Here is a 64,884-nt window from a genome sequence, read left to right as displayed (position 1 = left end):
GACGGACACTGGGTTCTTTCAACTTCTTGGCTATTGTGAATAACGCTGCAGTGAACACTGGCAACAAGTATCTGTTTTCACATCTTTCACATATATACTTAGGAGTGGGAATTCTGAGTAATGTGGTAATTCTAGGCTTAGCTTTTTGAGAAAGCAAACCTCTCAAGCAGCCAATCCGTTTTCCAGCCTGATACATTCCAACCAATGGTTTCTCCATACCCTTGCCAACAATGATTATTTTCCACTTTTGTGAGGACAGCTATCCTGGTGGGTGTGAGGTGCTAGCTCATTGTGGTTTTGATTGGCATTTCTCTAATGACAAATGCTGCTGAGCATCTTTTCATGTGTTTGTTGGCATCTGTACATCTTCTTCAGAGAAAGGTCTGGGCAAGTCCTCTGCCCATTTTGGTGGTGGTGGGGGGTTGTCTTTTTGTTGTTTGGTTTTTAAGAGCTATATATTCTGGATATTGAACCCTTGTCAGATAGACAATTTGCAAGTATTTCCTCTCTTTCTTACTTTTCAAAGTATTTTGCAAATACTTTGCAAGTATTTTCTCACTTTCTTGATAAAGTCCTTTGATTCACATTAGTTTTTAATTTTGATGAACTTCAACTTGGTTTTTTGTTGTTGTTGTTGTTGCTTGTGCTTTTGGTGTCACCTCAAGACTTCACTGTCAATTCCAAAGTCATAGAGATTTACTTGTATGTTTTATTCTTAGGGTTTTACAGTTTTAGCTCTTATATTTAGGTCATTGACTCATTTTGAGTTTGTTTTTTTATATGGTATAAAGAAGGGATCTAACTGCATTATTTTCACATGTGGAGATCCCAGCACCATTCGATGAAGAGACTGTTCTTTACCCATTAAATGAGCATTCTTTTCAAAAAGTCAATTGGCCATGGATGTTTGGGGTTATTTTTGGACTCTCAATTCTCTTCAGTTGCTTTTTATGTCTGTCCTTGGGCCGCTATCATACTGTTTTGATTACTTTGTATTTGTAGCAGGTTTTGAGGTTAAAAATCTCAGTCCTCCAACTTCATTCTTTTTCAAGACTGTTTTGGCTTTTGGGGTCCTTTTGCTATTTCATATGGATATGAGGATAAGCTTTTCCATTCCTGCAAAAAAGGCCATTGGCATTTTTATAGGGTTTGAATCTGTAGGTCACTTTGGGTAGTGTTAACATGTTAATCATCTTAAGTCTTCCTATTCATGAACACAGATGTCTTTCCATTTATTTACATCTTCTTTCTTTCAGTAATGGTTTATAGCTTTTAGTATATAAGCCCTTCACCTCCTTCTTTAAATTTATTCCTAGATATTTTATTCCTTTAGATGCTGTTGTAAGTAGAATTGCTTTCTTGCTTTCCTTTTTTTTTTTTTTTAAAAGATTTTATTTATTTATTCATGATAGCAGGCAGAGGGAGAAGCAGGCTCCATGCAGGGAGCCCGACGTGGGATTCGATCCCAGGTCTCCAGGATCGCGCCCCGGGCCAAAGGCAGGCGCCAAACCGCTGCGCCACCCAGGGATCCCTCTTGCTTTCCTTTTTGGATTGTTTGTTGTGGGTATTATAGAAATACAAGTGACTTGATTTTTGTGTCTTAATCTTATACCCTGCAACTTTGCTTAAATTATTAGCATTAGCAGATTGTTCGTGGATTTTGTATATGAGATCATGCCATCCATGAATAGAGGTAGTTTTACTTATTCCATTCCCATTTGGGTGCCCTTTCTTTATTTCTCTTATCTAATTGCTCTGGCGAGAACTTCCAATACAATACTGAAAAGTAGTGGTGAAAGAGGGTTTCCATGTCTTGTTCCAATCTTAGGGAGAAAGTCTTTTACCATTGAGTATATTATTAGCTGTGGGTTTTTTGTAGATGCCTTTTATCATGTTGAGAAAGTTCCCTCTATTCTCTAGTTTTCTGTTTTTAAGATGAAATGGTTTTGGATTTTCATAGATGCTTTTTCTGCATCAATTGAGATCATCATGCCCCCCCCCCCTTTCATTCTAGTGATGTGGTGCACTACATTTCTTTTCTTTTTTAAGGTTTTATTTATTTATTCATGAAAGACAGAGAGGCAGAGGGAGAAGCAGGCTCCCTGGAGGGAGCCCAATGCGGGACTCGATCCCAGTACTCTGGGACCACGCCCTGAGCCGAAGGCAGACGCTCAACCACTGAGCCACCCAGGTGCCCCCTGACTTTAAACTACCCTTACATTTTTAAGATCTTCCTCTTTTTTGACTTATTCTTTCATTTTGATGGAACACATCCTCCAGTGGCTTTCTGAGGAAAGGTTCACAGGTGATAAAATTTTGAAACTTTGTATGTTTGAAAATGTTCTCCCTTCACATTTGATTGACAATTTGGCTGGGTACAGAAGTCTAGCATGGAAATAATTTTCCTTTGCAATTGTGAAAGTGTTGCTCCACTCTCTTGCTTCTACTATTGCTATTGAGAAGCTCAGTGCTACTGATTCATGTTCTTTTGGATGAGACTTCCCTCTGGAAGCTTTTAAATCTTCTTTGTTCTCATTATTCTGATATTCATGATACTGTAGCTTGGTGTCATTCCTTCTACACCTATTATGTTGGGCAGTGTGTAGCCTTTTAGTTTAGAGACTAGTATCTTTCAACTCTGTGAAGTTTACTTTCTTTTAAGTTTTTGAAAAATATATAATTTCTCTGTTTTTTTTTTTTAAAGATTTATTTATTCATGAGAGACACAGAGAGAGAGAGACAGGCAGAGACGCAGGCAGAGGGAGAAGCAGGCTCCATACAGGGAGCCTGATGTGGGACTCGATCCCGGGTCTCCAGGATCATGCCCTGTGCCAAAGGCAGGCGCTAAACTGCTGAGCCACCTGGGCTGCCCACTCTGTTCTCTCTTATTGGCATTTCTGTTAGTTGTATATTCGACCTCCAGCTGTCCTCTAATTTCTTATTCTTTCCTATTTTTCATTTGCTTGTTTTTATTCTACTTTCTGGGCAATATCCACATTATCTTTCAACCCATGTGTTGAATTATCTCTGCAATCAATTTTAAATTTCCAAAAGCCTTCTTGCCTCTCAGTTTCTTTTCCTTTTAGAACAGCCATAGCTGGGATCCCTGGGTGGCGCAGCAGTTTGGCGCCTGCCTTTGGCCCAGGGCGCGATCCTGGAGACCCGGGATCGAATCCCACATCAGGCTCCCCGTGCATGGAGTCTGCTTCTCCCTCTGCCTGTGTCTCTGCCAATCTCTCTCTCTCTTTGTGACTATCATAAAAAAAAAAAAAAAAAAAGAACAGCCATAGCTGGTGGAGGAATAGCTTCTACAGGTGGAAGGATCAATGCCTCTACTGTGATGGGTAAGGAAAGAAGGAAGGATGGGATATGGGTGGGAGGAGGCTGGCGGATGAGGTGGCAGGAAGATGGGGGTATTCCTTCTGATGAGTTCCATTTTTCTTTGTGATATAGATGATGAACATGTATAGTGAGACAACACCGAAGGTAATAGGTCAGGAGGTTGGAGATGCGTGAAATGGGAAATCAGAGGTAACTCCTTAAAAAACACAGCTGCTTCCCAGGCAGCCCTGGGGGTCCACTCTGAAGCCAGAGACTCAATGAACCATAGCACGGATCCGGTTAGCCAGGTGAGCTTCTGGTAGAGGTGGAGAGGATGGGCTTGGACAGCTCCACGGTTGGTATTCTAGCTGAGTAGTCTGGAAGAGCAGGGCAAAGAAATGAAGCATATTGACAAGAAAGGGGTTTATGGGATCAAACAGCATTTCTGCCACTTTTCCATTTGCTCCCAATATCTGGGAAACTCGGAGTCTAACTGTTCAGCTTGACACTTCTCCACCTGAAAGTTTGATGTTATTTTAAAAACTGGAGGGCTTCATTTAATTTTCTGCCCCTGTCCATTTATAAATAGTCAAGGGTCAGGCCCTTTGCACACTGTTCTCAGGGGGTTCCCATTGTTTATATTTCTCAGCATAGACAAGTATACCCATTTATCTTTATCCTTTGTTTCTTATCTATAAAATAGAATAAGGACCCCCTTAACAACAAAAGAGAATGCTTTATTCTCTCCAGTAATGGCCCTATTGTTATTCATTTTGTGTTTTCTGGATGTTTTACCAAGAAAATAGAAACAGACTCTGACTGCATATCATCCAGATGTTCCAAGTTTATTTATGTTGTTTCAACACACTGACAAAACACCACAGTTTATAAATTTTTCTCCCTCAAGAGTCAAGAGTCACTTTACCTTAAGCCAGAGGATTCTCTGAAAGAACACACAGGCATCCCCACACGGAGAGTACAAAAACAATTCCACCAAAGTGCCATGTGAATGAAAGTGCAAACAGGCTTCATTTTCAAACTCTGGGATCATTCTCTCTGCTTCAGAAACTAAATAGAAAGGTCCTCACAGACCGAAGCCCTGGCCAGACAAGGCCTGGGCACAGCTCCAGGGCCAAAGTGTAAGCAGCGTCTGCTGCAGAGGGCAGGGTAGAGGCACATGGCGCATCGTTGGTGCCAAGTCCCTCCCTCCACTGTGCCCCCAGGTTCAGGTGTGGAGATCTCAGCTGCGGACAGGATGAACCTTTCTTATGGTTTCTTGCCACAGTTTGACATTGGTGCAGAAAGTGCTAAGGTGTCCAAGTTCGGAGGCCTGAGTGCCCTTCTCTCCAGGCCCTTAGTCCATCCTGCCTTTCCAGCAGGCCAGCATTAGAAGTGTGGCTGGCGGACCCACGCCACAAAGCTGTCCCTGCCTGGCTCCTTAGGCGTGGGGAGGTCCTGCAGCACAACCGCACATGCTTGCTGACTTCTCCTCACTCCACAAGGCCAGTTTCTCCTCGGTTTCCAAGAGGAACAGACAAGGCCAAGGAGCTGGTGAGTTTTGCCATCACCCCAGTGACCAAGTTGGAGAGGCTCATACTTGTTCCTCCTTACTCTTGGCCAAGGAGGCATCAAAGCAATCTCCGTAAACCCGAGCCTTTCTGCCCAGGGAGGTTGTGTGCTCAGAGCTGCCCCTACGGGCCAAAAGGGAAGGAACATTTGAAGCCCTGCAGGAGTTCAGCTCAGTGGGTAGATGGCTGCCCCTGCACAAAGCAAAGCTGTTTGGGCCCAGGTGAGACAGGGTCCCCTATTGGGCTGTGGCAGGAAATCAACAGAGCTTTGGGTATCCCACTTCTATGGGAAAGATAAAGCTTTGTATTTTAACAATAGCCCTTGACATTTTCCCAACACTGAGCCTCATGGATGCACCTGTCAAACACTTCTGAGGACACTGTGTGCACAAACACATCACGTGACTGAGGGAAGGGGCCTGGCTCTGCACCCTGTGGGCCTGTGTCAGCACCTGGGGCCACAGGGCCTTGGCAGCTGCTCTTCACCTCCACATGCAGCCAGCTGCTGCCGGGCCCTCTGCCTCAGCCCCACCCTGGCTGGTTAGGCAGTGGCTCGGTGAAGCCTAGGCCCCTACTTGGACAGAAAAGGTTGAAGTCCCAGAGCCCCAGCAGGCACCTGGCTGGCAGTGCAAGACAGATGGACAGTAGTTTAGAAAGGCTTACAGGACACAGCAAACTCAAAGATTGAAGAATTCACTTTCCCAACTCCCAATTTCAAGTGAGCTTCATAAGACTCCTCAAGAGCAAGACATTTAAGGGACAAGTCGAATGTGATGTTGTGAGGTACGTGTGCTGGACAGAGTAGCACATTCCCATGGCAAGAGGTCTGGCAGGCATGGGGTCCCCACCCCATGGGCACTACCTTGGCTGAGATCCATGGCTGCAGGGAAGGATGCTAAGCCCAGCTTTAAGGGCCACCATGTCTGCTGGAGCTGCCCCTCTGGCCAAAGATCCGAGATTGTCTGACATACCCTTTCCCCACACTTGATACAGGAAGGGTGGATGGGGATCTTCTCTGCATGGGTAAAACAGGCTCTTACCACCTACTCTGCTGGAAACAGGGCTTGGCATGGGCCACTAAAATGCTAGCTGATCCAGAATGGGGCATGCTTAGGAAGGCATCTTAGCTCAGAATCCCCCATTTTTGGGCAAAAGGGAGAACAGCAGCCAGAGACTCCCAGCGGATCCTACGACAACCTGTTTCTGAAGCTCACCCATCTAACGGGGAGGAGCCAGTGGGGTCTGGGTAGGCCATGGCTGGGGGCCCTGCCCAGGAAACCAGACATCAGAATGAGTAAATATGTTTGTGGCTGGGTCACTTCTGGGTCGGAACCAAGGAAAGAAAAGCACGGAGAGAGGCCCAAGAGAAATGAGCCTCCAACCGGAGGACTCCCATTCTACCAGACTGTCCTTAACCACTAAGAAAAAGACCCTTTGGTGATCAAACAGGTCAGCTGGGGATGTGAGGCTGCCAGAGGCAGGGCCCCTCCAATCCACTCCACCAGTAGTGTTCCCCCAGCCCAGTCACACCCTCACTGGTGTGCCTGGTGGCAGATGAGCCCCAGGACTCAGGAGGGGCGAGGACTCCCACGTACCTCGCAGGAAGGAGCCAAGAGGAGGAGGACCTCCCCCTGGTAAGATGTAGAGGGTGGTGGGGGTATGGGTGGGATATGAGGAACTCAAGTCAGGAAAGAAGCATCAGCTGCGGAGGGAGGCCCAGCTCGGGCTGGCAGTGAGCCCAGCCCTGAGCCACTCACTTTAAGGTGTCATCGGCGTTTTTGAACATGAGAATGGCGTTATAGATCTTCAAGGCTGGACCCAGCTTCACGCTCATGATCTTCACAATGTCCGCCTGTGTCAGCAAAAGGAAGGCCTCGCCGTCAATCATCTGAGGGGTCGGAGGAGGGAGGTGGAAAGCGGAGAAGGCGGAGAGGGCCATGGGAAGGGGTGACGGAGAGGAGAGGTGGGGTGTGCAGGGGAGCACGAGATCGGAGTCCAGGATGTGTGGGGGGAGGGGAGGAGGACAGAGATGGGAAGAGGAAGGAAAAGGAGAGAGGAGGCGGGAGAAAGGAAAAAAGGAAGATAGCGATGGGGACAGAGAAGGACAGAGAACTGGCTCCCCCATGTTCACACTCATGCTTTTTCTCTTTCTGCTGCCCAGTCTGACTTTGGTGGCAGGTGCATAATGTCTTGCAGGCCCTCCCTGACATTGGCCTCAATACCCCTGCCCTGGTGCTCCTCCACAGAGCCCTGGGGCAGGGCAGGGCAGGGCAGGGCAGTGGCGTGGCAACGAGCAGCTGCTAGTGACAACCACACTATCACCTCTGAGCTACCCTTGACTGGGGTGGCAGGGAGAGAGGGCTGGACAGGGATTTCTTCTGAATCTAGGCAGACCTTCTTTAGGACCATCAGTGATGACCACCAGACTGGACAGACTGACGACCCACAAGGCCATCCATCCACTTTGCCCTAATTTCTCACTCGTGAGACATCCCCCTAATGACTGCCCAGTACCTGTGTGTCTGAATGCATCCATCCAGCCCGACAAAGGCCGCTCCCTGGAGCAGGGTTCATCCCAGGGGAGTGGATGCCCTGGAAAAGGTCATCCTCAGCCCTCACAAAGGTCCTGTTCCCCACCGAGACTGCATTTTATGCTGGCGGTCACCCTATGCCCTTTTTGGTCACTGCTCTTGTACCACAGACCATGGTGCATTGGGGATAAGCAGCAGATGCTCTGCCGGGGCGGCGGGGGGCGGGGTGCCGGGGGGGGGGGGGACACGATGCCCTTCTTCTGATACGGGGAGAGTGCTGGAGGGAAAAAGTGTCACGTGCTTCTGTGGCCGGCTGAACAACTGCACTCAGAGGGCACTGATCTATGACCGCTGTCATGGAGGGAGGCCCTCTAACCGGCACCACATGGTTCTATCTCATTAAACATGTGCAGTGAAGGCGTGGCTTAGTTATCAAATGACAAGCCGTATGAGACTGGAAAGGCTTACTAATACCACAGATGACAGAATCAAGATTTAAAACAATGAGACTATGAAACCAACAAAATAACATTTAATAGGGATAAATGTAAAGTTTTACATTAGGTTAATAAAAAAAAATCCAGTGGTACAAGTAACAAACTGGAAAGTGTAATTAGACTGTAATGGATAATTGATATAAAAGGCACTTGGGGACTTCCCTGACCTCCAAACTGGTCTGATATGGCTATCATGAAGCTAGTGCAAACTTCATTTTTGCTGAGGAACAAAAATCTAGGGTTTGTATGTAGGGGAAGAGAAAAGAACCCAAATACCCATTAACAGAACCGTGGGCTCCTCATAAAATGGAGCACCACTCAGCAGTACAAATGAACGAGCTACTGGGATACACGACAACACAGACGGGCCTCGAAAACATGACACTGAGTGAAAAGAGACAGACACCGAAGAATAAAAGCTGCACTTCCATTTATGTCAAGTTCAAGAACAGGTAAAACAAACCTATGGCGCTAGAAATTAGGACAGGCTTGCCCATGAGGGCAGGGACTAACAAAGGTGCCAAGAAAGAACTTTCTGGTATGATGGACATGTTTTATATATTGGACAGGGTGTATATGTCTCACAGAACTTGTGGAACTGTACTTTTAAGATGTGGGCATTTTGCTCCATGTACATGTTCATCTCCGTTAAAAAACACTGGGGTGTCGATTCAACAGTTATAACAAATGTGCCACTCTGGTGAGTGCAATCGATAACCAGGGAGTGGGGGGCATATGGGAAATCCTGCACCTTCCTCTCAATTTTGCTGTGAATCTAAAACTGCTCTATAAAAATAAAGTCCTTTTATAAACAAAACCACAAAGAATGTAGGGGAGAACACAACCAGTGTGCTCTGTGCTGGTCAGAAGGCATCTGAAACCGGGGGACAGCTCTGAACACATATGTTACAGTAAGATCACCAGCCCAGGAGGCAAGTGCCCAGGATGGGGTAGAGACTGTGAGCGCCACCACACAAGGATACTAGGAAGAAATGGCTGTGCTGGGTCTGGAAAAAGAGAGTCTTCTAGGGGAAGAGGAACAGACTTCTTTCTCATGGGCACCTGACCTGTGGGGGCACGTAGGAGGAGCTGAGACTCTGCTCTCCTGGGTGAAGGGGGATGCATGCATGTATTCTTTGGAAGGAAGATCTAAGCAAACTCCAAGTTCCCTTCCACTTTCAAACTGTGTAAATTAGGAGAGTCACAATAAAGTTTTTTACTTAAGGATGACTGTTGAGAGTCAGAACCACCACTGAGCCCCCACTGTACCAGGCATTCTTATATAGCGATGTGATTTGTAGATTATTCTATGGTAGGCTAGTGATATAATTATCCTAGGCATTCTGGCCCAATGAGCCATTCCTCATTTCCAATGCTCACAATGGCCCTGCAAGGTTGTCATCATTACAACCCTCATTCTACCTGTTTTATCTCCATTTTATAGATAAGAAGATGCAGACTAAGACATAGTAAAGAGCCCATAGTAAACTAGCAGAACTGGGAATCACACCCACACTGTATGTAAAGCTAGGGTTCTTTTATGTACAACTCACTGCTTCGTAACCTTGGTAACCTTCTGGGTCTTGGTATTAAGCATATGTTAGGATCCTGCAGTAAAAGCATTACTTGTGACATTCAAGACACACTTTAACTTACTGTCCCTAGTGAGCTAGGTTTGGAAAACAAGCTGGGTAGAGAGCAGAGGAGTGAATGGAGCCCTGTCTCCAAGAGGCATTTTCCTGCCTGAGGTGATCTGAACACAGAGGGTTAGCAAGCTGGGCCACGGTCCATACCAGATTTTTCCCAGAGACGTGGGTCACTGTGACCAGTCTCCCGCAGGCAAGACAAGAGAGGGCCCTCCCTAGCAGGGGGCAGCGCTGGCGAGGGCATCTGCTCCCTGTCGTCTCAGTGAGTGACCCTTCTGTCCCCACTCTGCACTTGCACCTCACCTCATCTTTGAAGAGTCGTGCCTGGTCCTCACAGCCGGTCAGGGTCTGAACGAAGCTGAAGACCTTGGAAACCAAAGAAGACATGTTGCCAAGGGGACAGGGGCTTGGGAGTGTAGGGGAAAGGTGGGCCCATGTGGCCTTGGTGCTCTCTAGGCTTTGACAGTGTTGCTTTTTCTTATTAGCCTAAGAGGATCCTTGTGTGTCTGCTGCTGGGTGAGCAAGGTGGGGCCCAGGTGAAGCATTTCTCCTGCTAGACTTTCATGCGAACTAGCAGCACGTCCCTCTCCCCATCCACCAGGGTAGGTCTATCGAACCGTCTCTCAGTCCCTGCTGGGCACCAAGAGGGACCGTGGATAGGAGGGATGAGCAGCAGATAGCATCAGGATCAGTGTCCACCTCTGCTTGAAGAGGGCCTTTCCTGAGCCCTCCCACCAGGGTGTGCTGAAAGAGGCAAAGTAGGGGAGAGGAAGGAGGACAGGTCCTCACTCTCACCTCATCAATGGTCCACTTGGCAACTGTTGAGGCCGAGATGCCCGCCACTCCCGGCAGGAGCTTGCAGTGCTGCTCCCAGCACACAGAGAGGGAACGGTCAGGGTGAGCCGACAGGGCTGACATGAAGAGGGACTGGTGCATGGCATCGGCAGTCAGTGCTGGAGGCAGAGGCAGAGGCAGAGGCTGGCACACTGATGTCGAGGACTAAGCTCAGACCCATGCCACTTGGGAGGACCAAGGCCCCCTTCTGAGAGTCTTGCAGAGCCAAGAGGGAGGGAGACGTGACTCCTTACCCATCACTCGCTCCTCCCGGTTAAGGGAGTCCCTTGCTTTACAGACTCTCAGGAGTTAGCTGTGAGGACAGACCCCAGCCCCATCTCTCTGAGGCCATATCACCCTGTTGCGTTCCTGACTATTCTCTAGATACCTTGCATCAGAATGGCCTCTAACAGGCAACAAAGCTCAGCCCTGGCGGCAGAAGCCCATCCGGTTTGCCCTCCTTTTCTGTTGAGCCCTGACCAACTGTCATGGCATCAGGGTGATTCTGTGTGGGAACCCACCCTGCCAGTCGCTGCCACTGCCTCCAGCTCCATTCCTCTCCCCTGCTCCCACCCCAGCCTGGTCTGCTCCCCCTGGCATGTGGAAGGGGATCCCTGACCCGCTCGCCAACTCCACGCTGCCTGCCGCTCTGCTTCCTGACCTGTTCCTGCAGGCCTGGCTCCTGGCCTCCAGCCTCGGCTGCTCTATGATCTCATGAGTGACGCTGCTCTGCTGGGCCTTCCCCTTGGCCAGGCCTGGCACTCGCATGCCTGCAGGTCAACTACCTTTGGCTGCTGACAAGCCTGGCCCCTGCCTACCTTCCCAGCCTTGGCTGGCCTTGGGCCATGTGGTCACTGTCCCATGGGGCTTGCCCTGCCTCTATCTGCCAAGGGTCCAAGGGAGCTGCCTCTTTCTCTTCAGTGGGCATTAGTTCTAGACACATGGCTGCAGCTCACAGGCCCCTTGCCCCTCACCCCAGCTTGTCACAGACTGTCCTCCCCTGATCCTTTGGTCCATAGCTTCAGCCTTTTACCCTGCTGCCCTCAGAGCCTTGGGGATCCTAGTATTAGCAGCCCCATGTGTTATTCTCTGTAGCTCCTCCTACTTGCTGCCATCTCTGCTCATCAGACCCCAAAGAGCCCAGCCTTCAGCACCACAAGGAGCCTACTACTGTGCACAGCTCAGCTTGCTCTCAGCCTTGCCTGCGACACAGGCAAAATCTCCCCTAACAGCTTCCACCACTAGCACTTCATCTCCTGGCCACAGGTTTGGCCTCCTGTCTCTGAAGTCCAGGTTCCTAGTTCTCCATGTACCAGGTGAGAAGTCTCAGGGGACAAGGCCAGAAGGCTGTAGGAGCTTTGCTCCTTATCTTTCTTCCCCAGAGCACAGGATGGGAGCTCTCCTAGTCAGTATGTCTTATCGAACTTCAAGCCAACTAGGGGCAGGTCAGAAGCTGTTGGTTTTTTGTTTTGTTTCGGCTTATAAACAATGGAAATGTATTCCTCACAGTTCTGGAGGCTGGGAAGTCCAAGATCAAGGCACCAGCAGATTTGGTATATGGTGAAGGTCCACTTCCTGGTTAACAGACAGTCAATTTCTTGCTGGGTCCTCATTCGGTGGAAGGAGCTACGGAGCTCTCCAGGGTCTCTTTTAGAAGGGCACTAATCCTATTTGTGAAGGCTCCACACTCATGACCTCATCACCTCCCCAAAGCCACACCTCCAAATACCATTACGTTAGGGATTTGGTTTTACATGTGAATTTGTGGGGAGACACATTCCGTCTATAGCATTATTATTATCATTATCATCATCATCATCATCATCATCATCATCATCATCATCATCAGGTAAGTCGTTCCTCACCCTCTCTGGGCCACAGCCTCAGTCTCTGGAAAGACTTAATTTCTCAAGTTCTCAAGATACTTCTGGAATGAACACAGAGGCAGGCGCCCTCTGGTGGTTGGAATCTGGTCCTAGAAGGGAAGCTGGCCAGGTATCCCTGGGTAGGGTAGAAGAGGTGCCCACTGCAGTCCATCCCCAGGAGTCCTCATACTGAGGGCCCAGAGGTTGGCCAAGCACCTCCTCACTCAAGCCTGAAGCTTCAGGAAGTGCATTCTGTTTCCACCAAGAGGAGTACAGAATGGCAGCAAGAGCAGGTCAGCCACAGACAGGGCTCATAATACTAGTAGGTACTGGTACTAAGCCCTTTATCTGACTTTCTCATTTAAGCCTTTGGGAGGCTTATTTGAGGTGGACATATTATCAGTGTTGCACAGATGAGCAAGTGGAGGCTTAGAGAGGGGGTCACCTGCCCAAGGTCTCACAGTCCATAAAAGGCCATCTGACTTTGGGGCTGTGCTTTTAACCATCAAGCTATATACTGTCCAGGTTGCTGAGACTATTCCTGAAGAACTGGACTAGCTTAAGTCCTGCCCACAAACTATGCAATGAACCCGGTGATCTCTCATGGTCTCTTCCAGCCCTAAGACAATGTGCATTCAACTCAACTAAGGCAAGATCCCTAGCATTCCTGCTGTGTATCAGGCCCTATACCAGGGGCTGAAGATGTGAGGCGAATGTCACCCAGTGGAGCCTCAGTCACTGTGTCCCTCCTTGGGAGCATGCTATGGGCTCAAATGGGTTCCCCCCAAATTCATATGTTGAAGCCATAACCCTGAAAGTCTAGCAGGAGAGATGCTTCATCTGGGCCCCACCTTGCTCACCCATTCAGTACCTCTAAATGAGACTGTAGAGTCAATCTTTGATGTGGGGGTTAGGGACACCAATACCCAATGCAAGCAAAAATCTACGTATGACTTTGACTCCCCCCAAAACTTCACTACTAGTAGCTGCCTGTTGACTAGAAGTCTTACCAATAACATAAACAGTCAATTAACATATATTTTGTATGTTATATGGGTTATATACTGTATTCCTAGAATAAAGCTAAAGAAACTGTTACAAGAAAAGCATAAAGAAAATACACTTATGGTACTGTGCTATAAAAAATCCACACATAAGTGGACACTTGTGGTTCAAACCCCTGTTGTTCAAGGGTCACCTGTATTGGGAGACAGGGTCTTTTAATAGGTAAGTAAGTTAAAATGAGGCTGTTAGGGTGGGCTCTCATCTAATCTGGTGTCCTTACAAGAAAAGGAATGTTGGAAAAAAAAAAAAAAAAGGAATGTTGGACATGTGTAGAGAGACAGTGGGGGTACACATGCATAGGGGGCAGACCATGTGAGGACACTGCGAGAAAGCAGCCACCTGTAAGCCAAGGTGCAAGGTCTCAGAAGAAACCAACCCTGCGGATACCTTGATCTTGGACTTTCAGGAAGTGTGAGAAAAAAAATTGCTGTGGTTAAGCCACCAAGTCTGTGGTACTTGGTTGTGGCACCCGAGCTAAGACAAAGGAGATCGAGGGGTCAACTGACATTCAGGTTAGGCGTTTCCAGTCTGTTACACCAGCACAAGTCAGACCCCAGTCTGAATCCCAGCTCTGCCCCGTACTAGGCGAGTGACCATAGGCAAGTGACTTCACCCTCTGAGTTCCCATTCCTCTTCTCTCAGAAGAATAGAAGGGTATCCACATTACAGGATACCTGTGAGGGTTGGCAACAGTGTATGGAAAGCACCAGTAACACTGCTTGGCCCATGGTAGGTGCTCAGTAAACAGTATTGCTAAGTGCTAGTATTTCAGGTACTTGACATCTGACAGAAGTATTGTTCGTGTCTTCAAATGAGACTGAGACTCGGAGATATTAAGTGACTTGCTTAAGGTCACACAGCTGAAAAAAAAAAAAAAAAAAAGGTCACACAGCTGAAAAATGAAAGCCAAGGCCTCCCTTCCAGGAGGCCAAGAATTGAGAGGAGCAGAGCTGGGGGGCACCCTCCTGCCGCAGAGCGGAGAGCCCAAGCCCAAAGAGGCTCCATGTCTCCCGCAGGCTCACGACAGGGTCTCAGTGAAGTGGGACTGGAATCTGAGGTGGCTCCTGTGCTGTTGCCACTGCTCTATGTTCTACATATATGAAAAGAAGAGGCAGCCTCCCTTCTGACTGCCTCTCTGGGTCCCCCCAGTGACTCAATTCCACCAATTACTAAGCACTCACTGTGAACACTTGGTGGAGGGCACAGGATAGTAGATGAGTCAGGACTTACTGGGGAAATCTTCTTGTGGGATCTTCCGATACTTTGGAGGGCGTCCAATCCTGGAGAGAGAGGGACCGGGTCCGTGGCAGGGAATCAGTGCCTGGCCTGGCCCAAGAGGACACGAGGCCCTGCACCCTTGCCCTCCGCACCGGCCATGATGGCGAGGCTTCTTCCTTAGGGAGAAGCCCGAGAGGTTCCTCTTACGGGCCGAGGCCTCTGCGTCCGATAACTCCGCCTTCAGCCGACTCTGGTTCCTCTCAGCCAGCGGGCAGCCCGAGAGGCAATGGTGAGCTGTGAACTTGCCTGTGACATGGCCAGAGCCATCACAACCAGGAGTCGGGCACTTCCTAGGAAGAGGAAGAAGAAGAAGGCTTAAATTGGGCTGAATCTGCTTGTTCCCGATGGAGAACAAGCCCCATTCGGAGAGTGTGTTTTTGGGAAGCCTGACTGGCAGCACTCTGGAGCTGTGAAAGAGCATCCTGCACCCCCAGCAATGCCCAAGGGTCTCTCAGCAGGAGCCCTTCACTCACCGGTGGTGAAAGCTGTACTTGGAGGTCCTCGTCTGTGGCAGGCTTCGATAGCTGAGAGGGGGACAGCCCCCGGGCGAGGCAGAGCTGGGCTCTCTGGGTCCTGGGGGAGCAGGAAGGAGAGTTAGCATAGGGTCCTGGGTCAGGGTTTGAGGGGCGGGGTTGAGGGCAGGGAAGGTCAGTCGGTACTAGAAGCTAGCTCCCCAGCTAAAGGGGCCCTCACCTAGGCTGTGATGTCATTTCTGGCTCCTGTGTATCTGCCCCTCTCTGGGGAATAAGGGCTTGGCTCTCATACCCTTTGCTGAAACCCCAGGCCGCCCTCTGTCTCTGAGAGGAAAACCCTCAGGGAGAAGATCAACTCAGAGTCGGTGTGGGCACAGCTGTAGCTTAGAAGCCTCATCAGCCACAAGTACGTTACTCTGTCTGCCTCCCTGTTTCTTTCTCTGGTAACTTTCTTTAGGCCTGACTCATGTTTGGAGAATAATCAAGAAGGATCAACACCCCATGTGACTTGGAGCTGAGTGGTCCAATGACCTGACTTCCCATCCCACCTCCAGGGACCAGGATTTTTTACTTAAGGGAACCCTGTTTCCTTAGCAAACATATTGTCTGCTCTGTGTAACTCTGCTAGATGCTGAGAGAACTCCCTCCCAGGCACATGCTAAGTGAGCCTACCCTTGCACATCTCAGCACTCTGAACCCAACAACTGGGGTAGCCAGAAGCACAGGTCAGTGTAGCAGAGAGCACTGAGGCAGGGGGATGGGGGATCCCAGAGCTCACGGTGGGCACTAGAGCCCACCTGTGCATGACAGTCAGAATTCCCTGGGCAAGCTAGAGGGGTGGGATGGTACGAACTCATGGGGCAGGGTCGGACATCAGTAGGGAAGGGTCAGAGTGCCCTAAGGGTACACACGGAGAGGAGGCTGCAGGGGATGCCCTGTCTTGGAGCACCAGCCTGCAGGGTGGATGTCTGGGTGGTCGGCGTCAATCCAGAAGTCATAGGCATGACTCCAGCCATCAAAGTGGAGCTGGGGAGGAAAGGTTGTTGGAGGTCAGGTGTTCCTCATGGAGCCCAGCTCAGCCAGGAGGTCCTCCAGACTCCAAGAGGCTCTCCCTATCCCTGGGGCCTGTCAGAAGCAACCTCCTGGACTGGAAGAACCAACACGCCAGCCTCATAATAATCCGCCTAAGCCACCATATTTTCTGAGAGCTTCACTCATTTAAGTTACTGGCATCTCCCATCAGTCCATGCACAGGACAAGGGTCATTAGGCCCATTTGATAGGCTCAGAGAGGAGAAATGACTGGTCCAAGCCCACAAAGATAAGTCACAGATGAGGCTAGAGCAAGACCCAAGATCTTCAGCTCCAAGTGCAGACCTTTCTTCCCTACAACCTGCAGCGAGTGTAGACTTCTCTTCCTTACAACCTTGGGCCTCCCTTATTTCTGGCTTATGCCATGCCCTTGACCTCTATCCAGTCTACAGAACTCGCGCCCAAACAGCCTGTCCACTCCCCCTGCCCAAGGGGCCCGGAGCCACCTTTATGCGATGGTCCTCCACATCCTCCACGCTGGCCACACGAATGAGGGCTGGGTTCCTGCGGTCCACGGCCTCCAGTTTCATGTTGACCAGGAAGCTGTGTGGGGGTCGCTGCAGGAGGACAGCAGCCTTCAGGCCAAGGCCCAGCTCAGTAGAACTGGGGCCCCAAGAAGAGAGCTCAAGTGCTGTGCCTCAGAAACTGTGGCCTGCCAAAGCGGGAGCACTCCATTTGGCCGGCTGAATGCTCCATGCCTTCCCAGAGGTCAGCTCTGGGAGCAGAGAGCTGACTCACCACCTTGAAGGCCCAGGTGGGCACAGCAGAGGCCCCAGTTTCCTCCAGGTATTTTTCCCAACAGAAGCTATCAGGGTCCGGGTAGTCTGGAGGAAAGGATGAGAACAATGTCTAGGCACCCCGGCACACTAGGGGAGCGCTCTCTGTCCCCAGACAGGATTGGGAGCCTGGAGAATCCCCAACCAGCACCACCAGAGCCAGCTGCTGGCAGAGGCGCCTGAGGTGGAGGGGTGCTAGCCAGAGCCAAGCACATCACCCCCACACAGTTCACAGGGCTGTCTAGGAAGCCTGCCCCCATTCCCCTTCTTGGCCCTGCTACTCCAGCCCCAGCCCCAACCCCAGCCCCATCTGAAACAACTCTATATGGGCCACTGTAACTCTCCAAAAGGAAAGGACAGGCTTTCTTTGCTTTGGACTCCTCCTGTGCTGAGTAGGGGTCCTTTAACTTTCTTCCTTTATACCTCAACACAGTCCTGGGTTGACAGGTATCTCCTAACATCAAAGGTTCCTCAACTCCCAAGCCAAGATGAGGCTCTAGGACACATCTGTCCCCTTACCCAGATCCTAAGGACCCAGCTAACAAGGTAGTGGTAAGAGAAGGGAAGAGGGGCTGTGGGGCCAGGCCCAGGGAAGGGCATGTTGTCAGGTGCAGGGTCACCTTGTGGAGGGGTGAGGGGCTTTCCTTGCTTCTGGCACCAGCCCACCGGGTGGATGTAAGGGCTGCTGGGATCACACCTGAAACCAAGAACACTTCACTGTCTCGAGTGACACTGAGGACTATGACCGCATGGCTTCAGTGCCCACCCTCATTCTACTGCTTAGTGATTGCTACACAGACAGCTGATTAAAAAAAAAAAGTCAGAAAATAGCAGCATTAGCTAGACTCTAGGACTACCATAGTATCTGAGGGAAAATCATGAATCACGGGGGTCTGCTCGTCCTAATCCTAACCTTGGTACTTTTAGATGAAACATTTAATATTACATTGTGTTTCTTATGATACAGAGCAAAGCAACAGGACAGTCAGCAATGCCCTGGAGCAATTATCAACATCAGGACCAGGAAGGGGCTCCGTAGTGCCTGAGGTCTGAAAGTACTGCCTCCCGCTCCTGCCACCTCCTCTCCCCCTCAACCCCAGGCCAAGTCTGGGCCCATACACTACCAGTAGTCGTAAGTATCATCCCAGTTGTCAAAGTGCACCAGGAAGCGGCTGTCCACCACGTCTGTCACGCTGGCCACACAGACGAGGGATGGGTTCATGCGGTCAACAGCTTCCAGTTTCATGCCCACCTGGAAACCCAGGGGTGGAGGATTCTGGGGGCAAGAAGAGGGGCTGCCATGACCAGGCCCAGGCTGGCTAGCACTAACCCAGAACCCACTGGCACAGGAAGGAGTGGGTTCTCTAGAAAACATGCCTGTGGTGGGGGAGTCGAGCGGGGAGGATAGGGGAGAAAGAGGGTCTCTCCAGGACAGTGTCACAACACCCAACCCTGAGCCACTTGGGAACTTGTGACCTCCAAGGTGTGCTCAGAAGACACCTCACTGTGGTGGAAAATGAGTGACAAGTAAGAAGCTACACATTCACCCAGAGAGCCTCTCCTCCCCAGACAAGCCTGGCCTAGTGTACACTGAGGTAGCTGGGTTGATGGTGGGGCACTGGGGAAGGAGGAGCTGCCGTGAGGCGGCGAGAGGGGAGGAAGAGTGTCTGTCAGGCAAGAGCTTCAAAAGCTGTCACCGTTCATGACCTTGACTACGAAATGGAGAGGGTATGATCATCACCATTTTATAAAATAATTTGCCCAAGACCACAGTGCTAGTCAATGGTCAGGGTTTACACAGTTTGACTTAGAAGTCTGCATTTCCTGTCCCATGGGCAGATGGAACACCAGAATGCCACCAGCCACCTGGGAAGCTGTAGGTATGGTCCCTGGGGCCAGACGTAGGTGCCTCTGTTGGCACAGCATGGTGATGGTGGGCCAGGGACTCACAGGGGGTGCTCTGTGATAGGGTGGCGGGGAAAACTGGGAGGAACCTATAACCAGCTCCCCTCTGGCCCTTGGCCTGCCCAGAACGCCCCTCGCCTTTGGGATAAGAGATCAAAACAAAGCTGAGAGCTCTGATAGGTGATCTCTCTTCTGATGAGTCAGCCTGGCCAGCCACAGGGCTTCTGTCCTAGAAGGTGGGTGTCCACTCAGGGGCACTCACATGGCTCTGGCTCACAAACAGGTGCTTGGGGGCGGCCTGAGCTCTTGTGCTGCGCAGATACTGGCTCCAGCTGAACTCCTCCTCCTTGTAACCTAGGCCCCTCAGGGGGGAAGAAGAGAGTGCCGTGCAGACAGAGGCTGGACCATGGCCAGGACACCCCACACTGAGGAAGGCCCAAGGACCTCCCAACCCTCAAGAACCTGCCCAGGGAAACCTTGCAGAGGTGGGACCTAACTTTGGTAGACACTCAAAGGGCAAGGGCAAAGCAAAAGCCCTGGGGCCTAGTCATAGTGGGATTCAATGAAGAGAGGCTAGTCATGGAATGGGGAATAGGGAAGGGGACCCATGGGTAGGAAGGGAAGATCTTAGGGCTCGCTGCCTCACTTGAGCCACCCAGCTAGGCCTTACCTTTGGGGGGCTGCAGTTTGTGTCCAGTCTTCTCAAACCAGCCAGCGGGGTGAATGTCAGGGGAGTTGGCATTGATCCAGAAGTCATGACACTCAGAATACCCATCAAAGTGCAGACGTAGACGGTAGCCACACACCTAACCCCACGACAGGGGAATCACAGGGACTCTGATGCCAGCACACACCTACCCACTCCCTTTCCCCCACCTCTCCTGGCCCAGCACGGTGGTCTCAAGGGTCCTGAATGCTAGCAGGTTCCCTAACCCACCACTCTTCCCCCATCCTGCACCTGGCTCCATGCTCTCCCATCCTGCGCTGGGGACAGATCACATACTCCTGAGCCCTGAGTTCTGGGTCAGAACCCCATGGGCACCTACCAAGGATCAGACCTGGTCAGGGCCCCTGAGGACCTTTCCTTCTGCTACCATCTCTCAAGGCGCTCTACTCACACACTGCTCTGACCTCACCAAGCTGATGGCAGCTCCCTGAACTTGGCGCCTTGTTCCATGCCCCTGTACTTTTCTGCTTCTGCTTGGAATTCCCTACTTATCCACAACTTATCCCTCAAGACTTGGCAGGAGGCCTTTCCTCTAGAAGCTCCTCCTGCATCCTTGGTGCTGCTCTGCTCACACCTCTCCTCCTGCCCCCTCTCACCCCCCACCATGGAATGTCACTGATGTGTTTATCGCGCTGATTCTCACAGTGAGCCCCTAGGGGACAAGACCTTGGGTGGACACACACACCATCATCCCTGCCCTCAGGATCTCTCCTCCTCAGACTCCCTCAGCACTGAAGGATACGCCATTCCATAATGTCATCATGCCCAATACTTTGGTTTGAGTTCCTTTTTTTTTTAGCTTTCTGTGTGTCTCACCATAACCCCCTACAGACTATGCACTTCCTGAGGGCAGGGCAGTGTCTCCCTCATCTAAGCCAGGCCCTCCGGCCCCCAGCCGTCCCCATTAGTCTACCAAGAGAGACAGTGCCGGGATGTGGGTGCACGCCTCAGCTCACCTCGGCCACGGTGAGGATGAAGTACATGGACGGGTGTTGAGGGTCGATGCCTTCCAACTTCATGCCCGGTCTGAAGCCATTCTTATTATGAGTGACTGCCTGGTACTGTCAACGCACAGATTGGAGAGGACCCAGCCTCCATCCAGCCTTATCCTTGCCTGGTGAGCTTGGGGTGAAGGAGCTGCCTTTAGGCCCCACCCGCCTGGTATGACCGAAGGGGTCACTTATTTGGGGATCTTTAGTGGAGGGATCCAGAACAGGACAGACTAGCTCCCAGGTCCTCTGAAAAATGTGGGCTAAGTCAGGGCTGGACTTAGGGCTCCCTCTCACCCAAGTCACGGGAAGATCAGCGTACAGAACGGAGTAGAAGGTACCAGGATTCACAACTCCCACCTCTTTACTTCCTCCTATCCTGAAAGCCTCTCAGAGTGGGCCCTTTTCTCTCTGGGACCCTAACCAGCCTCTCCCTCTTCCATTCTGCCAGGGTTTTGAGGGATATCAGACACACAATACACCAGAAGGCCTGAGTGTGGCGCTGAGTTCCTGGACTGGGTATACAAGCTCTTCCCAGGTAGAAATTATCCGACTCACGTCCTGGAAGAGGCTGACAGGGGCAGTGACAGCCTTCTGCTCCTCGAGGTAGGACTCCCATGACCAGCCTTCCTTCTTCTCCCCTGATGCTGTGGACAGGAGACAGACAGACTGACCCCAGGACTGCTCCTGATAGACTATTCTTCTCAGTGTCCCCTGACTCAACTCTACCTTACCTCCAAAACAAACCTTTGTCTATGATTGCATGCTGCCCCCGGACGCTCCCAGCCAAGATGGCACCAGACACAGGGGTTCTGACCTCCAGCGAGCCTCAGTCTCCAGTGAGGCCGCAGCAAATCCTGTCTACCCCACCCTCATCCCCAGGCCACTGTCAGCAAAATTTGTAGAGCGCATAACTGAGGTCACAAAATCTCAGCCACAGAGGGATCCTGTTCTCTGACAAAGCTGAATGACAAGTCCTGAGCCAGAGGACTTAATTGCAGTGCCAACCAAGCTCACGGGAGAGAAGAGGAAAAGAGAAATGAAAGAGAAAACATGGGAGGAGGAAGAAATGGAGGAGCAAGATCACAAAGAAATTAGAAACTCTTGTTTTTCAATTTTTATTCCTCTGAACACAGAGAGACATGAATATCTGTATGTGTGCCCAGCATGCCCACAGAATAGAGATGGATTCTATGGCCCTCCCAGACACACACACACACACACACACATACACACACACACGTGCGCACACACTACAGTCAGGGCCTACAGCCCTGGGAGTCTCCAGGTCCTGGGGAAGGGGAGACCAATTCCCCTGCAGGAACTTCAGCTTAGCTGTGATGGAGACCTGGCCTCCAGCACTGAAGAGAATCATCCTTTAAAAACTAGAATACCTGGCAACATGTAAGGTTAGGCTCATAAGGTCAGCCTGAGCAGCCACAGATAATAAAGAGGCAACTTCTTGCAAAAGTCAATTCATATCCCTTGGGTAAACAGCTCCAGCTTCTTCTAGTAATTTCTATGCCTCAATTTTGTCATCTGCAGTATGCAGACAACTTCATCTACCAGAAAGTCATTGGGAGGAGTAAATGAGATGCTGTGAGTAAAAGATCCTCACACAATGCAAAGTACTGGTCTTGTGTTTCTGGTCTTTCTAGAGCTCTAACCAAGCCTGTCTTATCTGGAGTCTTCCTCAGCCATGCTGTGGCTCACTCAGCTACTGCCCTAGATCATTCAGATGTGGAGTGATCTGTCATTCAGGAAGACGCTTTTTTCTTTGGTTGGAACCTAAGTGGCTAGAAGCATCTTCCTAGGAGCTGCCTAAGTTCCCTGGTCACTGTACTGAGAGCCTCCAGAGCCCAATCATCTGACCCGGCTGGGCCAAAGCAAGGATTTTCTTCATTCACTTATCAACCAAGCCATCAGACTCTCTCAGAAACTTACACTGACACACCAACCTACACCACATGACTTCCCACTATCCTCTCTCCTGAGTGAAACCTGCATCCGAGCCACGTGGCTGAGTCTACTACAAAGAAAGGTTGCCTTTTTCTAATTGGGTCTACTCAGAAAGGGCACCTTTTTACAGTATGTCCCAAGGTACAGTATAGTCTCCCTGTGGACTGATCCTTTTTTTTTTTTTAAAGATTTTATTTATTTATGAGAGAGAGAGAGAGAGAGAGGGAGAGAGAGGCAGAGAACAGAGGCACAGGGAGAAGCAGGCTCTATGCAGGGAACCTAATGTGGGACCCGATCCCGGGACTCCAGGATCACGCCCTGAGCCGAAGACAGACGCTCAACCACTGAGCCACCCAAGGGTTCCCCTGATCCTCTCTTGACTTCCAGAAGTGTTCCTTTGCTTATTCCTGCTTCCTTAGACTAGAAGCTCTTGGTTAGCACTTTCTTCAGCTAGCTCAAGCTGTCCCAAACCAAACTTGTAACTTTTCCACCAAAGCTTGTGGCCTTCTCGGATAGTCTATTTCAGTCTCTGGTACCAGCATCTATTCAACCAGCCACATAGGCCAGGAATTTGGGAGGGATCCTTTATGTCTCATTTTTCACCCCTAGGATCCTTCAGTCCCTGAGTCCTGCTGACCCCAACTTCTAGCTGGCTCTTGAATCTATCCCCACCTCTCCATGCTCACTGTTCATTTTGCTTTGGGCCTGGTCCAAGAGCCTCTGGACTGAACTCTCTGCCTCAGATTCAGTCTATTACCAGAATAGCTCTAAAATAAAACTGGCTTATTTCTTTGCTTTAAAGTCTAGGATGGCTTCTGATTTACAATAAAAAAATACAAAAACTCAAACACCTTTCTGCAGCATACAAAGCTCTCCATGAACTAGCCTAATCATGCATTTCCATGACCCTGTGTGCTTCTGTGCCTTTGCACATTCTAAACCCTCTGCTTCAGAGATCCTGCCCCCACCCTGTCCCATCCTCCTATCCTCTTTCATCCTTCAAGACCCAGCTCTGGCACCTAGCACAAGGTTTTACACAGAAAGATGACCACCAAATGTTAAATAAATGACTAGAAGGATGGATATATGCATGCATGGATGTATGGATGCTTGGATGCATGGATGTGTGGGTGCATGCATAGATGGAATGTCACCACATCTACTCCATGAAGCCTTCCTCGGCTACATGAGGCAGAGTTTGTTCCGTGACAGTCCTTTGCACCTACATACCTTAAACAGAACACTTACTCTACCATTGCATAATAACTACCTGTTCATATATCTCTCCCTGACACCAGACTGTGAGCTCTCTAAAGGCTAGTATTGTGTTTTGCTTGTCTGAACTCTTATTTTTTTTTTAAAGATTTTATTTATTCATGAGAGACACAGAGAGAGACGCAGAGACACAGGCAGAGGGAGAAACAGGCTCCACGAAGGGGGCCCGATACGGGAATCGATCCCATGATTCCGGGATCACAACCTGAGCCAAAGGCAGACGCTCAACCACTGGGCCACCCAGGCGTCCCTGAACTCTTAGATCTCAATAAAGCTGGAAAGAAAAGAAACAGAGAAAGCACACATAGTAACAAGAGAAATAAAAAAGAGGATATCTACATATCCCACAGACTTTAAAAAGATAAGGGGAGTATTATGAACAACTTTACATCCTTCTGATACATTTCCTTCTTAATCACCCAGTTCATGCCTACGTCTGCACACCAGTGAAACTGTTCTCTTGAGACCCCAGGGCCACAGTCCAATGACTCATTCCTCAACTCTCTTGATCTCCATGTGCTACAACTCCCCTTCCAGCTGAGCATTTTCGTCTTGCTGAGCTCTCTTAGCTGGATTTTCCTCCTCTTCTCTTGTTGGCAGTGATTCTTCTTTCCCTCCCCTAAACCCAGCTACTCAGTGGTGAATCCCTGGAATGACAGTCATTCCCTCCCATTTTCTCTTTTACTGTTCACTCTCTTAGGAAGTTCCTTCAGAAAAAAAAAAAAAAAAAAAGGAAGTTCCTTCAGCATTGCTTCAGTCATTTAGGTAGAGATAATCTGCAAATTATTGGTTCTAGTCAGACTTTTCACTACAAGGTCAGAAAATGGAGAGCAGAAAATGTAAAGAGAAGAGCAGAATGCCATGATTAGGGAATAACCAATCACAAACAGTCAGCAGGGTGCCAGCCATGTGCTGGGTCCTTTCCTACAGATATATGTCTGTCTTCACCTCTTCCACAGCATGGCTAGCCAATTCATAATTAGTTCATTTTAAAACAGAAAACTTAATCAAGAGACCGCTATTTGTGTTCAACATATACCTTATATGGATCCATGCCTGGGAACACCAAACTCACGAGGCTGGGCTCCATAATGCTATGGTCTACTCTTTACCTGGCCTTCAGTTTCTAGTAAGTATAAATGGACCTTTCTGAAAACCTAACAGAAGCCATGGACCATCTCCCCAGGAAAATAAACAGTTCACAGAATTTTGAATGTAAATTTAGATTAGGGACCTTGATTAAGAAGGCATTTATAAGGGATCCCTGGGTGGCACGGTAGTTTAGCGCCTGCCTTTGGCCCAGGGCGTGATCCTGGAGACCCGGGATCGAATCCCACGTTGGGTTCCGGTGCATGGAGCCTGCTTCTCCCTCTGCCTGTGCCTCTGCCTCTCTCTCTCTCTCTCTCTCTGTGACTATCATAAATAAATAAAAATTAAAAAAAGAAGGAATTTATAAGAGATATACTGATTAATGACTTATATTGAATCACACACACATTGAATCACAACAATTTGCTGCCCAATTCCATATGGCACTCCTCATATTTTAATATAAAATGTGTTTCTCATATATAATTAAAAATGGCACGGCTCTGAATAAATATTTTTCCAAAGAAAATACATAAATGGCCAATAAGCACATGAAAAGATGCTCAACATCATTAGCCATCAGGGAAATGCAAATCAACAACCATAATGAGGGCCACCTGGGTAGCTCAGGAATTAAGCATCTGCCTTTAGTTCTTTAGTTTAGTTTAGGTCACAATCCCAGGGTCCTGGGATTGAGTCCCACACCAGGTTCCCCACAGAAGAAAAAAGTGGAAGCAACCCATACACCCACTGATTGATAAATAAAGTGTGATACATCCATACAATGCAATATCATTCAGCAATAAAAAGGAATGAGGTACTGATGCATGCTACAATGTGGATAAACCTTGAAAATGCTGTGCTAGGGCAGCCCTGGTGGCCCAGCGGTTTGGCGCTGCCTTCAGCCCAGGGCCTGATCCTGGAGACCCAGGATCGAGTCCCACATCGGGCTCCCTGTGTGGAGCCTGCTTCTCCCTCTGCCTGTCTCTGCCTCTCTCTCATGAATAAATAAATAAAATCTTTAAAAAAAAATAAATAAAATGCTGTGCTAAGTGAAAGAAGCCAGTCACACATGGCCATGTATTATCTGATCCCATTTATGTGAAATATTCAAAATAGGCAAATCCATATCCACAAAAAATAAACCTGGGGTTGCCTAGGACTACAGGAAGATGGGTGGTCTGGAGGGAATAGGTACAGGGTTTCTTTTTGGAATGATGGAAATGTTTTAAAATTAATTGTGGTGATGGCTGCACAATTCTGTGAATACACTAAAAACCACTGAATCCTACAAGTCAAATGGGTGAATTACATGGTATATCACTTACAATTCCATAAAGCTGTTAAAAAACTGTACTTTGTAAAGATATGTAAGAATTACTAACTGCAAAAAATGGATAAAGTGGACATGATCAAAATGAAAACATTTTTCTCCTTAAAAAACACCATTTACAAAGGAAAAAGCAAGCCATAGACTAGGGGAAAATATTTGTAACACATACAACTGACAAAGGACTTATATGCAGAATATACAAAGAATTAACAATAGGAAGATAAACAACCCAATTAAGAATGGGTAAAAATGAAAAAAAAAAAAAGAATGGGTAAAATGTGGGGTGCCTGGGTGGCTCAGTTGGTTAAGCATCCGACTCTTGAATTCAGCTCAGGTCATGATCTCAGGGTCATAAGATCGAGCCCTGTATTGGGCTCTGCCCAATCTAAAGCAGGAAGTCTGCTTTAGATTCTTTCTGGCCTTCTCCCTCTGCCCCTCCCATTCTCTAAAATAAATAAATAAATCTTAAAAATAAAAAGAGAGAGAGAGAGAATGGGCAAAAATCTATGTCTAAGGTAACTATAGGGAGGCAGAACAGGATGCTTGGAGGACTGCTCTGAATCTGAAAAGGCTCTAACAAGTTGACCCTGAAGAATGCCACCACAGATACCTGATGTGGATGTGGGCAGAATGAGAGGTGACACAAGAATATCAGAATTGCTATTAATGACTAAATATATTGTGAAGACTTTTACCATGGTAAGAAAATTAATCCTCACACAAAGCGGTCATTGAAAAGACAAAGCAGATACATGAGAGAGAGAGAGAGAGAGAGAGAGAGAGAGAGAGAGAGAGGGGCTGAGTACATACGTGAGTTATACAGCTCTAACTCTTTTTTTTTTTTTTTTTTTGGAACAGCTCTAACTCTCAAACTATTGGAACATTCCATCAGAACTAGATATGTCCTCCCTTACAACATGAACCCAGTAGCTAGCCATCCAACTGCCAAACAGAGTATAACATAAACTATAAACACAGGTTTTCCACACAGAGGACACTAAAGCAACCGTGCTACCTCCATCCCTCATGCTAGATTCTTCTGCCAAAAGACCCCAAAAACAAGTGGAAAAAAAATTAGCCATAAATGCAAATTTCTGTCAACTGATAGAGTATCTTCCCTTGAAAAAAGGAAAAAAGACAAAAGGGGGAAATATCCAGAAACCAATGCCACACCTATGTTCACAGTTGAGATGGCAAAAGGTATGAATCAAAAGATAATTGTGTACTGGTCAACAGGACCCAGCTAAAAGAATGATGGTTCATGAATCTATTTCCCTAAGTAAGACAAAGCAGTTGAGTGGTTAGACACTGTCTCCTATGAGAGCTATACTTTTGCTTCTGATGTGAGAGCCTTGGGTGAGAGACAGTAATGAAAATCTGGTTTGGTTGTGATGAGCAAAATTTCTAACAGGCACTACAGAGTTTGAAGCCCAGGACACAGACTGGGTTCCTCTGGCTGGTACTGGATCCATCAAGGCAGAATGTCCTAGGAACTCACCTCACCCTCTGGCTCTCTCTAAGATTCTTGCAACTGAACCATGGTCCGAGAGGAATTACCAACATGCAACTCATGCATTCATGTACTGATCAAACATTTGAAAGTCTATTCAACACTAGTCGCTGAGCTAAGCACCATGGATGCAATGATTAATAAAATAAATTGTTTTGAGGGAGGAAGATAGACATTCAACAAGCTGTTATAGAGTACCTAGATGATTACAAGTGTGATAAACGTTACTTAGCAATAGTTGACTAGAATCGAGAAGGCCTGAGGGCCAGAGCTGACTATTGAATGGCCTCTGTTCCCTTTCTTAGAACCAAAAGGCCAGAATGGGGCCTCAAATAGCAAGGTCAGTCCAATGACCAGTACAAACTTGCTCATACCACCAAAGGGAAGCAATGCCATGTGCTACCAAAAACTGTTTTAATCTTTGGATTCTGAACCTGAGAGTGAGGCCTATTCACATCTGGATAACAGAGGATAAACAAATACATGATATATTTCCCCCAAATACACATATGCTAACGCATAAACCAGAAACATTGTCTCTCTCTCATTTTCTCTCGCTCACACGCAAATTTATACTCATCTATATATGTACCATCACATACATGACCCTTACTCCCAGCCTCACACCTCCAAAAGTGTATACACACATCACATCAACATACACACACACACACACACACACACATACACAGAGGCCACCATACCAGGCTGGCTGTTGTTCCACTCCTCACTTTCTGGGGTGCTAGCAGTCGGTTGTCCCTCTGGATCCTTTCCTTCTTCTTGCTTCTCCTGTAGGAAGGCGAGCCCGATTCGTGTCCTCATGGGTTGAGGTGAAGCCTCAGACTTTATTCCAGGCCCCTGCCTGGCTGTTTGGTCACATGGTGTACTGTCCCAACCAAGTGGAATTCCTTCTAGGCTACCAGCAGGAACACAGCTCCAGCAGACAACCTCCTACCACGTGGGTGCAAACTCACATGAGCATACAGCCCCTAGTTACACGGTCTGACTGTAATCCTCCTCATTCCTCAGACCTGCTGTGTGTTGATTTTACTTGCCCACTGGAACTTTCATGCTCTGCCTCTTCCAGCTTCTCTGCAACAGTCTCTGCCTCTGGCCTCGTGACTGGATCCAGTGATGGAGCTTTCCATCTGCCTACACATCTACTTGGGTACCGGTTTATGTGAATGTGATTTAGCCCTGACACTAGACAGAGATGGGAGCCCCAGAAAAGCAAAAGGGTGATTTAATCATTTTCCTCTAACCAAGTACAGGACCTGGATCAAAACGGGACCCTAAAATACGATGACTGACTCATCATGTATCTCCTCTTGCCTGGCCCTACCACCTGGATTAATGGAGAGGACAGTGGGCATTGGCATGTAGCCTCTAGCCTCCCCTTCCCCTCCCCACTGCCCTCTTCCTACCAGGGCCTCAGGCTCTGACTCCTCCTCTGATGGGCTGTGGTATTCCCTGCGCTTCCTCTTCTTCATGGGTTTGAGAAGCTCAGAAGTGCTGGTGCAGGAGTTCTGGCCTGAGGAGTTCTCCACGATGACTGACCTGAGGGACAGAAGGCCTGAGAGAAAGAACCTCCCACCCTGCACCACCCAGTCCCTCTCCTGAGCCCTGAGCAGGAATGGTGAATGCCCCCCCACCCCAAGGCAGAGCAAGCAGGGTTGCAATCCCCCCCCTCACCGCTCTTGGAACAGCTGGGGGCAGTCATCTTTGGAGGAAGCAGGATCTGGACCTGCACTTTGCTGAGGTCCACACTCCTGGCACTGACAGGTGCCATCCTCTTCCGGGGGGTTCTGCGGAGGGTCTTCTGGAGGATCCTGGGGGAGGTCCGCTGTGGGGGCCAGAGGGGCCTCAGGCCTCGCAGCCACACAGCCGCGCCCAGGCTCCGCCCCCCTCGGGCTCCCCTGGACGGGCGCCCCCACGGCCTTCTCCCCTCAGGACAGTCCCGGGGTGGACCTGCAGAACCCAGGCCAGCCACCCCATCCTCCCCTCCCCAACACGCCCCCCGCCCGTGAAGACCCCCCAGGGAGCTCCGGCCCGCCGCACCCGGGCAGGGCCCCAGCCTGGGGCCTGGAGGGTCCTACCCGGCGGCTGGGTGCCCGCATCGCCACCTCCCGCCGGGGCCTCGCGGTCTTCACAGTCGGCCACACCTTCCGGCCGCAGCTCGGGGCTCGGGGGCTGCTCCGCTCCCACCATGTTCAGCGGCGCGTACTCGCTTATCCGGAACTGGAGCGTGGGAGGGTCTGAGGCCGGGACTCCCGCCCCCTCCGGCCCGCCTCCGAGCGGCAGGGTCCCCGCCCGCCGCCTCACCCCGCAGGGCTCGGCTCGCGGTGCCTCGCGCAGGCCGCGCCCCCAGCAGCCCGCCAGGCTCCGAGCGCCTCCACGCAAGCCACGCGGCTCGAGTCCCTCACCCGGAGCCGCCCCCCCGCCCCCGGCCCCGCCCCCCGCCGCGAGCCCCGCCCCCGGCCCGGCCCCGCCCCCCCGCCGCGAGCCCCGCCCCCCCCCCCGCCAATCCCCGCAGACACCGACCCGCAGGCCGCTCCCAGGAGGCGGGGCCGTGGCCTCGGTCCACTCCAGGAGCCGCACGGTGGCGGCGCTGGCGCTGGCCGCAGGCTCCGCGCTCAACTGCGGCAGAACGGTGGCCGTGACAGGTAGGCTGCCGGCCACGCGCTCCGGGGCGCCCACATGGATCGGCTCCCGCGGAAAACAGGAAACATCCAGGGCACTGCTGGGCAGACCAAGGGTGGCTGAGCCGGCTGCGAACAAATAGACAGACATGGCACAGGTGAGCCTCGTGGCCCCGCCCCATGCATGTGTGTAGGCAGGTGAAAGTACGTCCTTCCCGGGATCCACACCCGCTCAGGCAGGTAGGTATGGGGATGCTCCCCCCACCCCGGGGGCCCCTGGCTTGGCCCACCTGGGATGATGAAGGCGGTAGCCGGCAGGTGAGAGCCGGAACCTGGGCTGTCTCTGGCCACCAGGTGCACGTTGACCTCTCCTGTGGAGGGCCCCTTCAGTGTCCTCAGCATCTCCATTTCAGCATTCCCCTCCATCCTGGTAGGCCTACAAGCTGAACACAACCCCCACGATGATCAAGGAGGAAGGGGGCTTTGAGGAGGAGCTGGTCACCCTCATGCTGGCAACCTGCAGAGGAAACCCTCAGCCCTAAGGAAAGCAGGGTGTCTTAGGAGAATAACATGAAGTCTGGCTCCTGGCTGTAACCAGGTCACCCAGGCAAGGGCTCTTGCCAGGCCCTGCATCTCCCCCAGACTCTGGAAGATGGGCATGGGTGAGGGTGCTCTGTAAACTGTGATATACAGAACTGACTCTGGGAGTACGTCTCAGGTCAAGGTTCCATCTGGCTAGCAGTCATGGCATAGCCCAGGCTAAGTCCAAATTCCTCTCTTCTGAACCCCTACCCCAGCTCCACGAGAATCAATCTCTTCTTCCTGTGGGGGTTTAGAGCCCTCAAGTATCAGGTCGGGTTCTCTCTCACTCGTAAGGTCCATTTTCCTGGGAGGTGATCCTCTCCGATCACATTCTTTTGTTTGAGAACCCAGGTAGTGCATGACTTTAGTATAATAAAGCAAGGGCAAAAGAGGTATTGAGCAAGTAAATACATGGGGAGAAAAAGAACTAATGACATAACAAGTATAGTTAATATTTATCATTTACTTAACTCCCTAAATGTATTGGCCACTGTCCTAATGCCTTACCAGCACTGTCCAGGAGAATTTTCTGTAATGATGGGAATGTCTCATGCCTACATTGCCCAACAGAGTAGCCACTAGCCACATGTGGTTACTGAAAAGTGGCTGGTGTAAAAGAGCTGAATTTTTCAATCTTAAATTTAAATAGTCATGGTGCCCATAGTCACTGTATTGGACGGTAAAACTTAACATATATTAAAATTGGCCTGTCGGCTGCATCTTCTTTTTTTTTTAATTTTTATTTATTTATGATAGTCACACACAGAGAGAGAGAGGGGCAGAGACACAGGCAGAGGGAGAAGCAGGCTCCATGCACCGGGAGCCGGATGTGGGATTCGATCCCGGGTCTCCAGGATCGCGCCCTGGGCCAAAGGCAGGCGCTAAACCGCTGCGCCACCCAGGGATCCCTGCATCTTCAAAACACATCTCAAAGTCTGACTTCTGTCCAGCTCCTTGCTGCCATGCTAGTCCCAACTGCCATCAGCTCTCCTTGGACTTCAGAAACCACCTCCTACCTCATCAACCTTCTTCCTCTTTTGCCCCCGCCCCCAGTCTACTCTGGTAAGAGAAAGCTTAAAAAATGTAAACCAAATCACATAATTTCCCTATCTAGATTCTTTCATAGCTGTCCACTGCCCTTGTCAAAGTGCTTTACCCTATAGAATCTGATCCCTGGGGCAGCCCGGTGGCTTAGCGGTTTGGCACCTGCCTTTGGCCCAGGGGGGGATCCTGGAGACCCGAGATCGAGTCCCATGTCAGGTTCCCTGCATGGAGCCTGCTTCTCCCTCTGCCTGTGTCTCTGTGTCTGTCTCATAAATAAATAAGTAAAATCTTAAAAAAAAAAAAAAAAAAAGAAGAATCTGTCCCCTGTCTTCCTCTTGGACTCCATTCTCCACCACTCTTCCTCTGTTCTCCACCCCCAACAAATACTAGTTTCCTTCTACTGATTAACAAACATATTCCCACCTCAGAGCCCTTGATCCTTGTTCCTCCCTCTGCTTAGAATGCTCCTCCCCAAGCTCTGGCCTGGCTGTCCACTTCTAATCCTCCACACCCTGGCTCAGTGGTCACCTCAGAAGAGGCCTTTCCTGGCCAGTCGGTTTAAAGCAGCACACCCTTCACCCACTCCACCACTGCTTATCCTACTACTGTGTTGATTTCCTTTGCATCCTTCATTATAACCAATAACAATCTTCATTTACTTAATAGAGTTTGATTGGTCATCCCCATTGAAATGGAAGTTCCATGAAGGCAAAGATTGTATCTGTCTTGTTCACTGCTATTCACTCAGTATTTGTTGGGCACACAGCAGGTGCTAAATAAATGTGTTGGATTTCAGTAATTTCAACTTAATAAAAAGCTCTGTATGTGTGATTGATACCTGGTTGCTTTAAGGTGTTAGCAATACTTGAAAATGGCTTCTGGCATACAGGTTAAAGGAAAACATGGCCTCTGCTCAAGACAGACTTAGGACAGTGTGAATCTCAGCTCCAGCACTTAACACCTCTGATGCTGAGTAAGTAGCTTACTCGACGTGAGCCTCAGTTTCCTTGTGTGTAAAATAAATGCAGTAATGATATCTACCTCAAAGCGTTCTGGTGAAGATCACATGGGAAAAACATGTGGTCTTGATAGCAGCAGGCCTTCAACAAACACCAATCTACTCCCGTTTAACAGAAATTCCAGGGGGTTTGGTAGCTTCCGGTGGGTAACGATAAAGTGGAAGCTGCTTGTTGGCAAAGTCGGCTTGGACAGGTTGCTATCTCTCCAACCCCCCTCCCTCCTGCTGGTCTTTCTTGTGCACATTTATTTTCCAGCTTTTCCTCCCTAAAATACAGAGTCCATCCTCTATATTATATATAATCAGGCAGGCAAAGGCTAAGTAGAAAACCTGATTAATGAAGGCAACACTCAAACCAAGGTGTTTCTCGTTAAAATTTTATAAAATAGAATTCCCTGAATTTCAATTCTAATTATTTTGCTTTGTTGACGTACTGACATAAGTAACTGACGTACCACTTTAAGTTCTTTTAAATAGCCAATCTTTTTTTTTTAAGATTTTTTATTTATTTATTCATGAGAGACACGCAGAGAGAGAGGCAGAGACACAGGCGGAGGGAGAAGCAGGCTCCTCACAGGGATCCTGATGTGGGACTAGATCCCTAAACTGGGATCATGCCCTGAGCCAAAGGCAGACGCCCAACCATTGAGCCACCCAGGCATCCCAGAATCAATCTCTTTATTCAAAACCTTGGCAGTCACTAAGAGTGAGTGTGTGGTTACTCCTGGAAGAACTCTGTTCCTGTTTCAAAACCTCTCTCATGTTTCAGGTGTGTCCAGGAAGGCTGGCTGAGGGGACTGCCCTGCTGTGCAAGTCTGTTGCTCTTGTTTCAGCAAACACTGGAGGGCCAACGAGGTGTCAGCTCCATTCTGTGCTCTGGGAATACAGTCTCAAACAAGACAGAGTGCTCTCGTGAAGCAAATATTGGAGAAATAAGGGGTAACGTTGGGCTGGAGATGTAAATTTGAGAGCCATCGTGTAAAGCTGGCTTTTAAATCCACAGAACTGAGTATAAAGAAAAAGGCAGGAGCTTTGGAGCTCACCAAGATTTATAGGTTGGGAAGAGGAAGATCTGGTAAAAGAGCCTGCTGTCAGGTCGGAGGGGATCCAGAAGAGTCTGAGCTTCTGGAGGACACATGACGGAAGTTTTCAGGACAGTGGGACTGCTCAATGGTGTGAAATGCCACTGACAGATCAAGTCAGGTGAGGGCTGAGAGCTGACCACTGGGGCAATAAGGAGGTCCTTAGAAACCCTAACAGGAGCCACTTCTGAGGAGCTGTGGATACAAAAAAAAAAAAAAAAAAAAAAACCGATCCGGGTAGGTTCTAGAGACAGATCATGGATTAGCTCAGTATTTGTTGGGCACCTGCTATGTGCTAGGTACTATTCTAGGCAATGCAGATTTGTCAGTGAACAAAACAAATACCTCTGCCACAGACTCTATGTTCTAGCAGGGGAAACTGACAAAAAGGATTGCTCCTCGTAGAGAATGGGAGGAAGGGAAGTGGAAACGATGGGATGAGCAACTCTCTCAAGGAGTTGTGCTGTGAAGGAGGAGAGCATGGAACTGGGGGACATGTTTGGAGAGTGATGTGGCCTCACATCACTGGAAGGGGTGTGGGTGTTTGTTGGTTTGTTTTTAAATAGGAGATGGTACAGCAAGTTTTTACCTGATGAAAATGAGCCTGTGGAGAGGAAAAAAACGGACAGTGCAGGGGGAAGAGAATAATTCTAGAAGACAAGTCCTTGAATATGCAGGAGGAAAGAGGATCCAGTGCATCTGTGATGTTGGGACCCAACACATGTACTTGCGGGCTTCTGACTAGCAGCACCTACTGTTTCTGTGCTCTTCCTCCCCAGCTAGACCATGCATTCTTCTGAGGCCTATAACTGCTTTCTCTGTGATTTGAATTCACTCTTCCTCTCCTGCTGCCTCCCCTTGTGTTTCCAGCTCAAGCAGCATTTTGATAAACATTGTCTCACTTGGTACACACACAGTGGCACAACCATTCTCAAATGGCTCCCAGGCCTAAGCCAGGTCCCAGGAACCCATCCACTCCTATCCCTACAACCTGGTCACACCCTCAGAAACCCACTAATGTGTCCTCTGCGTATATTGTTCCTTTCCACATCCCATAGGTCTGCAAAAATCCTAATCATCCTCCGAGATCCACCTTGAGTGACACCTCTTCTTTGAAGCCTTCCCAGAATCCACCCCACCAAAGTTAATCATCCCCTGGGCTGTGCTCCACTCCACCACAGTCTAACTATGCATTAACTTGTCTGTCTCCCCCATGAGACCGAACAAAGCAGTTGATGTGCAAAAAGCCTGACAGAGAGGCTGCACTCAACAAATCGTCACCGTCACCAAATGAATGAATCAGAGAGCTGGGAGTAAAAAGTAGTCAACAAAATAAGAAACGATGGTTTTGAATCCATAAAAGGTCTAGCCATTCTTGCCTTTGGGATTAAAATACGATCTCCCCTGGCTGTGCTGCTCAGAGGCTAGGCGAGGAGGGGATAAAGTGGGACATCTCTGCTGCCCTGAAGGTTGTCAGCTTCCCTGGGAACTGCCCTCAGCCAGGGGAGCTGCCTCGCCCAAGTGCCCTCTCCTGGAAGCAGCCATCCTGTCAGACTAGTTGATAAGGGGAATAAAGGCCTCGCCCCCCTGGCCTCAATTTGGTGTATCTCAGCAGGGCCCTGTCGCCTCCAGAGCTTCCCTTGGGACTGGCTGAGGCCTCTGTTGGGACTACACTGGCTGTCCCAACTTCTGCCAACCACATTGCCATCTTCGCTGTCCTACAGGTGATATTCCCAAGGGCACTCCAGTAAACCTGCGCCCACATCTCCCTCTGGGAGTCTGGTTCCAGGGAACCTGACCTAAAACAGCCATTGGGTCCCGGGCCCAGCGCGGCTGTCGGGCACATAGCACTTGCTCAGTAAATATTTGTTGAATGAGCATGTCCCCGTTTATCTTCTCGTCGTCTCTCCGCTAAGGTTCCTCCCAGCTGCTTGCCGCTCAAGGCCTCGAATACAGCAGACGCTCACCCAAAGCCCTGGCTCTCGGTGTCGGGGGTGGGGGGCTGGCGCCCCGGCACCTCCCCGCCCCGAGCGCACCCCAACACACGCAGACGCCCAGCGCCACGGAGCGCCACAAACTTGGGGCCTGCCCCCCGCGGCGGCGGCCGGGCGGCGGGAGCGGGCGGGCCGGCTCCGGGGTCGGCGCCCTCCGGGGACCAGCACCCAGGGCGGCGGGCGCGGCGCCCACGGGCCCGTCGGCTCCGCGCAACGGTTACTTTTTAAAAAACCCAAAATGGCGGAATTCTTTTTATTCTTTCTCTTTGTGGCAAAATAGTAATAATCCCATTTCCCGTTACAAAAATCGGAAATCAACGCTAGGAAAAAGAAAGTTTGCCAAATGACCCATTTCCCAAGAAACCCCGAAGCCCGCCCTCTACACCCTCCGTCGTATTAATGAAAAACTCTTAATTGACTGCATTTCGCTACCAGCAGAGCCGCCGCCTCCCCCGCCCGCGGTCGCCCCCGCAGCCCCCGCCCCCCGCCCGCGCCCCTCCGCGGACCCCCTCCGCCCCGCTCCCCGCGCCCCCTCCCCAGCCCGCGCCCCCCGCCGGCGGCGCTCGCCACGGGCCGCGCACCGGGCACCGCGCACCGGGCACCAGGCACGGGCGGCGGGCGGGCGGCGGGCGGCGGGCGGCGGGCGGCGGGCGGCGGGCGGGCGGCCTTCCGCACCCCGGGCCGATCCCCGCCGCGGACTCCCTACCTGCGAGGCCCGCCCGCGGCCGCCCGGCGCCGAGCTGCCTCCCGAGCCCCGAGCCCCGCGCGCCGCGCGCCTGCGCGCACAGGGGGCGGGCCCGTCTCCCTGCAGGACGCGGGGCGCCGAGCGCGCGCCGAGCCGGGGCGCGGGGCGCGGGCCGGGCCGCGGGGGCCCGGGGGCTTCTCCCCCTGCAGCCGGGCCGCTGCGCGGGCGAGGCGGGTGGAGATGCATCCACGGCCGGCAGCGCGCAGCGGGGCGCGGGACCCGCCGAGCCGGAGGGAGCGCCCGCTGGGCCCCCGCTGCGTGCTCAGTGACAAAAGAGGGGGCCGCGCTCCCGCACGCACAGCGGCCGGGTCGCCTTCCCGCGGCGCCGCCACACCCCCCGCCCCCCGAGAAGGGGCTCCGATCCCGACCCCACCAGGCGTAAGGGGCAGCATTAGCCGCGCCTGCGTTTAGACGACCCTAGGGCACGGCTGCTGGGGTGACCCGGACATCACCGTATCCTCCTGGCGCTCCCATTTCTCCATTTGTAAAGACTTGCCTACTTCGTGGCACACGGTTCTCGTGTTGCCCTGAGCAAGTCACTGCTTCTCTGCGCTTCAGTCATTTCTCTGTTGCTGGTTCTTACAGCACAAAATACCTATTCATCACAAGCTGTAGCTTCACATAGATTTGTGTAATTGGAGAGGTTGAAAGACTGCAAGCTCCAAGAGTTTCTGTATCCTTAGTGCCTAGCTGGACACTGAGTGGGTGCTCAATAAATACCTGCTAATAATATCTTGCATGTGGATGAAAACAGGGCAACTCTTAGTATAGCTTAGACCCGAGGGCCCACCCCCTCCACCCGCACGAAAAGATTTAACCTAATCCCTTATTTTAACGGAAAAGGACACTGAGATCCATTTGACCTAAGGTCATGGCCACGGGTCAGACCTCCAGGCTTCCGACTTCCAGTTCAGATGAAAAAAGGATTCCTAATTAATTGCAGGCAAATTCCCCCAAATTCTGATTGTCAGGTTTAAATTTATGCAGACTTTATTCTGGTTGCCACGCCAACGCATTACATGTGTTCTTCCTTGCTGCAATGTCAATTTTTAATCACGTCTCATATTATTGGGAACAGAACTGCATCAGTTGAGGACGCTGGTTGCCATAACAATGGAAGTCTCTTTATACACACCGATACACACACAACCATCCACTCTTTTTTTTCTCTCCTCTCTACCCAGACTGCTTGTTCTAGATTTTCCAAAAGGTTTATTTTAGGTATTCGGATTACAAGAAAGTGATGAAACTACACAAACACATGGCTTCTCAATTACAAATGCATCTTGCAGACAGTGATTCAGACAGACAAGTGGAATCTGAGCTAGCAGGATGTAGGAACCAACCAACATGAGTTGCTGAGACAGGATTGTTCTGCCGGTTAACAGTATGAACAGGTGGTCCTGATACTTTCGATGGTCTTGCTTGCCTGACGGGGACATCAGGGATGGAGAGCTCCTCCCAAGCTGGTGTTTTCTGGGGGAAGTTGTCTCTCTCATAGCCAGCATTTGTTCTGCTGCTCCAGTATGCTCTCAGGAGCATGGGAGCAAGTCCAGTTCTTCCCTCTGGTGACAGACCCCTCTTGTGCAACTCAATAGCTCTCAGTTGTCTTCTCCAAGTTAATCTTCTACCTGAGTGGGCCTAAATTTGAAATGTTAATAGAAGCGCTGGGAAAACTGTTTTAAGCAGCCCACACCTATTTTTACAGAATTTAATTCACCATTGGGGCAGTCTATGTATTTTAGGAAAATCATAAAATGTGCCCTTTGTGTTCAGTGTGGAAACACTTCTGGTTCCAACATGACAGATTTTACTAATAGGGAGCCCCTTCTAGCATAAACACCCCCAAAATCCTGTGTAAAATATTACAAGAAAAAAGCAAGCAAAGGAAGAAGAGTAAAGTCATGTCTGAATTTGCAAGAAAAGGTAACCAGCAGGAGTCAGAAACAAAAAGAGGGAAACAGAGCAATAGGGAGGGAGGTGGCCTGGTGTCTGGCTTGTCCTGAAGTGGTCATAGGGACTTGGGTTTCATCGCACACTTAATGGCAGGAAATGGGATCTTAAGTCCAGTTGATACTGCGAATAGAAACTGAAACCAGTATAGACTGGACACCTCCAGGTGTGGGCTCCATAGGGGGAAAGGCAAGGGAGACCCAAGTTTCCAAATAGAATCAGCTTCAGGTCCTGCTCTCCCCCAGGGCATGGGTTTACATTACCCAGAACATCAGATATTGACAAAATTTTTATTTGATTTTGGGAATGAAACCTTAAGTTTGTAACTGCTAGAATTTGTTTTCAGTGAGGGCCAGAGTCTCAGCTATTTCCCTTAACTCCAGGCTGCTAAATATCGGAACCTTGTCCTCAACATACTGGTAAAATTCCACTTAGGAAGACGCTGAGGAACCTAACAAAAAAGAATCACTCAATCACGGGTATCCCTGGGTGGCTCAGCGGTTTAGCGCCTGCCTTTGGCCCAGGGCGTGGTCCTGGAGTCCCGGGATCGAGCCCTACATTGGGCTCCCAGCATGGAGCCTGCTTCTCCCTCCTGTGTCTCTGCTTCTATGTCTATCATAAACAAATAAATAAATCTTTAAAGTCAAGATATGTTCATATTCTGTTGTTGGACAAATTAGTGACTTAAAACAGCATAAATTTATTACCTTGTAGTTCCGGAGGCCAGAAGCCCAAATTGGATCTCCAAGAAAGTCCAGTACCAAGGACTTTCTTCTGAAAGAATTAGCTTGTCAGTGGCTGGGGGAGGCGGGGGAACATCACTCAGGAAAGGTGGTCCAAGAACCTGAGGTCTCTGTACAAGCCATTATGTTGCTTTGCTTTGGCTCTATCTGCTTCAGGCCATCTTCTAATTTCATTTATCAGACACCTACATATCCTACTGCATTTGGGCTGCTAGAAGAGACCACCATAGACTAGACTAGATGGCTTACAACAGAAAGTTATTTCTCACAGTTCTGGAGGCCCGAAAATCCAGGATTAAGGTGCTGCAGATTTCATGTCTAGTGAAGGCCTACTTCTTGTCTTTACAGCCAGCCATCTCCTTGCTGTGTCCTCACATGGCAGAAGGGGCAAGGGAACTTTCTGGGGTCTTTTATAAGAGTGCTAATTGATTCGTGAGGGCTCCACCTTCATGTCCTAATTACCTCCCAGAATCCCTGCCTCCAAATACTATCACACTGGAGATTGGCCTTCAACATGAATTTAGGGGGGAGATATGAACATTCAGTCCATAGCACTTCATATCCCATAATCAGCTGTTTAGAATGGGGTTGCTAGGGACTTCCTTCCAATCTCCCTTCTTCCACTTAAGGAACACATTACATTCATTGGCTTTCTGATACAAGGCAGGTACTTGGGCAATGTTGGCCATTATGGGGGTGGCAGAGTGCGTGTATCGCCCTTAGAAGTTTATCTACTGAGAGGCAAAAATAAAGTTCCTTGGTGTACTTGTTAACTCAAGAACCTCTTCCTGGCTTTGATGAGCAAATGAAAAAAGCCAACTTTTACAACTTTGCTTGAGCAACATCAAGTAAGTGTAAGGTTTTATACTTTATTGAAATAGGAAATACTTGTTATATTAGGGTCATGACAGGAAACATAGCACACACTTTGAAGATAATTTAATAGATGGTGTTTTTAAAGGTGTGGGCAGGTGGTTGGAAAATCACAATTGTTAGCAAAAGACCACGGGGGCTGGGGAGACAGTGCTTAAAGAGGAACAACATGTAGGGATCCCTGGGTGGTACAGCGGTTTAGCGCCTGCCTTTGGCCCGGGGCGCGATCCTGGAGACCCGGGATCGAATCTCACGTCGGGCTCCCGGTGCATGGAGCCTGCTTCTCCCTCTATGTCTCTGCCTCTCTCTCTCTCTCTCTCTCATTAAAAAAAAAAAAAAAAAAAAAGAGGAACAACATGTAGAAGGCACTATGCCCTTCTGATGAGAGCCACCACCCGCCTGAACTGCACAGGGAGTTGCTGAAAGTATTCCAATCTTTTGTTTATTAAAAAGATTTTATTTATTCATGAGAGACACAGGCAGAGGGAGAAGCAGGCTCCATGCAGGGAGCCCATATGGGACTCGATCCCAGGACCCCAGGATCACGCCCTGAGCTGAAGGCAGATGCTCAACCGCTGAGCCACCCCGGTGTCCCAAAGTAATCCAATCTTAATTTCTCCCATATCCTATTGCAGATCCCTAATGGCTGAACCTAATCAGAAATCAAAGGGCAAAGCAGTGTGTGGATAGAGCCAATGGAAGTTAGCTCCCTGGGGCTTAGAACAGGCAGAGAATGGAGGGGTGGTGGTGTGGGATGAGCCAAATGTCAAGTATCTATCTGTTAGGCAAACATGAAATAACCTCCTAAGTATTTCTTTTTCATACAACTGCAGGTTGGTGGATTTAGGCTGAGCTGTTTTAAGCTGTAGGTGGCTGAGGCTAACAGCCAGCTTGGCCCCACCTGTCTCATCTCCTAGGACTAACAGCCTGATAGATGCTATTATTCTCATGGTGATGGCTGAGATGCCAAAGACCAAGCCTAGTGTGCCAGTACTCCTTAAGCCTGTAGTCATGCTGCATGTCTCCCATGACTGCACTAATTTCCATAAATTTGGTGGCTTCAAATAAAAATGTACTTACAGTTGTAGAGGTCAGAAGTCCAAATGAGCTGAGGGGAGGTTTAGCCTGGAGAGGACCTTCACAAGGTCAAGCTGTGGGTAGAGCTGTGCTTCCTCCAGAGGCTGTAGAGAATTTACTTTTATTGCCTAGCAGTCCCTTCTGTCTTCAAGGCTGGTAGGGTAGTATCTTCTAATCTGATTTTGCTGGTTTTCACATCAACTTTTTCTGATCTTTTAACCTCCCAAGCTTCCTATTGTGATTACACTGGGCCCACAAGGATAACCCAGGATAATCTTCCCATTTCCAGACTTTAATTTAGTCACATTTCAAAGTTCCTTTTACCATGAAAGGTAATATACTCCCAGGTTATAGGGTTGAAAGATAGGCATCTTTGGGGGAGGGGAGGGTAATATCTAGTCTACTAAACAGGTCATACCTGCCAAAGTTCTACTGGCCAAAATCAAGGGACAGTAGGTATTCTAATGAAGGGAGGATTGGGTATACAAATATATGTGGATCTACAAAAGAATCTGGCAAGGCATGCATGTATTTATTAGATTTTCTTCATTTGACAAAGAGAACACAAGCAGGGGGAGCAGCAGGCAGAGGGAGAGGAAGAAACAGGCTCCCTGGTGAGCAAGGAGCCTGATGCGGCGCTTCATCCCCAGACCCTGGGGTCATGACCTCAGCCAATGACACACTTAACCGCCTGAGCCACTCAGGCGCCCCTGGCAAGGCCTTTAATAAGTGTTTATTGAATGTGAGTTTGGACATTATGACTCAGGGTATTACACTGATCAGCTTATTACTAAGTCACAGCCACAGCTATCCATGCTTGAGTTCTTACTAGGTCTGCAGGAGAATGTCATCCAAAGGTGGACGAAAGCTATTAAGATCTTATTTCCTCATTCCAATTATAACGCTGTTGTGTACTCTACAATCACACTGCAATTTAGACTCTGAATTTCCCTCTATTCCTGTTATCCAGAGCAAGAGGCCACATTATTTGCTTTAAACTCTCTGAAGAAGCAGAAGAGGTTCTTATAGGGATGTTAAAGTTTCCTCACTCCTTTGCCAGAACTGACCCAGAATTCAGCTGAACATCTATTAGGGCAGGGTGTCCACACACTACTTGCTCTGCTGAGTAGATTAAAGTTTCTCTGTAATGCTGTCTCTTACTAGCAGGCTTCACTCTGTAAGAGGGACCCTGACCAACCAGAATACAGGAAGACGAGAGAGATGGCTAGTGGCTTCACTGCTGCACCAAGTCAGCTGAGGGGATTTTTAGCATGCAAGCCCTTCACAAGAGCAGAAAGTAGTCTGATCTGGAAGGGGACTGAGAAAGACCCAACTGGAAGCAATGAACACCCAAGGGCCCAGATTGCGTTTGCTAAATACCCTTTCAATACAGATAACCAGGGCTTGTTGGAGCAGGTCTGAGACTAGAAAGTTGAACCTGAAAATCCTACCATACTAAAAAAGCAAGGAAACTGTTAAGATTATTTTAGGGCTGCTCTGAAGGAACTCAGGAGGCAACTTGCATGGACTTCCACTGACTAAAGGTAGAACAAGGTAACACCAATAAGGAAAACTGCCATGGACTGAAAAATGTGTTTCAAATCATGGGTTATAGGGGTGGTGGAAGGGGAGGTGGGGTGGGCGTGACTGGGTGACGGGCACTGAGGTGGGCACTTGATGGGATGAGCACTGGGTGTTATTCTATATGTTGGCAAATTGAACAATAAAAAATAAATTTATATATATAAAAAACAAATCATGGGTTCATGGTTTAATGAATCTAGGCAAAGATCATCAATGGCTGCCAATGACAAAAAATACCCATGTATTTTTTGGGAAGAACATCTCCCCCCACCAGAATCTGATAAAAGCCTCTAAAATGGGTCTCAAATTTGAGCATGCACCAGAATCACTTGGAACGCCTGTGGCTGGGCTCCACTTAAGTTTCTGATTCAGTGATCTAAGGTCAGGCTTAAGAAACTACATTTTAAACAAATTCCCAGATGATGCTGAGGTTACTGGTCCAGGCACAATTTGAGAAGCACTGTTCTCAGGTCTAGAACATGCTAAATGGTATCAGGAGGATGCAATGAGCAAAATCAAGACTGAGAAACTACTCATGACCTTCAACAAATATACTGCAAAGAACAAGAGATTAAGGAGACTTAAGATGTCTTTTAGAGGTGCACAGTGAACTACCTTCAGCTGGAGTGTCTAGGGTTCTTTCAAAATTACTTGGAGAGGAAGCATGTAGTATCCAGTAGGCTCATCATACTATTCTTCTAGCTGCTGTCTACAATCTTGTAAAATCAAAGGAACAGCAATGTATTTAAATAGCACACTCAAGACTGCTTAGAATAGTGATAGTAGTGGCCACTTTAATACTTGAGCACCATATTCAGCAATTCTGCTTTGTCTACCCTTTCCTCAACTGGCTAGAAGAGTTTTAAGGTTTGGCGATTTATAGAATGTTTTACTAAGAGCAGCTAATCTTTAAGGAGTGACTGCCAAGTGCTTTGATAACAGCATTTATCCCCACAATACTAGAGGGCGCTGTTTCCTGAATTAGGACAGAGTTCTATTTGATCTTTTATCTATCCACTCTCCTACTTTGAATGGTAATGGAGTACAATCTAGTGCCAACAGAACTCCCTTCAGCAGCTCTTAAATTTGGAAATGACTGGCTCTCTCCCTAAAAACAAGAACTTTAACCTTACGACTCTCACAGGAAATACGAATTTACAGGTTATTACAAAATGACTAGACATGATGCACTGACAGTCCTGTCTCATTCTCATGATATTCCTGCTAAAAATGCAGTAATGAGAAGACATCAGGCAAACCCAAATGAGGGAAATTCTCTAAATAATTGTCCTCTACTCTTCAAAAATGACACGGTCAAGAAAAAGGCTGAGGACCTGGTCCAGATTAAACGAGACCAAAGAACAGACAACAAAGTGTGGCAAATGATCCTGGCTAATATAAAGGACATTGATGGACAATTAATGAAATAGAACTATGGACCATGGATTAGAAACTACTTTATTGATGCTATTTTCAGTAGGCACTGTAGTTACATGAAGAGAATGTCCCATTCCTAGGAAATAGTTTTTAGGGATAAAACAGCAAGACTTACTTTCATGATTGAGGAAAAAAATATGTAAATGAAACAATTACAGAAATAATTAAGAGTGTGAAGAGGATATACAGCTTTTTGTAAGGGATTTTCCTGTTATCAAAATAACACATTTTTTTTTAACGCTTTAGGACTGCTAGGAACTGAACCAGGATTTAAATCCTACCCCTGCTTAAAAATCTTAATTCTACGACTTCCTTAGAAATAATCAAAATAGGGACGCCTGGGTGGCTCAGAGGTTGAGCGTCTGCCTTTGGCTCAGAGCGTGATGGGAGTCCCGCATCAGGTTTCCTGCATGGAGCCTGCCTCTCTGCATGTCTCTCATGAATACATACATACGTTTTTTTAAAAAGAAATAATCATAATAAGTATAAATAGATGGACATTAACAGTAAACAAAAATTTAATTACAAATAGTTTCCTAGTGTTAAGAGCTGCAATACTATTACTTGCCTTTGTAAAATTCAAGTGAACTATGCTAAAACTACCTGGGGAGTATCTATTTTTCCAGATGTCCTCTCCAGAAGGATGCACAAGAAACTAGCCATTTTGGCTTCCTCCAAGGGGTCAAAGGTGGAATTTTGCCTGTTAAAACCCTTTTATATTTTATCTTCTGACTTTTAAAGGAACCATGATTCCTTTTTTTTCTTTTAAAGATTTTATTTATCCATTCATGAGATAGAGGCAGACACAGGCAGAGGGAAAAGCAGGCCCCATGTAGGGAGCCCGATGTGGAACTCGATCCTGGGACTCCAGGATCACGCCCCAGGCCGAAGGCACACACCAAACCGCTGGGCCACCCAGGGATCCCCATTCTTTCTCTTTAAGCCCAGAAAGTTAATCACTGGGGTACCTGGATAGCTCAGTTAAGCGGCTGACTCAGGATTCGTTTTTTAATTTATTTATTCATGAGAGACACAGAGAGAGGCAGAAACAGAGGCAGAGGGAGAAGCAGGCTCCGTGCAGGGAGCCTGACACGGAACTTGATCCCAGGTCCCCAGGATCATGCCCTGGGCCGAAGGTGGCACCAAACCACTAAGCCACCTGGGCCACCCTGACTCATGATTTTGGCTCAAGTCATGATCTCAGGTTCCTGGGATTGAGACTCAAATTGGGCTCTGCGCCCAGCAGGGAGTCTGCTTGGGGATTTTCTCTGCCCCTCACATATACGTGCATGCTCTAAAATAGATAATTCTTGGGGTCCCCGGATGGAGTGGTTTAGTGCCTGCCTTTGGCCCAGGGTGTGACCCTGGAGTCCCAGGATCGAGTCCCACATCAGGTTCCCTGCATGGAGCCTGTTTCTCCCTCTGCCTGGGTCTCTGCCTCTCTGTTGGTCTCTCATGAATGAATAAATAAAATCTTAAAAAATAAAATAGATAATTCTTAAAAAAAAAGCTGATCACTTATTAAGTACTTTAAAGGGAGCCCATCTGTGGGCTGTTGTAACATCATCAAACAAATCTAAACAAACTATTGAGGACCTAGAAGATCAAATGCACAATCCCATCAACTCATCCTTTTAGCAAATAGAAGCATATGTAGTGCCTAACATAGATCCATCTTATTCAAGACTTTGTATTGCCTTAAATTCAAACTTTAATGTGTAAATTGAGAATCACAAGGTACTAAACTATGTAAAAACTCTATATTCTCATTGTTTGATAGGAATATTCAATGTAGTATTTTTAATTTGTTACAAGCCCAGAGATTACTTTGATAGAACAATGTTGGTACTGAAAAAATGTACCTACTATATATATATCCACTCAGGGGTATACTACTCAGGAATTTAAAATAGCACATTTCTAGGTTTTAAGTAAAAAGTTGCAGAACACCACTCATGGTAAGAACAGCTTGTTGGAAGGAATAGGTTTTAGGACCAAAAGTCTGGGCAGAAACAGGTACTGTTAACAGCAGCCACCTTAACCAGTGAGCTCTAAGGAAAGATACTTTGTTCCCAAGAATATATTACTTTCCTAATTAAGTCAAAACCTAAGAACAAAACATTGAACTGCCATAGGACTGAAATTAGATAAAGTCGGATAAACATTTTCTGAAAGCAAGGTAAATACAAAATGTGAAGTTTCCTAAACGTGAACTGCCAAAGTTTAGAGTGCTCCAAGTCTAAATTAAGGAAATTAGGTGAAGGAAAAAGTGATTAAAGTTTCCTAGTTTTCCTGAGAAATAACTGTTATGGATAATGTTCAATTTGCTATAACAGGTAAATTTAATGTGAAAAAAAGCGGGACAAGACAAAAAAGATTTAGTATGCTTTATCCTTCACAGTAGCAGATAGTTCTTATTATGGCACTGTTCTAAGTACCTTCCACATATTAACCTTTATTTTTTGAAAACTACTGAAGTGTTCTCTACACCCAACCTGGGGCTCCAACCTACTACCTTGAGATCAAGAGTCACATGTTCCACTGAGCCAGCCAGGCACCCTACCATCACAACTCATGGCTCACTCTTACCGTTTAATGGGTAACATTCAAGCACAACAGTTAAGACTTGCCAAAGATAAACCATTCACTATGCTGATCCTCAACACAGGTCTTGAACTGAAAACAAGACCTTTTTCTCCTATGCAAGTCAGGAATGGCTTGTCAGTGGCAAGTTTAGTTCAAAAAACCATTTGCCAAATATCTGGCATTAAGTGGGAATACACAATAAATTCAAAACAAGCCTTTCCCTCAGTAAGCATTTTATTGAGGAAATAAAGCAAAAAATGGGTTAACAAAGTGGGGAAGATACCAAGATGAAGGTAATTAACAACACAGGACTGGAACATAAATCACAGGAACTGGTAGGACTCAAACTGGCCTTAAAGGCACTATGGCGTGTCAATCAACACTATCAGGTAAAGGAAGGGGAATCAAGATGCTGCTTGCTTCTTTTTGCTCTCAGTTTCATACTCTAGCCACAGATGTACACGTGGCATGTTGTAGACTCTCAGATTCTACTCCAAAGTTAGCAAGGAACTAAACATTTCAGTCAACTCTGTTCTCGTAGGCCGGTGTTCTAGTGTTTTAGCATATCTAATGATGTAGAGGTCCACAGGTAAGGACTAGGACTAGAATTTCAGTAAGTTGGTCTTTGCTATTATCAGAAAACTTATGGGTGCAGGCTTTTACCTACCAAATACCCACTTTGGGGGCAGCTAACAGAGTAGACAAAACCTGCCTATGATCATGTTATGTTACACTAACACAAGAAAACCCAGTTGAAGGATGATTACAAAGTCAAATTTCACACTGTGATATTCCCCCCTCTTCCTTTTTAAAAGGCTGTGGTTTTAAAAGCTTTTGTTTTTTCCCTGAAAACAAGAGAACTTTGGTCAAAGCCAATTCTCAAACCAAATTTTGAAAGGCAGCTGGAGATGCCCCTCTTCAGGTAAGAGTTGTTAATTTCTGTTCTTTCAAGTAAAGCAAAATAATGAACTAGGACTGCAGACACCAGTGTCTACTCTCAAATCCAAAAAACCCCATTTTTCAGATGAATATTTACATTTAGAAGAAAATAAGGTCATGGATGAAGCATCAACCTTTTGGGGCAATGTAGTCCTAACAGTAAGCTCTAAGATTTTATAATAGGAAGCCCAAAAATTTCTCAAAAACAAGTCTTTTCACTCATTATCAAGTACGCCAAACTACTCTGACACCTAAAATCTTTTACTCAATTTTTTTTCAAGCATCCTCATTTTATCAGGTATGCCTTCTGGAATACTTGAACCCACAAACCAACTCTAGATTACCATGCTTTCTAGTCACACCTGTGGCATGATGAACACCGTACCACCATGCCCTCCTATATAGTACAACCCAGCCCTTGATACCTCACAGTGACAGCTCCTAGAAAATAAAAAAGCTGAGTCAACCTACATCTTGGTTTCAAACCAAGGTTAATGAGTGCTTTTAAATGAAATTAAAGTACTTGAACAAAAGATAAAGTAATTCATTTCTTAAACTGCAATTTCCACTAATGAGGCCTATAGATATATGAACTAACTGGTTATCCAGTAATGCCTATGAATTTGCAGTGTAATTTGGCTTCCACAGCATATTATTACACTTCATAAGAAAGTACAGAAAGTTTAGGGTTTACCCATGTAAATTCTTTTCAAACCAACCATATGTTGGAAAAGTTACAAGAATGATCTAACCAATTATCACATAACCTCATCAACTACAAAGACTGATTGTTGGGTAGAATTTTAATCAGCAATTGATTTACCAAGCAACTTGTTAAGTGCCTGTTAAATGTAATGATCTGCCAGCTTAGAAAATGCAGTATTTGCTTTTCCACTTTGAACAAGAATATGCTAAATTTCCAATTGAAGAAAGGCTACTTCCATTTTTATATAACAAACATTAAAGACCATAGAACCATACTCTAACAAAAACACTTATCACACTAACCACTTCCAGAAAGTGGGATAACTAGGCTAAATGGGATCCCAAGTGGTAAGAACTACTTCAACAGTTCAATCGAATTTGTTTGAAAAGTTTCATTTAAAATCTACTAATTTAGGCAAAATCATGTAATTAACTACAAAATATTTTTTATTTTTAACTTAACTCAAAGGGGCAGATAGGACTTTGGCAAATTTGATTAACAGCACAAAATGTTATCCAAATTGAATAATTTATTGCTGGTCTGAGGCTTGCCTTCTTTTACATTTACGTAGAATTTACATTTTGTTTTCACAAAAAGCAAATTATCAATATTTAAAGGAATTTGATAGTGACCTATTCAATAAGGCAATCATCTTGGTAGCAAATTTTTATTGAAATCTTACATAACTCAAGCTTTATAAAAAGCCAACATAATTGAAAATCGGGATCTCCCTCTAAAGCCTTAGGTATTCAAAGCTTGAAACGGTTAATTTAAAAGTAAGCAAACAAAACAACAAAACCCCTGCAGCAGATCCTGCTGAAATACTTAAAAAAAATCTAAATGAGCTTAATCTTTACAAAAGTTATTTTAGCTCAAACGCTATAAAATCAAAGTTATCTTAATTCTACAAAGAAGGGAGAGGGTCTTCATGCCACCATTTCCTTAGAACCTCATTTTTTTTCCATCAAATTTGGCCACAAATCAAATTTCTGTGTGCCCCCATTTTCAGGAGATTCCTCTTGCAGAAGAGGCCAAGTACAAACATGGAAGAGTAACTGCCTAAGCAAGTAGGAAAGTGTTCCATAATAGTGTGCAAAGAATGTAGAGTTCTAGGTTAATCTCTGGAACTCGATCTGGACCGTGACCTGGACTTTGAACGAGATCTAGAACGGGATCTTGAAGCTCTTTTTGGTGGAGGGGACACAGAACGTGCTTTTGAGGGTGGAGCAGGAAGGGGAGAATTTGAACGAGACTGGCTTCTTGACCTAGACTTTGACTTTATATCACCTTTTCCATTTTCTTTGGGGGAACGAGATCGAGAGCGAGACCTGCTTCGAGATTTCTCATACTCCTTAGATCTGCTTCGAGAGCGCGAACGGGAGCCCCGATCAGACTTGGGCTTAGATTTGCTTTTTGATCTAGATTTCCTGCCTTTTGATCGAGAACGTGATCGACCTTTGCTCCGAGACCTGGATCTGGACAAGAAGAGCCGGATTTTTTTTTCAGTACCTTGGCAGAACATACAAGTGCAGTAACATTCAGAAAAATGACCTAACAATTTATTACTTACCGGGAGCGACTTTTTGAGATACTTCGAGATCTACTGCGGCTGCTCCTACGACTCCTACTTCGTGACCTTCTTCTAGACCGTGACCTATAACCAGAAACAATACAAAAATCTTAATCTCAATACATCTCACAGCTCAAACTTTTATGTTGTTTACCAAAAAAATACACAAAATATAATTGCTTACTATAAAAAGAGACTAAATATTGAACTAATTTCAACTAAGAAGTCAAATACTGCCATTTGATTTTTCTTTGCTCTTGGCAGATACTGTTTCCTTCCTCTCCCAATTCTTCAATTACCTTGATCTGCTTCCAGAGTAAGACCGCCTATGGCTCGTTCGTGGTTTATCCTCAATGAGCCTAATATTTCTGCCATTTATTTCTGTACCATCCAGTTTGTCCAAAGCACGCTTCATGTCCGAGTAGGAACGGAATTCAATCACGCCCTCGTTTGTGCGTTCTTTGTGAGCATCCGCATAGGTTACTTCACCTGCTTGTCTCATGAAATCCTAAAAGAGCAACAAGGAGGGTTAAACCTAGAAATGTAAAGATCTACATACTGTACTTGATTCTTAGAGATAAAGTAAAACAAAGGCCTAACTTTTAAACATCTGCCATATCATTTTTATCTCAAGTTACAGCACATACCTTTAAATCTTGCCAACTGCAACGACTAGAAAGATTTTCTACAATAAGCCTGAATTCTGTACGAACAGGTGGTCCATATTTGTCTCTGCCAGAGGTTCTCCGACTGCTGTATCCACCTCCACCACCTTTATCACATGAAGAGAATAATTAGATGCTTTGTAATGATAGGGATGCATGTTTTTTGAAAGTTAGTACAAACATATCAACTTTTATTTACTGGAGTAGGACTTTGCTATTATATTGCTAAACCTTCGATACAGTTGTGATTTGCCATAAATTAAATTAAGGGCAAGTCAAATAGACTAAATCCAACTAAACTTCTCCTACAATCTGTTAGAGAGTGACTGCTCCTTTATTCAATTTACCTCGCTAAGTTTTATTTTACAGAACATTGTAAAATATAAAACTTAACTGATTACATGCATTTCTACATTTTACAAAAATGTTTACTAGTTACACTAAGTACTTACATCACAGTGTGAGGTTTTTGGTGGTGGTTTGGCCACAAAACACGCAAGGTAACAGTCACCTAGTTCAGATTAACCAGTTTTGTCTAACCCTTGGAATCCTCACCATCACCCTGCGTCTAATGGCAAAAGGCTGCTGTCGTCATGGCTTCCGGTAAGGTCAGCCAAAGGGTCATAGGGCAAGGGTCACACAATGTATGGAAAAGCCAAGGCCAATCAGGAAAGGCAGTCATCTTAGCCTCAGTGGACACAGCCTCAGCCCCATTGGTCACTTTCAAATTGAAACATCAAGGACTTGTTAAAAAGTTTGAATTCAACATGCAACAATTTCAACATCAAACATTTCACATAACCAAACCCCTCCCGCCTCCTCCCAAGAACATGCCCCAACTATTTCAAATATAGCATGAAGCTTATTTAAGTATACTTTGTGGTACTATACCACATTGCTTCGAAATTTTCTTTGGCCCCCGCCAATTTTAATAACTCTAAGACCTAAACTTTAAATCCCTCCCCTGACCCTACCCAGCCCTCCACCCCGCCCCGCCCCACCCCACCCTCCACCCGGCCTGCCCTTACACTTCTACGCTAACGCATTCACATTTCTAGCTAAGGCACTGTCAGGTAAGCGAGGGGGATACAACAAATACAACCATGCCTCACTTCCTCCGTGGGCAGAGCCCACGACAGTGCTGACAGGGGCTCAAACCACCCCCCTCCCAACCTAGCAAAAACCAAAAACTAAAAGAATAAAATTAAAGAACCCTCCCCCCGCCAAACACCCCAACCCTGGCTAGGCAAAACCCACAACCCAATCCCCGCGCTCCGGCGTCCCGTGGCTGCCCCGGGCAGGCGTGAAGGCAGCGGGGCCCGGGGACACTGCAGTCAAAGGACCCGCGTCGCCACGCCTGCCCGGGTTGGGAGGCCCCACCCCGCCCACCCTGGCCTGCGCCCACCCCCCAGGGTCCCAAGGACGCGGAGCGCGCGGGGGGTGGGACTCACTGCGGCTTCCGTAGCTGTAGCCGTCGCGGTCACGGCGCGGGCCCCGGGCGTGCTCCACGATCACGCGCTCGCCGCAGAGCTCTTTGCCGTTCAGCTCGTAAACGGCGTCGTCGGCGTCGCGGGAGTCCTCGAACTCCACGAAGCCGTACCTGGGGGCGGTGCGAGGGCCGGGGCCCGGCGGGCGTCGTTAGGCCGGGGCCGCGCACGCGCGCGCTCCCACCCCCCCGCGCGCGCTCCCGCGGCCCCGCGCCGCCGCCATCTTGGCGGCCCTGCCACGCGGCGCCGCGGCCTTGGCCCTCTTCCGTCCGGCGGGCCCCGCTGCCGCCAGACCCAGGGCGCTGCGGGCGGAAGCGGGCGCCCAGGCCCGACTCACCCATTTTTGAGGTCTATTTCGAGGAGGCGGCCATAGCCACTGAAAAAGCGCTGGATGTCCTTCTCCCGGACGTTGTAGCTCAGGCGTCCTATGTAGACGCGCGGCATGTTCGTGGCGGGCAGGGGCCCCGGGGGCTGGCTACCGAACGGCGGGCCGCAAGGCGAAAGCCGCGGTGCGGGTGCGGCGACGGCGAGAGCCCGAACACGCGCCTCACACCGCAGCGGCGGCCGAGTCCAGCCACACAATGGTGCGCGCGCGCCAGGGCTACGCTATAAGGGCGGGCGGGCGGGGGGCGGGGCCGGCGCGTGACGTCAGCGCGCAGCACGTACCCTCCCGCGCTGGAGCCCTGGGCTTGGGGGTGACTTGCGATCCCACCGCCCGCGAGTTTCGGGGAAGCGCGGTTCTGCTCGCTCACACGGTTCTCAACACCCATCTTAGTAAACGCAGCGCCCCGCCGCGGAGCCACGGACTTGTCTCCTAATTTGCACTTTCTAAAAAAGTTCTTCCGGTGATCCTCCCGGGACAGGCGCCCGGGAGGCAGGCTATGGGGGGGGGTCTCGCTTTTCATTGGTTCCTGAGGTTGTCGTAATAGGCCTCCGTGGCCTCTGATTGGCTCCTGAGAGCGGGGCAGCTCCTCCCCCCCTCCCCCCGGTGGGTTCACGCTCCGCTGGGCTGGGAGCGCGCGCTCCGGTACCGTTGGTTGGCTGCTTTCACCGGATCGCCGGCTCCAGCTCCGCGGTCGCGGTGGCCCGGCCGGGATGGTGTTGCGAGCGCGCAGCCCCACTGGCCTCCATCCCTGGTGGCTTCACTCAGAGTCGTTATCAGCCTCGACCGCCCCGCGGCACAGCCCCCCCTGCCTCCGTGGGTCTCTCTGGGAGCGCTGGCCGCTGGGGTCACCTGTAGATTCCTGTGTACGTGGTCATTCCACGCTCGCCGTGCGTGCTCGCAGAGAGCCTCTGGCCCCAGAAGGTCGAGCAAGACCTGACAGCCCTCCAGCAGACGTGCGCTCTTTTTTCTCCCTGGGATGGAGAGTCCGGTGTGTCCCAGCGCCATCTCTTCCCCCAACAGGTTGGAAGGCACCTGTTCTATGTGGCAGAAATTTACATCTTTTTTTTTTTTTTTTTGGTGTATCACTAGAGTTGCTTATTTATTTGTTTTTATTAAAGATTATTTATTCAGAGAGAGAGAGAGAGACACGCAGAGGGAGAAGCAGGCTCCATGCAGGAAGCCCGACGTGGGACTGGATCCTGAGTCTCCAGGATCACACCCCGGGCTGAAGGCGGCGCTAAACCGCTGGGCCACCGGGGCTGCCCTATTTATTTTTAAAGATTTTTATTTATTCATGAGAGATACAGAGACACAGGCAGAGGGAGAAGCAGGCTCCATGCAGGGAGCCTGATGTGGGATTGGATCCCGGGATCCAGGATCACGCTCTGAGCCAAAGGCAGGCGCCAAACCGCTGAGCCACCCAGGGATTCCCTAGAGAACTACATGAAAACTCCGAAGGAGTAAGTTTAAGTGGAGAGAAGGCCCTCGTGTATTCTGAGACTTGACTACAGGAAAGGAGACTGGGAATGAGGGAGCAGAGAGGTGGGGAAGGAACGGAGACCACGGGGTCACAGAAGCCAAGAGAGGAGACAGTATCAGTGAGATAACACTGGCTGTTCAGGTATTTGCGAATATTCCAGCTCTTTTTGAGTGGTCCAACCTTAATATTCTTCAGCTGGTGGAAAGAGGGCGATTTTGCTCTCCAGGGGACTTTTGGCAAAGTCTTGAGACTAGCTGGTTGTCCGACCAGAGGAGAAGTGTTAATACTGGCATCTAGTGGTAAAGGTTATTAGGGTCTGTGCTTAAAGTTAGATAAATACAATGTAAGGTAGATCTTTAAAAATTCATGGGATATACTCAGGGAAAAGAGAATTAAATAGTGAGACTTTTTCACTCATCAAATTGTCAATGTTTTTTAAATTGTTAAAATTCATCATGGGCAAGAGGTGAATTAGGAAATGGCACTGATACCGTGCTGGTTGGACTGAACGTTACTTTTGGGAAGGTAATGGTGTAGTACTTATTAAAGGATGGGGAATGGGGTGTCGCCTCCACTCTTTGTAGTTCATGTGCCTGAAGAGAAAGATGCAGTGATGTCATCTCTGCTTCCTGTCACCTCTCTTCCCAGAGCCCAAAGGCCACTCTTTCTTCTTCTTCTTTTTTTGAAGTAACCTCTACGTCCAATGTGGAGCTCAAACTCAAGATCCTGAGATCGAGTCACACACTCCACTAACTGAGCCAGCCAGGCACCACCCCAGGCCCCATTGGCTACTCTTTTTTTTTTTTTTTTAAGATTTTATTTATTCATCACACACACACACACACACACACACACACACACACACACACAGAGGCAGAGACACAGGCAGAGGGAGAAGCAGGCTCCATGCAGGGAGCCCAATGTGGGACTCGATCCCGGGACCCCAGGATCACGCCCTGGGCTGAAGGCAGGCGCTAAACTGCTGAGCCACGCAGGGATCCCCCCCATTGGCTACTCTTAACAAAAAAACCCTAATGCACCAGCTACAGAAGAGGAGACAGTCTCAGGTATCCTCATTGAAGGGAGCGTTGGGCCATCTGTGCCTTCTGTGGAGTCTTGATGTCCTAATTCACCTCTGTTGATATTTTGGAAGAACAACTCAAAGGAGAAATGATCGATGTATGTATAGCATAGGAGCTCATTTCTTTAGATATGTACAATTGTGGCAGATAAAGATCACTCTACTGCTCATTCTAAAATTGTGAAGGTAACTGCAGAAATCTGTTAGCAGGAGAAAGAGAGAGAGTGACCTTAGTCTACTCCAGAAGGGAGTTTATAACTTTGAATCCACAATTATTCAGATTGTAAAGGACAGTTTAGGGCACATACTGTGGTTTTCAGTTCCAAGTACTATGTGATTTGAAGTGGGTGTAAACTGAATTCTGATAAGTTTTGCTGTACAATGTCTGAAAATTTTAACATTCCAGAAGCTGTCATCCCAAATGGATTTGGGTGAACATGGCAACTCAAGTGTGTTTACATGGAGTGGAGTGAATGTAGCAGGGATTGCTGCAGAGATACAATTCAGGAATGGAAATTTTCAGGGGCGTAGTTTGAAAGAGATGGGAAGCAGAGGATTGAAAGAGCCTCAGAAGTGATGAGATTAAAGATACTTTCCAACTGCAATATTGAATTGAGTGTTGCCAAAATAATCCAAGCTCCCTTTTTTAAAAAAGATTTTATTTATTTATTCATGATAGACATAGAGAGAGAGAGAGAGGCAGAGACACAGGCAGAGACACAGGCAGAGGGAGAAGCAGGCTCCATGCAGGGAGCCTGATGTGGGACTCCATCCCGGATCTCCAGGATCAGGCCCTGGGCTGAAGGCAGGCGCTAAACCCCTGAACCACCCAGGTATCCCGCATAGAAATCTTTTTGATAAGAGGATTAGTTTGTAAAATCTTAGGCCCTAGGATGATAACCTAGCAATGAAATACTCTGTAACCACTAAAAAAATATTAGATTTATTCATTTAGCAAATATTTATTGGTTGCCTATATGTGCCAGCCACTGCTCTTGGCATTGGGAATATAACAGGGCAGCTACGTGTCAGAGTTTGTAAACCACCACCTTAGGCCAAATCTGGCCTGCCACCCATCTGGTAAGTAAAATTCTGTTGGAACATAGCCATACGCACTCAGTCAGGTGTAGTCCATGTCTGCTCTGGACTGAACAGCAGCAGTATTGAGCAGCTGCAACAGAGATTGTCTGCCCACAGAGTCTCAAATATTTACTAGCTGGATCTTCACAGGAAAAGTTTGCCTACCCCAATCCTTGTTACGGACTTACAAAGATAGCTATGTTAAGTAAGGCTAGTGATAATATATGGATGATTGCATTTTAATAAACAACAATAACCACCTCAACCCCTCAAGCCCCAACACTTTATGAGTTTATATGTACATGTTGGGTTGGGTTTGTGGTTATCTTTGAACATCAGTGAGGGTAGGTCCTACATAATCATATTTCTGCTAACTTTCTCCCAGCATTCCTAACTCCTTCTACCTGCTTCTTACTGTGCCTTGAATGTGCCAAGCACACACCCACCACGGGGCCTTTGCATTGAATGGCTCCCTGTACCTGCAGCTCTCTTTTCCTGTGGTTTGTTTCTTCATATCTGGTTTCTGTTCAAACTCAACTTATCATTCCTCTGACCACTTATTTTACTCTTTTATATTTTATTTTTCCCCAGCTTTATTGGGATATTATTAACAAACAGCATAAGTAAGTTTAAGGGAGAATATGTGATGCTTCAACACATATGTTGCAAAATGATTTCTGCAATAAGGTTAGTTAAGACCTCCATCCTCTCGTGTAATTACCATTTTTGTGTGTGGGGTGATAACACTTAAGATCCACTCTCAACATTTTTCCAGTTGTTAATACAATGTTAATACAGTGTTATTAATTGTTAATTATAGTCACCATGCTGTACATTAGATACCCAGGGCTTATTCATCTTATAGCTGTGAGTTTGTACCTTTGACCCAAATCTCTTCATTTTCTCACCGTCACAGCGGCTGCACCAATTTGCCTTCCCATCAACAGTGCAGAGAGTGCCCTATTGTCTGTGTCCTCACCAAGGCTTGTTGTCTCTTGTCTATCTGATGCAGACATCCTCATAGGGCTCAGGTGCATCACCTTGTAGTCTGCATTTTAAAATAGCACTCCTGGAGATGCCTGAGTGGCTCAGTGCTTTAGCACCTGCCTTTGGCCCAGGGCGTGATCTTGGAGTCCCAGGATCGAGTCCCATGTCGGGTTCCCTGCATGGAGCCTGCTTCTCCCTCTGCCTATGTCTCTGCCTCTCTCTGTGTTTCTCATGAATAAATAAGTAAAATATTTAAAAATAAAAAATAATAAAATAGCACTCCTCCTCTACACTCTCATTTTTCTTTACAGAACTTTCATTACATACATTTATTTACCGTCCATGCCCACCCCCGCTAGAACGTGAGCTTCATTAGTTAGCAAAGGGATGATGTCTGCTTCCTCTCTGTTCCATCCCCAGCGCTGAGGAAAGTGCCAGCCATGCGGTGAGGGCTCAGTGAGAACAGCACTGCTCTGGCAATTGTTCTGAGCTCAAGGAGTGAAGTTCTCCATTCCGCAGATACCATTGCTGAAGGGCTCATCAGGGAGTGCTGATGGGATAGACTCCTCTTCCTTCTGGCTCAAGCCCACTCACCTCTGCTGCCCAGATGCTCAGACCATCCGTGGGGATGCTCATTCCAGATCCCCCATTTCTTTCACCCAAACTTATGCAGATCAAGGATTCTGGTGTGGCCAGAGAGCCACAGGAATTCTCATACATTGTCAGTGGGAAGGTCAGTTGGTGCAGTCACTTTGAAAACTGTATGGTGATGTCTACTAAAGCTAAGGCTGAAAGTGTGCTAGCTAGCATCTAGCCTTGTGACCTAGCAATTCAGTAAGAAAATGTGTACATATGCTCTTCATAAGGAATGTACTAGAAATTCATAGCAGCATTATATATAGCAGCCCTCAAACTGTAAATCACTAAAATGCACATCAACAAGAGAATGAACAAATCAATTGCAGTTTATTCACACCACACACTACTGCACAGCAACAAGATGGAACTACAACACACAGCAAAATCAGTGGATCTCATCACGTAACCGTCTAAGCAAGACCCAGAGGTATCCATGCCATCTGATTCCCTGTCTGTAAAACTGAAAAACAAGTGAAACTAGTCTATGGATTTAGAAGTCAGATGGGGGGTGGTGACTAGAAAGGGGGCCTCTGGAGTTCTGATAATACTTTGTTTCTTGTTACACAGGTGTGCCCTGTTTATGAGAATTCATTGAGCTATACACTTATGATTTGTGTACCTTACTATATGTTTGTTGTACTTCAATGGAAATTTTTGTAAAAAAAGGATGCTCACTCTCAAAAAAATTTGTGACTTACTTGACCTGGAGCCCTCTGGGTTGTGTTGAGGACTAAAGCTTTTGAGAATTTGATTCATAATCTTTGCCTATGAATGTCATTTTGTCTAAATCAGTTAACTATTTATTTTGGTTTTGTTTTCCAATTAGGTTTCTGCAAACGAAGCGCTCCTTGACTGGGAAGATGGGGCTCTGTTGCCATCTGGTGGCCACTGGCTTGACTACAGTGATGGACAAATTCCACTTGATGCCTCATCCAGGTCTCAATGAAGCTCAGAGAGAGGTCTTTGAAGGTCCCGGAATCTAAATCTTCTGATTGTCAAGACCTATTCACCCAGAGGTTTTCTGGCCCTTACTTGAATGTCTCCTGTGGTGGAGAGTTCACTGCCTAACCAGACACCCAAGTCCATTCTCAGACATCTCTCATTTTGAGTAAATTCTTTATAGAGAATAAAATATTGCTCCCTTGAATTGTCTAGTCACTGGTCCTGGTTGTGTCCCTGAGGCTGTTCAAATGACCACCACACCTAGGTCTTCCAGATGTTCAAGTCCTCTCTTCTGGCTGAATGCCTGCAGTCCTCCAAACATCTCTCCTGGGAACTGCTTTCAAGTCTGTTTGTCACCCTGGCTGTTGCTGACCAGCCTGTGGTCAGACTCATTTGTGGCTTTCTTCAGCTGGGCCTTCAGAGCTAACCTTGCCCCCCTGGTCTTGCCTGAACTTGCCTGCTATTCTCCACACCAGTTAAGAGCTGTTGGCATAGATGGGGTGGCTGGTGTGTAATTCCTCACTCAGCCCTACCTCTCTTGCTGCATGGAACCAAATTGGGATTCTGGAATAGCCCATTTGTGGCAAATAATGTTTGCCTTGAGAATGGAAACAGATGAGGTAGCAGAATGGAAACCCAGTGCTTATAGGCAGATAGGCTCAGTTCCTGGGGCAGCTGGGAGACAGAAGTGTTGAGGAGGAAAGTCCTAGTTGGCCACAGGTCAGGTGAAGAGCATGAGGCCATGGGGAAACTCTGAAGACAAATACTGCAGAAACCATGGCATACTTTAGGTATACTGTGGTCTCGATGCTTGTCAGAGTCCAGTGGGAGGCAATGCTGGGCTCTCCTCCCAGATCTCCCCCCCCTGAGCTGGTGCCTGTGGGTTTCTGTTCTTTTGCCTAACACTGGGCTGTGGCTTGCAGACATTTTCCCATCATTAGTTCTACATGCTGTTATTTGGACAAGTTTAGGCTGAAACATATTCCTGAATGCTTTGCACACTCATGCTTATCACTACAGCCTTTATTCTGCAGCAAAAGCTGCATCATCAAATGGTGGCCCTCTAATATCATAGGACAGAGGGTCAGGTGGAACTGCAATATGCCACAGAGCATCCAGGGGTGTGCCCAGGGTGTAGAACCCACATCCTAGCAGAGTAAGAGAAAATATGTCTTAAAACAAAACAAAACAAAACAAAAAAAAGGCATGGCCCAGGCACTGGGCTAGTCTCGGGGGCACAACCAGGAAGAAGACAGACCAATCAGCCCTTCTGAAAACTGTACACCCAAAGCAGTGGTCCTCAGACGTTAGTGAGCACCACTTAAATATGAAGGTATATGGGCTCCACCCCTCAGAGGATGCAGGGCAGGGCCTCAGAATGTGCATGTTCAGCATCTTCCAGTGTGACTGTGATGCAGATGGTCAGGTGACCATGCTTTGAGAAATACTGGCTTGGGCCCTTCTATTACTCAAATTGTGGTCTGGGAGTCCCTGCCCCTGTCAGCATCCCTGAGAGCTTGTGAGACACACAGAATCTCAGTCTCTACCCCACCTTGTGAATCAAAATGAATAAACAAGATTCTCAAGAGGATTTGTGCGCATGTTAAAGTTTGGGAAGCATTGCCAATGCAAGATGTGAGGGAGCCTTGCTTTTTACCTTCTGTGTTGTTTTGTTTTTTTTAAGATTTTATTTTATTTTTTAAGGTTTTATTTATTTATTTACTCATGGAAGACACACACAGAGAGAGAGGCCTGAGAGACACAGGCAGAGGGAGAAGCAGGCTCCCTGCAAAAAGCCCGATGAGGGACTCCATCTCGGGTCTCCAGTATCATACTCTGGGCCCAAGGCAGCGCTAAACTGCTGAGCCGCCCAGGCTGCCTTACCTTCTGTATTGTTTTGATAAGAGAAGGAATGCTTTTGAGATGCCTGGGTGGCTCAGTTGGTTAAGCGTCTGACTCTTGGTTTTGGCTCAAGTCATAACCTTGGGATTGTGAGATAGAACACCATGTCAGGCCCCAGGCTGAGCTCCTTCCTCCTCTCCCTCTGCCCCTCCCTCTACTCATGCACTCTCTTTCTCAAATAAACTAAAAAAAAAAAAGAAAGAAAAGAAAGAAAATGCATTCATGTATTACTCAGTAATTAAAAATAAATTAATGAAAACCTTTGCACAAACCAGAAAAATCTTGGACAGGAATATTCATAGCAGCTCTAGCCATGAGTTCCAAACTGGAAACAGCCCAAATATCTAACAGGTGAATGGGTAAACAAAAGGTGGCATATTTGCAAAATGGACTACTACTCAGAACTACAAAGGAACAATCTGTAGCCTCACTTTCTGCCACAGGCACAGGTTAATGGAGGTGGTATTAAGTCAATTCAGCAGGAGTTTATGTTGGAAGTGGCTCTAAGGTTTTGGTGGCCTATGTGAGCAAACCAAAACCCAACCCTTTAAATACATTAAGGTTAAGAAATCGAAACCCAAAGGATAACCAACCACAGTCAAGAAGGCGTTCCCAAATGAGGTAAACACTAGGGAAAAGCTGTCTCAGAAAGCCAATCAGGCTTTAGGCTACAGTCCACCAAATAATTTCCTTTTTTGTTTCCCCACCTTTTCCGTATGTCTTCCAGTCTAACCTGTGGGAGGAGCACCCCTAACCACTGTTGGCTTCATGCTGCCAGACTCAAATAGGGTTTTACTCAAACTCTTACAGTGTTTAATATGCCTTCATTCGTTTTTTTACTCTTTTTTTTGAAAAATGGAATATAATTAACATACAATGTTCTATTAGTTTCTGCATTTGTCCATCTTTTAACAAGGATTAAAAGCGTATCTCTGGAGCCAGATTGCGTGGGTTCTGTTTCCAGTTCCATCACCTGCTCGCTGTGTGACCTTAGACACATTTCTTAACCTGTGCCTGGGTTTCCTTGTTTGTAAAATAGAAAAAAATAATAGTTTCTGTCTCAAAGAGTGAGCATTTTATTTATTTGACAGAGAGAGACCACAAGCAGGGGAGCATCAGGTGGAGGTAGAGGGAGAAGCAGACTCCCCATCGAGTAGGAAGCCCAAGGGGGAGTGAGGGGGCTTGATCCCAGGATCCTGAGATCATGGCCTGAGCCGAAGACAGATGCTCAACCAGCTGAACCACCAGGCACCCCAAGAGTGAGCATTTTAAAAAGTTATATTATTGTAAAGCTTTTAGAATAGCACCTAGCACATAGTAGGAATAGAGGCTGCTGTTAGGCAACAGACTTGAGCAATGAAGTATAGAACAAGACAAAAGGGCCCACAGTGACCCCCAGTGCTGAATCCAGACAGGACCATCAGGACCCACCTCACAATATCATCAGTTACGGCCCTAACTGACCAACGGGCTACTTACAACCAGGCACAGTACCAGAAAAGGGAAATTCCATGCATTCCCACACCTCCTCACCCTCCTTTAAAGACAGCCCCCATCCACTCCTTCTTTGTTGGGGCCTCTCCTCTGCTGGCCTGTCCCCATACCTCCATTGCCGAGTGTTCAGTAAACTTCTATCTCCTTTGTTCTGCTATGGGTGGCTTTCACTGCCCATGCCCTACATTTGGGAGTCCCCATCTGATTGGGAGAGGCACCACAGTAGGCACTAATAAATGTTGGCTATTACTGTTTAATAAATGCAAATTTAATCCACACCATTTATTCCCCCAAGGTAGCCATGGAGATCATTTTTATCGACTTGTTACAAGCTAAGAACTCTGAGTTCTCTATCTTTTATGACACGTTGATTCTAGAAGTAACTTCTGACTCCATTCCAGCTGTCTTCACTGATGGAGGATTCTGGGGGAATGGCTATAGGGGAGAGGTGAGCAGGAGCTGGAGTAGAATGGGCTGTAAAGTTGGGGCTCAGCCTGGGTCTGGGACAGTTTCAATCTGTGGTTGAGAAGACAAGCTCAAATCCATTCCCACCAGGAACCTTTGTTGAGCCTCTGGCTCTTGCCAGTCTCTGGCGGGTTGGGGTTCTGACTGCCTAATCTCTATGAGCACCTCAGTCTCCACCTCTGAAAAATGGGGCTGATCCTAGCTCCCAGCGCTGAGGTAGAGATCAGTCATATGAGAAGCTGAGGTGAGAAGGCATGACGAACTCTTGGGGCTTACTTTGGTTTGGATTCCTCTGGAAGCAGATCCTAAGACAGGATGAAAGTGCAAGTAGTTTATCTGGGAGGTGGTCGCAGGAAATCTTCCTGTCCTCTGGGAGAAGACATGGCGGGGAAGGGAAGAAAGCCAGGAAAGGGTGCATGATTGGGCTGATGACAGTGGTGACATCTGCAGTTTTAAGTCCCCTGGGGACTCTGGGAGCCAGCAGAACACACCTCAGACCAAGGGGGGAGGAAGCTGCATTATCTATGTATCAGTGGGCCAGCTGTGTTGGTCCAGGCTACTTCCAGCTTCGTGTGGCCAAGGTCTCCCACAGTTAGAAATCAAGCCCTGGGCGGAGAAATGCAGGTATTCCCAGCAAAGGTGTTCAACTTTGGCTTGTGGAGGGGAGTGTTGAGATAACAGAGCAGCAACTCAGCTCAACCTGCCTCTCCTTGCAATTCTGCTTTCACACCATCTTCTCCTGATCAGAATTTATGGATACACGGCTTCTAGTCAACTGACCTGGGGCCACTTCTGTTGCACAGCCCACTCCAGCTGGCCCCCCAGTCGTCTTCCCTCAGGGTTGTCACTCTGCCCTTCCCACAAAGGTTCGATAATATAACCAACAGAAATAATTACCCTGCCTCAGATTGCAGATTAGCACATGAATGCCTGTTTATCACATGAAAGGCCTCTTGATCCAGCTGGAGGAAAACATCCAATAGGAGACCAGACGGACTGCAGCTCTGAGATCAGTCTGGTGGAGTCTCCTGGCCCAGTGACTCACTCCTGATGTGGGGTTGTGGGCTGTTTCCAGTGTCAGTGTCAGTGTTTCAAAACTTTGACCATTAACATTTTGGACATGATTTGGAGCAGGGAAGGGACATCTGCAAGGGGAGTGTGGAGGGCTTTGGGATTATCCAACTTTATACTTTTCCAGCAGTGTGACAAATCTCCTGTCCTTGAGCCTCATTCCTCATCTGTAAAATGGATGTAATCAATCGTAGGATGAGCCTCCTAGAGTTGAGTTGAGTTGAGTTGAGTAACTAAGTGTATCTTCAGTGCCTGGTGTGGTGTAGACCAGGGCAGGGCAACCTTTCTCTGTAAAGGGTCAGGCAGTCAATAGTCTGGCTTTGTGGGCATTTATTCAAATCTCCCCCTGTGGCTGTCTGTCAATACTATAAAAAAAGGTATTGACCCCTGGGGTAGGGAATGGGCAGAATAGGGGAAGATTTTATTTCTCCCTCTTAGAGGAAAAAAAATTTTTTTTAAAGATTTTATTTATTCATTCATGAGAGACACAGAGAGAGGCAGAGACATGGGCAGAGGGGGAACAGGCTCCCTGTGGGGAGCCCAATGCAGAACTCGATCCCAGGACCCTGGGATCACGACCCAAGCCAAAGGCAGATGCTCAACCACCAAGCCACCCAGGGGTCCAGAAAAAAATATTTCTTACTATTTTTCTGTCTTCCTCGGGGCTCCATAGGGCTTGTCGTGTAGTAGGTGCTCAAGAAATGTTTACTGAAGACAGACAACATATGACACAGGGAAGAAAAAGGCCTTTGGAATCAAAAACAGACCGGGGTCTAAATCAACATCTTCCTTACGTGACCTATTTGGAGGGAAAATTGTTCATGACATTTGTTAAGAACCCATAAGCAAACTTAATTCAGGGGGGGGCATGGGGGTAGGTGTGGAGGTGACTGGTGTGGGGT

General features: G+C 47.9%; 2 protein-coding genes and 3 long non-coding RNA genes across 16 annotated transcripts in view; 3 read left to right on the top strand and 2 right to left on the bottom strand.

Annotated features, from left to right (window-relative positions):
• Positions 1–4,145: 4,145 nt before the first annotated feature.
• On the bottom strand, positions 4,146–36,885 carry L3MBTL1 (L3MBTL histone methyl-lysine binding protein 1). 11 transcript variants are annotated; one of them, XM_072801068.1, is made up of 22 exons: positions 36,798–36,885; positions 30,662–30,814; positions 30,274–30,500; positions 29,829–29,970; positions 29,425–29,575; positions 29,157–29,289; positions 28,437–28,521; positions 21,125–21,213; positions 20,534–20,638; positions 19,521–19,656; positions 19,113–19,204; positions 18,070–18,221; positions 17,566–17,642; positions 16,908–16,993; positions 16,616–16,726; positions 15,990–16,104; positions 15,079–15,178; positions 14,558–14,895; positions 10,359–10,516; positions 9,867–9,929; positions 6,647–6,777; positions 4,146–5,012 (listed from the first exon to the last, which is right to left on the bottom strand). In XM_072801068.1, exons 2-22 carry the CDS (start codon positions 30,795–30,797, stop codon positions 4,913–4,915), a joined length of 2,727 nt encoding a protein of 908 aa, XP_072657169.1. In that variant the 5' UTR covers positions 30,798–30,814; positions 36,798–36,885; the 3' UTR covers positions 4,146–4,912. The 11 variants fall into 11 exon arrangements, with proteins under 11 accessions (XP_072657169.1, XP_072657172.1, XP_072657174.1 ...); XM_072801071.1 differs by having other exon boundaries at positions 6,647–6,741; XM_072801073.1 differs by having other exon boundaries at positions 4,146–6,777; positions 14,558–14,607; positions 14,698–14,895.
• Positions 30,285–33,915, top strand: LOC140618486 (uncharacterized). The gene is made up of 2 exons (XR_012018615.1): positions 30,285–30,529; positions 33,785–33,915. It is a non-coding gene; the product is annotated as an uncharacterized lncRNA (long non-coding RNA).
• A 10,420-nt stretch (positions 36,886–47,305) lies between the features above and the next one.
• Positions 47,306–53,058, bottom strand: SRSF6 (serine and arginine rich splicing factor 6). Of its 2 annotated transcripts, XM_072801067.1 has the most exons (7): positions 52,794–53,058; positions 52,421–52,569; positions 51,422–51,689; positions 50,952–51,076; positions 50,604–50,812; positions 50,305–50,388; positions 47,306–50,209 (listed from the first exon to the last, which is right to left on the bottom strand). In XM_072801067.1, exons 1-3 carry the CDS (start codon positions 52,898–52,900, stop codon positions 51,538–51,540), a joined length of 408 nt encoding a protein of 135 aa, XP_072657168.1. In that variant the 5' UTR covers positions 52,901–53,058; the 3' UTR covers positions 47,306–50,209; positions 50,305–50,388; positions 50,604–50,812; positions 50,952–51,076; positions 51,422–51,537. The 2 variants fall into 2 exon arrangements, with proteins under 2 accessions (XP_072657168.1, XP_072657167.1); XM_072801066.1 differs by lacking the exon at positions 51,422–51,689 and having other exon boundaries at positions 52,794–53,053.
• A 62-nt stretch (positions 53,059–53,120) lies between these two features.
• LOC140618484 (uncharacterized) lies at positions 53,121–59,255 on the top strand. The gene is made up of 2 exons (XR_012018614.1): positions 53,121–53,861; positions 58,935–59,255. It is a non-coding gene; the product is annotated as an uncharacterized lncRNA (long non-coding RNA).
• A 3,498-nt stretch (positions 59,256–62,753) lies between these two features.
• LOC140618482 (uncharacterized) overlaps positions 62,754–64,884 on the top strand; it is a 4,347-nt gene continuing 2,216 nt past the window's right edge. The window contains exon 1 of the long non-coding RNA XR_012018613.1: positions 62,754–63,777. This is a non-coding gene — a long non-coding RNA (uncharacterized lncRNA). The remainder of the gene's footprint in view (positions 63,778–64,884) is intronic.

This window comes from Canis lupus, chromosome 26 (genome assembly GCF_048164855.1).
Source record: "Canis lupus baileyi chromosome 26, mCanLup2.hap1, whole genome shotgun sequence".
In the NCBI taxonomy this organism is placed as follows: Eukaryota; Metazoa; Chordata; class Mammalia; order Carnivora; family Canidae; genus Canis; species Canis lupus.
Note: the sequence above shows the minus strand (reverse complement) of the source record. Positions and strands in the feature narration are given on the sequence as shown.

What these genes read in the sequence shown, in the direction of transcription:
- L3MBTL1 (XM_072801068.1), bottom strand. Translation starts at nt 30,797, where the DNA reads ATGGAGGGGAATGCTGAAATGGAGATGCTGAGGACACTGAAGGGGCCC. An exon ending in CTGTCAGCCTCTTCCAGGAC is followed by an intron (nt 20,639 to 21,124) that starts GTGAGTCGGATA and finishes GTGCGTTGACAG; the next exon opens with TACCAGGCAGTCACTCATAA. An exon ending in CCAAGTGGACCATTGATGAG is followed by an intron (nt 9,930 to 10,358) that starts GTGAGAGTGAGG and finishes TTGGTTTCCAAG; the next exon opens with GTCTTCAGCTTCGTTCAGAC.
- SRSF6 (XM_072801066.1), bottom strand. Translation starts at nt 52,900, where the DNA reads ATGCCGCGCGTCTACATAGGACGCCTGAGCTACAACGTCCGGGAGAAG. An exon ending in CTACAGCTACGGAAGCCGCA is followed by an intron (nt 51,077 to 52,420) that starts GTGAGTCCCACC and finishes CATGTGATAAAG; the next exon opens with GTGGTGGAGGTGGATACAGC. An exon ending in ATCTCAAAAAGTCGCTCCCG is followed by an intron (nt 50,210 to 50,304) that starts GTAAGTAATAAA and finishes CTTCTTGTCCAG; the next exon opens with ATCCAGGTCTCGGAGCAAAG.